Consider the following 64,135-nt stretch of genomic DNA (forward strand, 5'->3'; position numbering starts at 1 on the left):
ATCTCAGAGGGACACCCACCTGTGTGGGGTGTCTGTTGGCCCCTACTGGGAGGTGTCTCCCAGTCAGGCTATATGGTGGTCAGGGACCCACTTGAGGAGGCTGTCTGTCTGTTATCAGAGCTCGAATGTCATGCTGGGATAACCACTGCTCTCTTCAGAGTTGTCAGGCAAGGATGTTTACGTCTGTAGAAGCTGTCTGCTACCTTTTATTCAGATATGCTTTGCCCCCAGAGGTGGAATCTAAAGAGGCAGTATGCCTTGCTGAGCTGTGGTGGGCTCTGCCCAGTTCAAGCTTCCCTACCACTTTGTTTACACTGTGACCATACAACCACCTACTCAAGCCTCAGCAGTGGCAGAACCCCTCCCCCTGCCATGCTTCAGTGTATCAGGTTGATCTCAGACTGCTGCACTAGCAGTAGGCAAGGCTCCATGGGTGCGGGACCCACCGAGCCAGGCATGGGAGGGAATCTCCTGGTCTGTCAGTTGTGAAGACAGTAGAAAATGTGCAGTATTTGGGCAGAAATGTACTGCTCCTCCAGGTACAGTCACTCACAGTTTCCTTTGGCTAGGAAGAAGAAATCTGCCAATCCCTTGTGCTTCCCAGGTGAGGCAATGCCCCACCCTACTTTGGTTTGTCCTCCATGGGTTGCACCCACTGTCCAACCAGTCCCAATGAGATGAACCTGGTACCTCAGTTGGAAATGCAGAAATCATCCATCTTCAGCTTCACTCTCACTGGAAGCTGTAGACTGGAGCTGTTCCTATTCCACCATCTTTGAAGCAACCGTCTTTTTTTTTTTTTTTTTTTTTTGTATTTTTGGTAGTGACAGGGTTTCACCATATTGCCCAGGCTGCGTTTCAAACTCCTGAGGTCAAGCCATTCATTAAAACAAACCTATATTTGTTTTATCTGAGTTCCTTCCTCAGGAAAGGACCCTCAGGCCTCTCAGAAAGCATCATAGACCTGAAACTCAGCTGATCACAGCCTCTAGACAACTAGATGCCAGAACCCTCACTCAACATGAGTGCTTCCTCACCACTCCCTAGTTCCTCTTTTCCCACACACAGTTACATTTCTTCCCTGCTATATAAGCCCCCAACTTTAGTCAATCAGGGAGATAGATTTGAGACTAACCTCCCATCTCCGCAGCCACAGCACCGATCAAAGCCTTCTTCCTCAGCAATACTCAATGTCTCAATGATTGGCTTTCTGTGTGCTGAGCAGCAGGGCCTACACTGAACCCCTGGGGTTTTGGTAAAAATACATGTACCCTTTCAAAAACCGCAATTAATGGGTTGTGGCATATTGAGGAATTGGAATGGCGTCAACTTGGCCGATTCTGAGAAAACACACTGTGCTTAAGTGTCAGGGCCCTGCCTCCTGACCTTGGCAGTTTATGGTTGATTTTGAGGCACAGCAGGGGTGTGTGGCCTGGTTTGAGTGTTTTATAGAAATGTAAAATATGACTGATTTATTTGTATTTTAAATTCAACAAATCTCCATTTCTGGTGAGAAAATCTTGCCAAAACCAACTAAACAAAGGCATAGACGTATATGAAGAAGAAAATAAAAGACTCCTTGCCTCCCAATCCCACTTGCTTGGTGTCAGCCATTATTTATTACATGGAGGAAGGGGACAAGGCACCCAGGAAGTCCCAAGTCCTGTTCTGACAATCATGTGGCCTCACTGGACAAAGGGAAAAGAGGGAAGGCAAAAAGAATGTAACACTACAGTTTGCAGAAATTTCCCTTTGGTAGAGGAAACACTGGTAAGCTGAGAGAGTATGTTTTCCAGGAGGGAGGCCTCAAAGGGCTCTTCTCTGGCCCTAAGCCCAAACTGGATTTTGCCTCATTTTCTGAGGTGCAAATGAAATGATAAAAGTTGATCAAAGGAGAGGGCAGAGAGAAAGAAAGAGGACAACTCCTCTCTCGCAGGTCCACCTTCCTTGGTGCTGCTTGAGGGATCAGAAGAAATGCCTTAACATAGGTGCATGAGAACTATGGCTGCTAAATATGAACTTAGTTACCTCCAGTTACAAGCTAGTGTGAGGTTCCATGGTGTAATGGTGAGGGCTTTGGACTCTGACTACAGTGATCAGAGTTCAAGTCTCAGTGGGACCTTTCTGTATAATTCCAGTGAGGTTCCTCTCTATTGCTCCCGAGTGGAATGGGGGAAATTGCCGCAATCGTGGTCATGGACCCTCCAGGCCACTGGCTATATGCAATTGGAGTCCTGGACCCAGTGACCCAGCAAGACCCCTCCCCTCTCAGGGTGACCCTGGGCTTCCAGGTCAGAGGTCTCCTCCACTAAAAAGGCTGCCTTCCCTCAATCCTAGACCCCGAGTTTTCTTTTACTCATGTCATCGGGCCGCTGCCCTGTGTCTCTTTGGAAGAAATTACCTACGTGAAAAACTTTACTTTCAGGATTCCCTAATTCCTTCATCCCATAGGATGGTGAAGTTTTTAATTCCTGATATTGGGTCAAGTTCTAATGCGCACATTGCTTTTTGTTTTCATGGGATCCCTTCCAACCAGCTACCAGTGGATTTCTGTCTTGGGGTCTCTGTGGATGGCAACTAGATGCTGCTCTTGTCTGAACTCCTGACACCTCTCTGCAGGGAATTGCCTCCCTTAGCCTCCTAAATCAGTCAACATTTAGATTTGAGCCTGGAATCCCAGCATCTGTGGAGAACAGAGGTTCCTGATCCCTGGCCAGCTCTCCCTCAGTGAAGGGGGGAGGAAGAGAGCAGCTGTAAGGTGCAAGTCTGGGGCCCTGGGCAACCCCCTTCTTCCTGCCCAGACTCTGCTCCAAGGAGAAGTTGCCTTAGGACCAGATCAGATGGAAACTCTTTTGTTCTCTTCTCATCAACAGAAAAATTTAGACAAGAACTCTGGAGGACCTTCCTAGCTTATACAAATGGTGTGGCCAAATCTCTCCAGTTTTGGAAATGTCCAAGTTTACCAAGTGTTTTGAGGGCTCACTTTGGAGCCTCTGAAAAGGAGGGGTGAGGGCCCACGGAAGGTACCTGAGGGATGCAGGGGAGAGAGGGGAAAAAGCAGACAGAAGGGAGGAGAGAAGGAGGGAGGGGGAGAAAGGGTGTGTGAGGGCCAGGAGCCAGGATTCAACCTGACAGTTCAGTGACTGCTCCCTGCCCCCAAGGTTCCCACTGTGGCACCTTCCAGCAGGTGGTTTCCATCTCTTATTGATATCCTAAGAACTTGGTCCTACGGAACAGTCCCACCCTATTTGTCTGGCATGAGTCCTGGCAGTTTCTTTTCATCTTTTGGGGGATCAGATGGGGGTATATAGGTTTGCAAGTGACAAGGAGCTAAGTCAGGACCTTGTGAAGCTGCTCAGAGTTAACTGTCAAGCAGCCTCCTTTCCCCCTTCCCCTGAAGGATGATTGCCTGCAAGACAGGGCCTGGAGGAGGCCAGGGCACCCAAGGCCACAGAAATGCCCTGGGATGAGTCCCGGCAGGAGATGCCTTGGCTGAGCTGACTGTGCACTTCCAGGGCTCACAGGGGTCTGGCCAGGAGACTGAGCAAGGGGACCAGGGAGGTTATGCAGAGGCTTCTGCACAGCAAGGCAGACATTCTTCTTGGAGCCCCCAACCCAAATCAGGTCTTCCACCTCCTCTTCCTAAAGACCCTTTACTGCAGCTATTCTTTTACTAGAACTACAAGTTTATAGGACATAGATTTCAGTGCCCTCATCTGGCCAACCATCTTCAGCTGCCAATGCCCAGGGTAACCTCCCTCCCTACCAAGACCTGACTCAGGACCTTACCTTAAGGAGAAGATGTCCTGTTCTTTCTTTCCCACAAGAACTGCCCTAGCTCAGACCCCATTTCTGTCTGGTGACCAGGACAGTCCCCTCACCAGTCTCGCAGGTTGGGGAGGGCAGATTCTCCTCAGCTCCCTGCCCCTGAGAGACCCCAAGAGTCTTGTGTGGCTCCAGCCCACAGAGGGATATCCATGGCCCATATCTCTCAAAACTCTCCCCTCCCACTCTGAATCCACCCTCTACTGCATGCTCCCCTCACAGAACAGACACTTTTTTTTTGTTTTTTGTTTTTTTTTGGCCTATCCTTTTTTTGCCTACCCGCATCCCAGATTGACTTTTCTGTCTTAGAACTACCTTTCCCTCTTTGGACAGTGTTTTTCTGGTATACACATGAAGATGTCCCACTCTCCCCTGCTCAAGAAGAGAGTGCCTGACCTAAGCTGGGCCCATCAGATCCAGTACTTACCTGGAATAGGAAAAAGACGGGGAGGGTGACCAAAGATTACAAAAATCTCTGAAGCTTATCCACTTGAGAAAGAGTCCCTGAAGATACTGGCCTTTCATTCCTGCTATGTATATCCAATGTGACTGAACTCTGAATAAAATATACAAGTTATAACAATGTAGTAATTGACCCAGCAAACTAGGACATAAACATGTTAGAGGGTAAGGTAGTGAGAGGCATGTTTGGGGGTGGTGGTGATGAGCAAGTATGTGAAGGAGAGATAGTGCCTAAACTTGAAAATCAAAAAGTAATAATATATATTTAGACATAAGGAGATAAATAACTAATAATTGTTTCTATGTGATGAAACTCTGGGAGTATACAAAGGGACTGCTGTTGTACTAAACAAATTTTCTAGTATAAATAACTTTGACAAAGTATCCAAATAAAAAAATCCTTTCTCATATATGTATGTGTGTGTGTGTATATATATATATATATATATATATATATACACACACACACACACACACACATATTTGCATTCTTTGCATTTTGAATATAAATTTTTATACAGTCATGTTAATCCCTCTTTTCTTTTAAGGATTTGAGTTTGATGTCATGCATACAATGTGATCCCACTGTATGACTACAGAAATGTTAGCAAAGTAAGTTCAGAAGACATGGTAGGAAAATACTTCCCAGTTTTGGCCAGAAGATGGAGAAAAAAAGAATTCTCATAAAATGTTAAAAGTATGACTTGTTATATCTTCTTTTCACAGTAATTTAGACAGAAATTAGCAAAATCAGAAAGGTATACATACTTTGGTCTGACAGTTCCATCTCCAGGTGTCTACGGAGAAATAGACAAGCGATGCATGACAGATACATGTGTCAGTCTGGTCCCTGCAGTTGTATTTGTAATAATACACATTGGAGCAATTTCATGGCCATTGGTTACAGAATGTTTGAAGAATGATCCATTCATATCAAGAAGGATATTTCGAAGATCTAAGCCTGATGGAAATGCTGGAGGCCATGACACTGATAGGAGCTCATGCGTGTTGACCAATTACTACGTGACAGGCATTGGCTCCACGCTCATTTAAATTTTGGACAACCTACGTGTTCTGATTTAGCCTATTGGACAGCAAATTTGACAGAAATGGAGGCACAGAAAATTAATGTGTTTAACTTCAAACTCTGGTAGATTAGGTTTTTCACCCAGAGCCTGTGGCTTCACCATAGTTGTGATTCAGGTTCTGTCATTTTCCACTTCAGGAATTTCCAGTATTCCAAATATGAGAAGCTGAGAAAACAAACAAACCAACTCAAAACCCTAAAAGCCAGGATAAGTAAGGGTAGATGTTTGTTGGGTGTGGATTAAAAATGGACTTTTTTTTGCCTCAAACAACAAAGAGGCACGTCGGAAAATAGACAAGAGACAAGAAGAAGAGATTTAAGAGATATTTGGTCCAAGGAAGAGACTCTTCAGATGGAAGGTCATGTCAGCTAGAAACATTAATGTGACTGGATGGGCTCAAACCACTGACTTTTCAGTCAACATCTGACAGCACTAACCTAATGTTTCAGAGACACTGCTTGTTAAACAGTGAAAGCTGTTGCTCAATTGTGTCATCCATAATTGTCAAATATTGCCATTTAGTAGCATAAGGAAGTATTCTCTGTTGCCAGGCTAGAGTACCCGTAACTCTTCTGTTTTGTTGAACATTCTTCCCCACCACAAACCCTCTTTAGAAGACTGGGGGCTCCTAAAACATTGAGGCTAAGAGTCCTGTCCTTGTGCATGTTTGGGCATTGACCCAGGGCCAAATCAGTGGTAGACTCCTCCATGCATATGCCAGGTCCCCAGGTGACAACTGCAGTCTCTGGATCTGAGGTCATCCACTTTCCCATTCCTAGCTCACCTCGCCCATTGTGAAGCCTGGTTAGTATTGCCAGAGACCCGAGTGGACAGGTGCCCCCACCAAAGACAGAACCTGCCATGTGCCCATCTTGCTGATCCCTCCATCCTTCTAGACAAAGGCTTCATGAGCCAGGGACCTTGGGTTTGCTCACAAGACAGCCCCTCACCTAGTATGCATTAGCTCATTATGTGTATGTATGTGTATATGTATATGTATATGTATATGTATATGTATATGTATATGTATATGTATATATGTGTATGTGTGTATGTATATGTCCTCAGGTTGTATTCCTTAAATATATATATGTAATTCCTTAAATATATAATTTTAATATGAAATTTTAAAAAGGTTCCTTTAATAAACATTTACAATAACATCAAGAAATATAAACTATATAGCAAAGATGTGAAAGCCAGCCAGGCTCTCAATAGCATCAAGAAATATAAACTACATAGGAAAGACATGAAAGCCAGCCAGGCTTGGCTTCAAATCCCAACACTTTGGAAGGCTGTGGCAGGATGGTCACTTGAGCTCAGAAGCTTGAAACTATCCTAGGCAACATAGTGAGAACTCATTTGTATTGAAAATCAGAAAAATTATCCCGGTGTGGTGGTGTGAGCCTGTAGTCCCAGGAACTCAGTGGATGAGGCCCTAGGATGTCATAGGCCTGAGAATTCCATGCTACAGTGAGCTGTGATCATGCCACTGTACTCCAGCCTGAGTGAGTAAGATCGTGTCTAGAAACAAAAGAAGAAAAAGAAAAGATGTGAAAGCCTATATATTGAAGACTACCAAGTATTGCTGAGAGCAGTTAAAGACATTTGGAATAGAGAATGCTCCTTCTTACATTTCAAGATTGCTTTTGTTTTGGGGGGACACTTGCTATTTTTTGAGAATATGAAGTTCTTCTTAGGCATTCCTGTAAAAAAGGCCACTTTTTGATAGGATTGTATTGAATCTGTGGATTGCTTTTAGTTGTATTTTTATCTTAACCATGTTACAACTTCCAACCCATGGACACAAGATATCTTTCCATTTATTTAGCTCTTCCTTAATCTCCATGAGCAGTGTTCTGTAGCTGTCTGTGTACAAGTACTGCACCTCCTTGATAAAAATTATTCCCAGGCTTATTATCCTTACAGGTGCTATTACAAATGAAATTGTGTCAATTTTCTTCTCAGATTGTTCATTGCTAACACAACTGATTGTTTGCTGAAAGTTTGCTGAATTCACTTACTAACTCTAGTAGTGTGTGTGTGTGTGTGTGTGTGTGTGTGTGTGGTCTCTGTGTGCATGTAAGTGTGTTTACATTTGTATGTATTATTTGGGATTTTCTATATATAGGATCACACCATCTGCAAATTGAGATCATTTTGTTTTCTGTTCAAAAATATTTTTCTCATGTTTATTTTTGAAAGATAATTTGGCCAAGTGTAGAACTGTAGACTTCAGTTTTTCTTTTTTTAAGTACTTTATTGCAAACTTCTTGTTTGTAAAGTTTCCTATGAGAAATCTTATGCCATCCTTATATTTAGTGCTCTGTATGTAACATGTTCTTTCCCCTTTTATTCCTTTTAAGATTTCCTTTTTATCACTGGTTTTGATGGATTTGATTAAAGTGTTCCTTGGTGAAGTTTTCTTCATGTTTCTTCTTCTTAGAATAATCGTATTTCTGTAATATTTGAAGTTTATAGTTTCCATGGAGCTTCTAAATCTTTCATCCAGTATGTTTTAAATATCTTTGTTTCCCTTCTCCACTACACGCCCTTCAGGGTTTCCATTTATCCTTATACCAGGATGTTTAACGTTTTTATGCTGATGGTCTTTTTATGTTTTCAAGTCATTTGTTACAGTGTGTTTCACTTATGTTAGTTTCAACTTCTATTCCAGCTAGTTCAATAATCTTCTCTTCTGCAATGTTTAATCCAGTGTCTTCTTCCATTTCATACTGTAAATCATAGTTCTTATCTACAGAATTTAATATTTAAAAAATCTTCAACCTCTCCATTTAATTAAAATACAATTATACTAACTGCTCTAATATCCTTTTCTTCTATTTCCAACGTGTGTCAATTTCAACTAGATTATTAGATTCTTCATTGTGTGTTAAGTTTTCCTGCTTCTTTGGCTGCTTGATATTCTTTTATTTTTGTTTTTTTTTTGGGAGGGGGGAGGATGGAGTTTCACTCTCATTGCCCAGGCTGGAGTGCAATGGTGTGATCTTGGCTCACAGCAACCTCTGCCTCCCAGGTACACAAGCGATTCTCCTGTCTCAGTCTCCCAAGTAGCTCAGATTACAGGCACGCACCACCATGCCCGGCTAATTTTTTTGATTTAGTAGACATGGGGTTTCACCATGCTAGTAAGGCTGGTCGTGAACTCCTGACCTCAGGTGATCCACCTGGCTGCTTGATATTCTAAGATTTGATGCTGCAGCTTTGGTGTCAATGCTCAAAAGTGCCCAAAGACACCACTTGACCTCAGTGTCTATGCACACCCAAGCTTTTGCAACAGGACAGGTAGAGAGGGCAGAGATGAGTGTGCTACAACATGCTGGTAGAGGGCACCTCAATTTTGCTTGGGGCTTTCCTATGTTTCATAGAAAAATGTGTTTTCCTTAATTTTTCCCATAAGAACCACCCTACTTCATGCCCTGTCTCTCTGTCCAAACACCAGGACAGTCCTCTCACCAGTCTCAACCACCCAATGGATTGACAAATGTCCAAATATGATTCAGTGGAGAAGGCATTCTCTTGTCAACAAATTGTGTAGAAACAACTGGACATGCATATTCCCAAAGGAAAAAAATTCACCTGAACCTCAATACTGACTCAAAAACTAACTCAAAAAGGATTATGCAACTAAATATAAACTATAAAACTAGAAAAAGTATAGCAGAAAATGTAAGACAAAATCTTCATGACACAGAGTTAGGCAAGGTGTTCTTTGTTTTCAATAAACACAAACCATTAAAGAAAACATTGATAACTTCAACTTTATAAAAATTAAAAGTTTTTGCTCAACACAAGACAGTAATAAGAGAACAAATATAAGCTGCAGATTGGGAGAAAAACAGTGGAAATCACAAATATGACAAACGGCATGTGTGATAGTTACTTGTACTTGTCACTGTGACCGAGCACCATGGTACTGGGACATTTGGCCAAACATGATTCTGGTTGTGTTCCAGAGAGTGTTTCGGATACAATTAACATTGGGATGGGCAGACTAAGTGAAGCAGATTGCCCTCCTTAATGGGGGTGGGACTCATACGTACAATCAAATGCCAGGAGACAATTAAGAGGCCTAATGGAAAACAAATGCTTTCCTGGGTATCCAGCTTTCCTTCCATCTTCGGAATTTCAGCCTCTATAACCTCAGAAGCAAATTCATATATATATATATATATATATATATATACACACACACATATACATTTCATAGTTATGTGGCTAAGATTGTATTTTTAAAAGTTCAGCCATGAGATGATTGGTGAAGCCAGTCAATGAATAAGGGTGTGTTCTATTATATGATTCAGTCTTCTTTTGTACACGATTTAAGTTCTGCATTTGAAGTAGGAGGATGGGAGAGAGTAAGTCCACCTAGGATGATAACAGTTGAATTTCTCAACATACACTTCAAAGCCCTAGAGGTTAACTTAGAGAGTCAAAAATTCCACCCATAATCCTGCCCCTACACACTAGGGCTAGGGAACACTGTGGCTCTCAGGTGATTTTATTTAGCCAGGTCTGGGAGCCACACAACAGCAGACGGAGCAGGAAACACTATGCAAATAGAGGCCAGGACAGCAGGGAGAGCCTGTTAATGACAGAACACAGGTAAAACTATCCTCAGAAGCAAGTGTGGAGAAACACAGATGATGCCTGAGACCTGGTGGATTAAAGCACTGGCTACTGGGGAATTGAAAGGAAGGGGCTTCACCATGCAGAGGACCAGAAGTGCCAATCTTGGAAACGCAGAATTCCTGGGAGATGGGGAGGCGTGGACCATGGAAGTATCCTCTGGAGACTCGTGGTGAAGAGAACAAATGAATGAAGTAACTGGCAGAAATTAGAGTTCCTGGTAGAACAAAATACAATCCCACAATGAGAACATACACCATGTATGTCCCCCAAGGAAGACAATGTCTCCTAAAAACTCAAGAAAATCATTTTGGGCAAGCACCTTATATCCAGTAATGCGATCCATGTTTTAAGACTGTGAGAAAAGATTATTAAACATGCTAAACTCAGTGAGATCCAATTCCCTCAGGAGGACTCTGTTAAGGATGAGTACCACTCAGCAAGTGATGACTGTGACATTCACTTTTGGACAGCTCATGAGCATTAATATATTTAATTGTGGATCTAAACTAAAAACCAAGGTGGAGACAAGATGACAATCACAGAATGTCACTGGTATATGTTTAGCTTCAAATACTATTATGAGAAGTAACAGGTAAAGGAGGTGGGAAAAAGAAAACACATTATGTAACTGACTGTCATATGGAAATATTTGATGCTGAAAGTTATAATTTAAAACGTATAAACCAAATATTAGAAGTGTGTCTAGTTCAAAGGGGGGAAACCATCAAAAACATTTTTAGTGCAATATTTAGCATGAGCTCTACAACGCTTCCTAAATGTCAGAGGCACACACAGACACACACACACACTCACTCACAAAGAATACAAATAATTGGAACCCAGAAAAGTAGTAAATACATTCTGCTACATATGGTAAACATAGCCTACAATGTGGAAGAGATTAGAAAATAAACAGGGAAATGAAAATGTTTTTATTAATTCGCATCAGTATCCATGAAAAATAGTCAGCATAATAAAAGATTATAACACTGAATGTAAAAAACAATCCAGCAGTTCAGAGTGATAGGCAAAAGTTTTTAATTGTATAGATTCAAATTAACTTTGGACAAAAGTTAAAACTCAGGCAGAGAATTTTTTTTTCAACAACAGACACTAACAAAAACAAAGGCACAGTAAAAATTGAGACAGAAAATTTGCAGTGTAGAGGTATGAATCTAATGATAGACACAGGCATGGATGATTAATAAATGATAAAATGTTTAGAGGATGATCACTAGAATACAGGACATTTATACTTTTAAAAACCACTTTCCCAAATACTTCATTATAAGTAAGTTGTCTCTAAAAGGGACAGATCTTCTAGACCCCTCCTTAACCAAGTAACTAGTCCTGATGTCATGATAATGGTGATGGACAAACTAGACCTTCTCTGCGCGCAGATGGGCTGAGGTTGGAAGCTCACAGCATTGACTCTGCAGTGTTCCTGGCAAAACGTTTAGGCTGAATTTAATCATGAAGACATTTTCAGGCAACTTCAGAATATAGATCATTGAACCAGACAGCTGACCTGTCCTCTACAAACAAGTCCATATCACCACAATCAATGACAACAACAAAAAGATGAGGAAATATTTGGGGTTCAAAATAACTAAAGAAATGTAGCTACATTATCTTTTTACGTTTTTTTGAACCCAAAATGTCTCTTCTCCTTTTTGTTGAGTGATTCGTGGTGACATGGACTGTGTGAAGGAGACAGGTCAGCTGTCCTGCTCAGTGCTCTACATTATGCAGTTGTCTGGTGATTAACCTAATATGAAACTCAGGCCAAGCACTTTCTGCAAGAACATGGCATTGTTCACATTCTGCACCGGCAGATTCCGAGGTGACATGCTGTCTCCTGCCAGTGGCTCCTGACTCCTGTTCTCTACAGGATAAGAATTGAGAGGAGCATGGCTACAGCCTCTCAATGCTGTTTGTCCATCTAGATGTGGTCTTCCTAAGTATTGATATCAATTGGAGGCTGAAGGACTGTAGCTTCTGTCACCAAAGGAGCCTAGTGGGTTACAATTGTCAAGAGCAGTCAGTGGTTCTGAAATACAATTCTCAGCGAAGGATCCCTCCTGGGTTACAGATGGATCAGCTAAAACAAACCAACACTGAAGATACAAAGAATGGGGTTAGGTTCACTGAAACTAGGGTAACACCTTTGCATGAGCTAAACACAAAGATGACACTGACCTTGAGCAGGCATAGAAGGTCAGAGACATGCCTGCAAAATGAAATCCCTGCGGAACTTTGTAGCTACCCAGAGATATGTGGTTCAATTTAGAATGTCTGACAGATCACTCCTGGCATGTGCTGCATAGTTATGTGAACGTGTCACACCTAACTTTGGTCCAATGTCTTCAGACTTAGCACAGGTTGCCACTGGCATGGTCTGAGAATAGGAATAGAGCCATGCCCACTGACCCATCCTATGCCTGGGCTTCGAAATGGAACTATAGTTTCATTCAAACCTACATGTGCCTATAGGTCCTGCCTGCAGCAATGACATCTCTCAGTTTAGTAAGGGCTGCTTAGTGTGGGAATATGACTCCCATCTGGAAGACCAGGTGGAGACTTATCACCATCAAAGTAAAAAACCTATTGTCCACTTCAAGGGCCAAGCTGCTGTGCTGTTCCTTAAATGAGTAAAAGGCACTTCTGTAGTGCTGGAATGAGTCAGGCAGTTCAAAGTAAGTTGGAGGAGTCGAATAACATCTATCCAGTGAATCCTGCAAGACTTCAGGCTCTTCCACTTCCATCAGCACCCCGTTGAGCCTGGGAAAGGAGACTAAACTAAAGAAGTAGCCAGGGAAAATCAGACACCACAGAGCCCCAACTAGATTTCCGGGGTAAAATAAGGAAGTGGTTAAAAAAGAAAAAGGATAGATCCATTAATGAGGCAAAAAATTATTGCCTTTATGTTGGGATAGAACAGGGCCAGGTAGAAAACAATGAAAGAGAAAGACAGAGAGAGAGACAGACAGACAGAGAGAGAGAGAGGAGAGAAAGTGAGCTCAGTGAATTGGCCAGGTGACACACTGATAAAGGAGTAAAAAGACATTTTGAGTTAGTGCCCTCATGACACACAGCAAAAGAGTGAGCTCTTCAGTTTTCCATAAAACTTGCTCAAAATTCGATGCAGTCACCATGAAAGTACAGCTTTTGAGGTACAGTCAACCCATGGTACATTAGTAAATGATAAGGGGAGGAAGAAATGAAAACCTAAATGTCTACTACAATGAAAACCAACAGCAATGTCAGTAGGAGTGATTCAGCCTTCGTTGAAAACATGAAATTAAACACACCCTGTTTTCCCTGGATCTGTCATCTCCAGGTGTTAACACAGAATTAAGCATCTACAATTGCTGAAAGTTACCTGGGGCATGGTGGGTTCTGATCTTCTTCCCCTTCTTGGTACTTTTCAATTTCTGAAATAAATTCAGACATGGACAGACACAATAAGCTGATTCCCCTACACACATAACAATCCACTGTCTAATCCTCAAACAGGGACCTCAGGCTCCTCAGCATAAGAATAGGACACTGTGGGAGATATATTTCAGGAGGCCTGAAGGCTGCTCATGATAGAGATTCCTTGGTTTTTGTCCCAGAAACTAAGGGTAAAATGTCCCTATTCTGGTAGATTGTTATCCCAATATCATTTGTCCCAAGTTTGTGCAAATGGTTATGCCATATTTTTCCGATCAATTTAAAGCAAATGCCCTCAAATGATTTCTAGGAGAAAAACTGCAATAATCAGCCCTGTTTCATCAAATACTCAGGTTGTTCATGGTTGTGAGGATTTTGACTGAAAAAGGAAAACTACAAACCCTTGAGTCGAAATCATAGTTCTCTGAATTTGTCACATCTGCCCAGGTCCAATGTCTTGAGAGTAGAATCTGAGTGCCACAGGCATGGCCTGAGATGAGGAAGAGAGCCACGCTCACTGACCCATCTCATGTCTGGGCTTCCAGGTAGAACTAGAGTTTCATTCAACCTATGTGCCTATAGGTCCTCACTGCAGCAATGACATCTCTCAGCTCAGCAAAGGCCAATTGGAGCAGGAATATGATCTCTATATGGAAGACTCAGTGGATCCTTATTGCCTTCATAGAAAGATACTCACCATCCACATCAAGAGAAAAGCCAACGTGTTGTTCCTCCAATGAGGAAAAGGAACTTCCATAGGGCTGGCATGAGTCAGGCAGTTCAAGATAACTGGAAGGAGTCAAATAACATCTATCCAGTGAGTCCTGCAAAACTTCAGACTCTACTACCTCCAGCAGCTCTCTGCTGCGCCTGCAAAAGTAGAAAAAGTAAAGGATAAGCCAGGGGAAATCAGACACAACACAGCCCCAACTAGATGTCATGGGTAGCATAAGGAAGTGGTTAAAAAAGAAAAAGGATAGATCCATTAATGAGGTAACAAATTATTGCCTTCATGTTGGGTCAGAACAGGGCCAAATGGAAAAGAATGAAAGAGAAAGACAGACAGAGAGATAGACACAGAGAAAGAGAGAGAGAGAGCTCAGTGAATTGTCCAGGTGACACACTGATGAGGGAGTAACAGGACACTCTGAGTTAGTGCCCTCAGAACACACAGCATACAGTGATCATGAAAAGACTGTGCTCAATAATTTTCCATAAAATGTGATCAAGATTCCATGCAGTTGCCATAAGAATACAACTTTTGAAGTCTGGTCAACCTACAGTAGGTTAGTAAATGATAAGGGGAGGAAGAAATGGAAACTTAAACATCTACTGTAATGAAAACCAACAGCAATGTCAGTAGGAGTAATTCAACCTTCGTTGAAAACATGAAATCGAACACACTCTTGTTTTCCCTGGACCTGTCGTCTCCGGGTGTCAACACAGAATTAAGCATCTATAATTGCTCAAAGTTACCTGGGGCATGATGGGTTTTGGTCTTCTTCTACTTCTTGGTACTTTTCAATTTCTGTAATAAGTTCAGATATGGACAGACACATTAAGCTGATTCCCCTACACACATAACAATCCACTGTCTAATCCTCACACAGGGACCTCAGGCTCCTCAGCATGAGAATAGGACACTGTGAGAGATATTCTTCAGGAGGTCCGAAGGCTGATCATGATAGAGATTCCTTGGCTTTTGTCCCAGAAACTGTGGGTAAAATGTCCCTATTCTGGTAGATTGTTATCCCAATGTCATTTGTCCCAAGTTTGTGCAAATGATTATGCCGTATTTTTCCAATCAATTTAAAGCAAATGCCCCCAACTGGTTTCTAGGAGAAAAACTGCACTATTCAGCCCTGTCTCATCAAATATTCAGATTGTTCATGGTTGTGAGGATATTAGACACTGAAATTAGAGTGAAGGAGGAAATCTACAAAACTGAGACAAAATCAGAGTTGTGTGAATTTGTCACATCTGCCCGAATCCAATGTATTGAGAGTAAGATCAGGGTGCCACAAGCATGGCCTGAGACTACAAAGAGAGCCACGCTCACTGATCCATCCCGTGTCTGGGCTTCCAAGTAGAACTAGAGTTTCATTTAAATCTACATGTGCTTATAGGTCCTCCCTGTGGCAATGATATCTCTCAGCTCAGTAATGGCCACTAGCAGCAGGAATATGACCCTATCCAGAAGACTCAGTGGATCCTTATCACCTTCATAGAAAGGTACTCACCACCCACATCAAGAGCCAAGCTAACATGCTGTTGCTCCAATGAGTAAAATGCACTTCTGTAGGGCTGGCATGAGTCAGGCAGTTCAAGATAACTAGAAGGAGTCAAATATCTATCCAGTGAGTCCTGCAAGACTTCAGGCTCTTCCCCTTCCAGCAGCTCCCTGCTGAGCCTAGAAGAGTAGAAAAAGTAAAGAATAAGCCAGGGAAAATCAGAAACCTCAGAGCCCCAGCTAGATTTCATGGGTAGCATAAGGAAGTGGTTAAAAAAGAAAAAGGATAGATCCATTAATGAGGTAACAAACTATTGCCTTCATGTTGGGACTGAACAGGGCCAAATGGAAAAGGATGAAAGAGAAAGACAGTCAGAGAGAGAGAGAGACAGCTCAATGAATTGTCCAGGTGACACACTGATGAGGGAGTAACAGAACACTCTGAGTTAGTGTCCTCAGGACACACAGCATACAGTGATCATGAAAAGAATGCGCTCAATAATTTTCCATAAAATGTACTCAACTTTCCATGCAGTCACCATGAGAATACAGCTTTTGAAATATGGTCGATGTACCGTAGGTTCATAAATGATAAGGGGAGGAAGAAATGGAAACCTAAATATCTACTGCAATGAAAACAAACAGCAATGTTAGTAGGAATAATTCAGGCTTGGTTGAAAGATGTAATCGATATTGTCAGCCCACTCTGTTTTCCCTGAACCAAGAGTCTCCAGGTGTCAACACAGAAGTAGCTGTTCACAATTGTTCAAAGTTACCTAGGGCATGATGGGCCTTGGTCTTCTTCCTCTTCTTGGTCCTTTTTAATTCCTACAATAAATTCAGACAGGGACAGACAAAATAAGCCAATTCACCTACACCCATAACAGTCCACTGTCTAATCCCCACATGAGGACTTCAGGCTCCTCAGCATGAGAACAGGACAATGAGAGAGATATACTTCAGGAGGCCTGAAAGCAGGTCATGATAGAGATTCTTTAGTTGCATCTCAGAACCAAGGGTGAAATACCACTATTCTGGTAGATCGTTATCCTAAAATCATTTATCCCAAGATTGTGGAAACAGTTATGCCTTATTGTTCCCATCAATTCAAAGAAAATGCCCCAGATGATTTCTAGGAGGAAGACTGCAGTATTCAGCCCTGTCTCCTCAAATGCCCAGCTCGTTCATGGTTGCAAGATACTGAAACTAGAATGAAGGAGGAAATCTACAAACCCTTGAGTCCAAATAATAGTTCTGTGAATTTTTCACATCTGCCTGGGTCCAATGTGCTGAGAGTGGGCTGAGGTGGTCACAGGCATGGCTGGAGACTAGGAATAGAGCCATGCTCACTGACCCATTTCATGTCTGGGCTTCCAACTGAAACTACAGTCTCATTACAAGCTATATGCACCCACAGGTCCTGCCTGTGGCAATGACACCTCTCGGGTCAGTAAGGGCCACTTGGAACAGGAATATCACCCCTATCTGGAAGACCAGGTGGAGGCTTATCACTTTCATAGTAAGGTACTCACTATCCACATCAAGAGCCAAGCCAAGGTGCTGTTCCTCCAATGAGTAAAAGGCACTTATGTAGAGCTGGCATGAGTCAGACAGTTCAAGATAACCAGAAGGAGTTGAATAACATCTATCCAGTGAGTCCCGCAAGACTTCAGGCTCCTTCTTGTCCAGCAGCTCCCTGCTGAGCCTGGAAAAGTAGGAAAAAGTAAAGAATAAGGCAGGGGAAATCAGAAACCACACAGCCCCAGCTAGATTTCATGGGTAACATAAGGAAGTGTTTTAAAAGAAAAAGAACGGATCCAGTAATGAGGTAACAAATTATTGCCTTTATGTTGGGATAGACCAGGGTCAGGTATAAACGGATGAAAGAGGAAGAGAGAGACACACACACACGCACACACATGCACACACACACGCACACACAGAGACAGAGAGATAGTGAGCTCAGTGAATTGGCCAGGTGACACACTGATGAGGGAATCAAAGGACACTCTGTATTTGTGCTGTCAGGACACACAGCAAACAGTGATCATGAAAAGAGTGGTCTTAATAACTTTGCACAAAATGTGCTCAAGTTTCCCTGCAGTCACTATGAGAATACAGCTTTTGAGGTATGGTCAACCTTCACTAGGTTAGTAAATGATAAGGTAGGAAGAAATGAAAACCTAAACATTTAATGTAATGAGAACCAAAAGCAATGTTAGTAGGCATAATTCAGACTTGTCTGACAAGATGAAATCATTATTTTCAGCATGTACTCTTTTCCCTGGACTTGGCGTCTCCAGGTGTCAACACCAAATTAACTGTCCACAATTTCTCAGACTCATCTGGGATCTGTTGCCTCTTGGTCCTCCTTTTTCACTTGATCACATCGATGTCCTGCATGCAAATAAATTCAAATGGGGCCTCTTACATTAAGCAGTTCTTCCTTGCACACAGAAACCTTCCTCTGTCCAATCCGAACACAGGGACATCAGTCTTCTCAGTGTGAGAACAGGAGACTTTGAGAGAAGTATACCAGGAGGCCTGAGGTTAAGTCTTGAGAGAACTGACTTGGTTCCTTTCTTGAGCTTTCGGCAAAATTCCCCTGTTTTGGAACGTTATCTTCCCAATATGCTCTGTCCTAGGTTTGTGTACACAAATGAGCAATATTTCTCCCAATAGAGTTTAAGCAAATAGTTCTAACACCTTGTAGGAGAGATACTGCAATATTCAGGCTTCTCTCATAAAATACCCAGGATTTGATAGCTTACGAGATTGTGGACACTGAGATTTGATGGAGGGGTGCAATGTACCAGCTCTTGAGTCAAAATGAGACTTGGTTCGACACGGAAGCATCAGCTACTATGGCTTTTTTGGGTAAAAAGTCAGCCATTTATCTAGAAAACATGCCAGCAAGATGATGGACAGATGAGCTAAAACAAGCCAACTTAGAAGACACAGAAAATGGGGATAAATTCAGTGAAACCTGGGTCACATTTTCCACTGAGAGGTAGACAAGGGTAATACTGGCCTTAGGCAGGTAAAGAACTGCACAGACATGCTTTGGGAACAAAACTCATAACGAACTTCGTAGCTGGCAAGAGACATTTAATTCAGATGAGCTGATCTGACAGACAACTCCTGGGCATGTGCTGCATAGCTTGGTGTGAGTTTGCCACACCAGCCTTGAGTTCAATGTCCTGACAGTTGAACCAGCGTGCCACGGGCATGGCCTGAGACTAGGAGAAAGCCAAGCTCACTGACCCACCCCATGCCTGTGCTTCAGACTCGACTCCAGAGTGATTGAAATCTACATTGATATATAGGTTCAGCCCACAGTGATGGCAACTCTCAGCCCAACCAGGGGCACAAGGCCCGGAGATTATGGGGTCTACCTGGGACACGAACGGGAGCTTTATCACCTTCACAATGGAGTATTCACTGCCTATGACAAGAGCCAAGCCGACTTGCTGTTCCTCTAATGAGTGAAAGGTGCTCCTGTAAGACTGGTACGAGGCTGACTTGTCAGGAGGAATTGAGAGAGTCGAATAACCTTCATCCCAGGACTCCTGAGGGGCTTCCTCCTCTTCAGACTCCTGCAGATTCCTGACGAGGCAGGCAGGACAGGGATGACAGAAGATTTAACCAACAGAGATTAGACAACAAAACCTCCCAGATGTTCTGATGGGAGACAGAATGGAGTGGTCACAGAAACCAAAGGCATTTTTCCTTCAAGAGAAATAAAATTATCCTTCTAAATGCAAGGTAGAGGGTGTCTGCTCTGGGGACAGAGCAAAAATGGGCAGCACGTGCTCAGTACATTTGCCACAGATGAGCCAATGTAGGGCACCAAGACTCTCCCTGTAAACTACCATCATGACTTGCAGCACAGAGAACTAACACTGGGCTTCAACTACTTTGCATAAATTAAATTGAATTTTACATGCAGCATTCAAGTGAACAGAGCTCTTGAGGCAGTGCAGACACAGATCTTGGGTATTAAGGGCCCCATTTTTCCAATATTTTGATATAATACGTTTATTTTTTCAATTTCTTTTCTTGCACAAATACTAGCAAACATACTAACAAAAAATGGGCAGAAAGCATATATACATCTCTCCCTGGATTTAAACACATGGGAGAGAACAGGCAACACCAAGAAATCCCTGTTTGAGGGTCTAGAGTAGACTCCCAGGAAACTCCAACAGACCTGCAGCTGAGGGACCTGACTGTTAGAAGGAAAACTAACAAACAGAAAGGAATAGTATCAACATCAACAAAAAGAACACCCACACCAAAACCCCATCTGTAGGTCACCATCATCAAAGACCAAAGGTAGATAAAATGACAAAGATCTGGAGAAACCAGAGCAGAAAAGCTGAAAATTCTAAAAACCAGAGCGCCACTTCTCCTCCAAAGGATTGCAGCTCCTTGCCAGCAATGGAACAAAGCAGGATGGAGAATGACTTTGACTAGTGACAGAAGTAGGATTCAAAAAGTCAGTAATAACAAACCTCTCTGAGCTAAAGGAGGATGTGCGAACGCATTGCAAGGTAGTTAAAACCTTGAAAAAAAAATTAGACAGATGGCTAACTAGAATAAACTGTGTAGAGAAGACCTTAAATGACTTGATGGAGCTGGTCATCAAACCATAGCATGAGAACTACGTGATGCATGCACAGGATCGGTAGCCAATTCGATGAAGTGGAAGAAAGGGCATCAGTGATTGAAGATCAAATTAATGAAATGAAATGAGAAGAGAATTTTAGAGAAAAAAAGAGTAAAAAGAAATGAACAAAACCTCCAAGAAATATGGGACTATGTGAAAAGACCAAATCTATGTTTGATTGGTATACCTGAAAGTGACAGGGAGAATGGAACCAAGCTGGAAAACACTTTTCAGGATATTATCCAGGAGAACTTCTCCAACCTAGCAAGGCAGGCCAACATTCAAATTCAGGAAAAACAGAGAAAACCACAAAGATACTCCTCGAGAAAAGCAACTCCAAGACACATAATTGTCAGATTCACCAAAGTTGAAATGAAGGAAAAAATGTTAAGGGCAGCCAGAGAGAAAGGTCGGGTTACCCACAAAGGAAGCCCATCAGACTAACAGCAGATCTCTTGGCAGAAACCCTACAAGCTAGAAGAGAGTAAGAGGCCAATATTCAACATTCTTAAAGAAAAGAATTTTCAACCCAGAATTTCATATCCAGCCAAAGGAAGCTTCATAAGTGAAGGAGAAATAAAATCCTTTACAGACAAGCAAATGCTGAGAGATTTTGTCACCACCAGGCCTGCCTTACAAGAGCTCCTGAAGGAAGTACTAAACATGGAAAAGAACAACCAGTACCAGCCACTGCAAAAACATGACAAATTGTAAAGACCATCAATGCTAGGAAGAAAGTGCATCAACTAACAGGCAAAATAACCAGCTAACATCAAAATGACAGGATCAGATTCACACATAACAATATTAACCTGAAATGTAAATGGGCTAAATGCCCCAATTAAAAAACACAGACTGGCAAATTGGATAAAGAGTCAAGACCCATCAGTGTGCTGTATTCAGGAGACCCATCGCATGTGCAAAGACACACATAGGCTGAAAATAAAAGGATGGAGGAAGATCTACCAAGCAAATAGAAAGCAAAGAAAAGCAGGGGTTGCAATCCTAGTCTCTGATAAAACAGACTTTAAACCAACAAAGATCAAAAGAGACAAAGAAGGCCATTACATAATGGCAAAGGGATCAATTCAACAAGAAGAGCTAACTATCCTAAATACATATGTACCCAATACAGGAGCACCCAGATTCATAAAGCGAGTTCTTAGAGACCTAAAAAGAGACTTAGACTCCCATACAATCATAATGGGAGACTTTAACACCCCACTGTCAATATTAGACAGATCAATGAGACAGAAGCTTAAAAAAGATATCCAGGACTTGAACTCAGCTCCGCACCAAGCAGACCTAATTGACACCTACAGAATTCTCCACCCCACATCAACAGAATATACATTCTTCTCAGCACAACATCACACTTATTCCAAAATTGACCACATAGATGGAAGTAAAGCACTCTTCAGCAAATGTAAAAGAATAGAAATCATAACAAACTGTCTCTCAGACCACAGTGCAATCAAATTAGAACTCAGGATTAAGAAACTCACTCAAAACTGTGCAACTACATGGAAACTGAACAATCAGCTCCTGAATGACTACTGGGTAAATAACGAAATGAAGGTGGAAACAAAGATGTTCTTTGAAACCAATGAGAACAAAGACACAACGTATCAGAATCTCTGGGACACATTTAAAGCAGTGTGTAGAGGGAAATGTATCGCACTAAATGCCCATAAGAGAAAGCAGGAAAGATCTAAAATCGACACCCTAACATCACAATTAAAAGAACTAGAGAAGCAAGGGCAAACAAATTCAAAAACTAGCAGAAGACAAGAAATAACTAAGATCAGAGCAGAACTGAAGGTGATAGAGGCACAAAAAACCCTTCAAAAAAATCAGTGAATCCAGGAGCTTGTTTTGTGAAAAGATCAGCAAGAAATTCCTGTTTAGCTAGTTCACCTGGCTCATCTGATTGCAAGTTCCTATCTTGACAGGACTACAAAATTAAAACCAATACAAGGGCCACAAATAATGCACAACATTGTTAATAAGGACAATTTGTAGTTGGGTGAAAAGAAGAAATAGTTCTATACATCACTTCCCCTTTTTCCCTAAATCTACAATCTCCTGGTGTCACTATTGAATTAACAGCCCACAATTCCATAGCATTACCTGGGAAACACTGGCCCTTTTTCTTCCTCTTCCTCTTCCTCATCATCACTTTCATTTTCTGTAAATAAATTCAGAGAAGCAGGTCACATTAAGCAATTCACACTTCACATATGACCAAATCAGTGTTCAGTCATAGCACAAGGACATAACTATTCTCAGTGCAAGAATATGGATTCTGATAGGAATATTCTAGGGTGCCCTAGATTAAGTCTGATGAGAAGTAGATGACCCTGCTTTCCAGACCCACAGGCCAAAATCTCCCTCTATGAGTAGACCATAATGCCATATTCCCTGCCTGAGTCTATGCAAAGTTAAACAAAATTTTTCCCAAAAAAATCTCCAAAAATTGCTCAAACAATTTTCTAGGAGTGTTGCTGCAATACTGACTTATATCCCCAGGTAACACGGACATTAAATGTTTAGAGGCATCTATACATGAAACTTGACTGATAGATAAATTTGAACAGCTCTTGCTTTAAAAAGGATCTGTGATTTGGGAGGCTGAGGCAGGTGAATCATTTGAGGTCATGAGTTCAAGACCAGCCTGGCCAATATGGGAAAACCCCATCTCTACTAAAAATACAAAAACTAGCCATATGTGGTGGTGTGCACCTGCGGTCCCAGCTACTCAGGAGGCTGAGGCAGGAGAATCACTTGAATCTGGGAGGCGGAGTTTGCACCAAGCCAAGATGGTGCCACTGCACTCCAGCCTGGGTGATAGAGTAAGACTCCAATGCAAAAAAAAAAAAAAATAATAATAATAATAATAATAATCTATGATGCTACAAAGAAACATTGGATCAGCCATTGCATTGATGGGGTGGAGAACCAGGGTCCAGCCTTGCTTTATGGAAATATATCAGCAAAGTAAAGAAGAAAGTTTCCTTCCCGATTTCAAGGTGACTGTGCAAAGTAGCTAGGTAAGCTGACTTAAAGGAGATCGAGATTAAAGCTGAGAGCAGTGAAGCCTGGGGAACAATATTTCCAAATACACAGGAAAAGCTGCCAGCTTCCTTTAAAAGGCATAGAAACTCCATGGACATTGTTTAGGGACAGATGGCCTAATCACAGGGGACAAGAGATACTGAGTCAAAGCTAGGAGGCCTGACAGATACTTCCTGTGCACCTCCTGCACTCAGGTGACTATGAGATTGTCACACTTGCTTGGGGTCCAGTAACTTGATACTGGGGACTGGCAGACAAAGGCATGACATGAGATGAGAAGGACACACAAACTCCCTGATATCTGTGTTTAGAATCCAATCGTAGTTTTTTATTCAAACCAATTTGTGTATATAGAGCCTGTCTTCAGAGTTTATCTTCCTCAGCCTAGAAAGAGGTATGAGACACAAGGAAAATAGAGGCTACCTGGGATAATGTGTACAGCATCCTCTCATTCATCATGAGAGGATGAGTCAATGAGAGTTGGATCGACTTTATCTTCCTCAAATGTGATTTTGGTGTTCCTGTGAGGCTGGTTGGAGTCACAAGGGCCGTGGCTATTTGAACAAGTGACGGCACGTTCCTCCAGTGAGTCCTCAGGGACTTCCTTTTCTTCAGCCTTCTGCACCTCCCTGATGAGCCAGGTGGGATCGAGATGACAGAAGATTAAACACAGAGAGATTGGACCCCAGGGAGTCCTAGCTGGTTTTGACAGGAGGCATGAGAGTGGTCCCAGAAAGCAACCAGGAGGTTCCCTTTAAGAGGGAACAGGCAATCCTCTTCTCTCTGCAAGAGAACATGGCCGCCAAAGGAGCCAGAGAGGAAGAGAGCAGCTGGTGTTCATTGCACTGGACAGATAGGAGCTGAGGTGGATGAAGACTCAGCTATCCCTGTATGGTACAGACATGACACTTGGCACACATAGAGAAACACGACAGATGCCACACTCTGTGTCTCAGCTGGGTTGAATTTCACATACTGTGGCCAAGGGAATGCAGGCTTTTGGCCCACTGTAGATGCCAGAGAGGGTGTGCCTTTTAAACCTTTTTCATGTGTTACCACCCATTACTTACTCCTGAGTATTCAGTGTTACCTGGGGGCACATGATTCCTGTACTTTCTCAGCCTCCTCAACTTCAACATCTTTATCCTCATCTTCATCATTTTCTGTAAATACAGAAGTGTTTGTTCAGCTATTTCCCACTTCACACTCTGCAAGACAGTCAGCCCAATGTACACAGAGACATGAACATCTAGTCATGGGTTACCGTTAAACTGAAAGCTCTCATGTTTTGTCTTTAACAAAATGCCCTGGAACGGTTTTCTGATCCATCAGGCAATGCATTTCTGATCTGGAGGGCCACCATCAAGATGTGGCCAAATACTGAAAAGACTTTTTGCTCCCCATATCACTGGAGGCTTGTGCAGCCTCTCTCTGGACTTTGGCAACTGTCTCCCCCATCCCATCACAGATCTGATTCCCAGGCACAGGCTTGGTGTCTTGTCACAGTTCGCATTTTGAACCTAATTCTTTCTCTTAGGAGAGGACAAGCTTGTCCCACAGTGCTCTATGAATCAGGAGACTTCACAGGCCCTCCATGTGGCTTCTGCTGTGTGACATTCTCTCCATGGGGAGTGCTCCAGTCTGAAGCACTTCTTACCACCAAAAGCCCCTACATCAAGTGCCTTCTCCAACATGACAAGGCGAGGAGCTTCATCTCATTTTGAAAAGCAGTAGTAAGTGTTCCCACATTTGGATACTTCAGTCCCTTGCAAGAAACAATCTGTCTGCCTTTGCAGATGGTGAGAGACAAACTCAGGAAGGATAAATCACTCACTTACCGACAGTTACTAAGAACATTGCTGAAGAAACAGCATGGGAACCTTCATTCTTAGTCCAGAGCTCTTTTCACTCTAACAAGCGCCCTCCAGTCACAGCCTCCTTCCTGTCCTTTAAAACTAGACAGATGCTGCCTCTTGCTCCAAAGATCACCTTCCATCAAGGAAGAAGGGACACTTGCAATACTGTGACCTCCAACCCCATGGGTTTCCCATCTCTGTTCTTACCCAGGAAGTCCTGGTCATGTCATGGCCACATATGTTTAGTGGAAAAAAACACCACCGATACAACTGTCATTGAAAGTATGGAGGTCTGGAGTCTCTCATAAGCCTGGGGTTTTGGGTCATCAGGGCCTACGGTCACCTTACCTGGGCTGAGCTTTTGGACAAGGTGCTGTGCCAGCCTACACCCCTCAGCCAGCTGTTCTTGGAGGTCCTGCCCCTAGGACTTGTCCCACTCATCCAGAGTGAGGAGGGCCTGGAGATGCTGATTCAATGAGTGGGAGGCATCTCTCCCTTCCTGTAACTTCTCCTGTAACTGGGTCAGCTCTCATTCCTGAGAGTGGACTGGGACTTTATATCACCTAAGGTTAGATAGTAGAGAAAATTTAACAGTGGAACTGGATGAGTGATCAGTTCTAATATTATGACAGATTTCTGAGAGAATGTCCTCAAGGAGACCTCCACGCAGAAGGTCAACATACGTTTAAAGAAATGTCTGTGGCCAAGAAAAAGAATAAAAAATGGTTTACAGGCTTCCTCTATATCAGAGAGGGCTCCTGTAAGATCCTCGATGATGTTCCATTCATCTTTCTCTTCTGTAAACAAAAGTAGGTGTCTTCCTAATTCAGTTTCAAAACAACATCCCTTCAGTTCCTCACTCTGACCAGGGAAATCTCCATGTGAAAATACACATAGTGCATCTTGCGGCGACTAGATACAAAGCCATGTACAGAAATGAGGCCAGGTGAAGATGGGGAGAATTGAAAAGACAAAAGAAGTAAAGAATGACAGGGTCGAGAAGGCAACATTGATTGAGTGAAAGAATGAGAAGCAGCAGTCAGGAGGTGATTCTCACTTAGGGTAAGTAGGGAGGTGATGGCACACCATTTTGAGTATACTGAATGCTGCTGGGTTGTTCCCACTCCTTTGGTTAATTTTGTGTTATTCAAATTTCACCTCAACAATTACTTGTTTGAAAAAGAGAAAACAAGGCTCTGAGAAACAACTGCAACCCATAATTTATTATTATCCTTGTTCTCTGTTTGATAAATATTTGTGTGTCAAGAGCCCTACCATGGCAATTCCTGCCTTTCCCCTGGCCCAGCTTAGCTCTTACTTCTCCCCACCGAGCTGCTGTACTTCAGAGCCTGCCTGCCCCATGGGGCCTGCCTGCCCCCACTTGCCTGCCCCCACGGGGACCCCTCACCTGAGCTCCTCAGCTTGCCTGAGCTGCTCTGCAAGCTTCTCCTTGAACTGCAGCTCATTCCTCAGCAAAGATTTTATGAGGTCTTTGCACTCTTCACACTCTGAGAAAAGACAGACACGCCTGCCTCAGTGGAAGGCTGGACATGCTGCTGTGGTCACTGCCCACAGGGCAGGAGCCAGGTCCATCCCAAGGACAAAACTGTCCCCAGTACCAGGCCCTAGGAAGGGATTTCCACATCTTTATTCTTCAGTCTCCTGACTTTCTGGCATCTGATCCTCCAAAATTTAGGGACGAAGAAAGAGAAACTCAAGGGCACATCAAGAAAGTTGACAAGATGATTCAACCACAATGAAGTGGAGTCAGAATTCACAGCCCCTGAGGTTTGACTCTGAATGCGGGGCCACTTTCCCAAGCCTTGCAGCCTCTCCTCTAAAACACTGCACTGGGGCATGAAGTAGTGATTTCTTGTACAGTCAGGAAGGCCCCCCAGGACTATGGGAATGATGGTTTCCCTTTTACTGGGAATTTCAAGGACAAATATGTCAAAGATTTTTAAATCATATCTTCAGATATGATTTTAAGAATCATATCTGAAGCATAAAGTATGAGGCATAAGACCATAAGGCCATGAAGGGAATACGCCCAAATGCTAATAAAGTTTGTGTTAATTTAGAAACAGTAGAATGAAGAAGTAATTGATAGTGTTTACTCTGTGCCAATAAATGTTCTAGGAGATTGGCAAGAAATAGCTCATGTAATTCATTGCAGCAATTTACAGAGGTAGGTATTATTGTCGTACCCTGTGAACAGATGAGGAAACTGAGGAACAGACTGAGGGACAGACAAGACAAGTAACTTGGATAGAGCCCAGGAGACAGGCCTAGGGTCCCTGCTCTGAACGCTGTACTTCTACTTCCACACATTCTCAGGTGCGACCTTTCTTCTTCTTTGGGAGCAAGAGCCTGTGCCTCAGGAAGAAGGACTTCCCTCTCAACAGGGTACTCTCTACTTTTTTTTAATTAATTATTTATTTATTTATTTATTTATTTATTTATTTATTTATTTCGACGAGTCTTGCCTTGTCACCCAGGCTCAAGTGCAATGGCGTGATCTTGGCTCATTGCAACCTCTGCCTCCTAGGTTCAAAGAATTCTCCTGCCTCAGCCTCCCGAGTAGCGGGGATTACAGGCGCCGCAACCACGCCCAGCTAATTTTTGAATTTTTAGTAGAGACGGGGTTTCTCCAACTTGCCTAGGCTAGTCTCAAACTCCTGACCTCGTGATCTGCCCAAGTCAGCCTCCGAAAGTGCTGGGATTACAGGAGTGAGCCACAGTGCATGGCCCCTACTCCCTGCTCTTGATGCTGTCACTTATATATACCACATGTTCTATTAGGAGCAGACTGCTCTTGAAGCCCTTCAGAGCGGGTACTGGGTACTATCACCAAGTTTCCCTCAGGGTCACTAGAACAGAGCTTTGCCTATTGGGCCTCAACAGAAGCTTGAACTGAATAAAAGTTCACTTGTCCAGACATTTAGAACAACAGACTAGATGTTATTTGTCTGCAGGATCTTATATAGTACAGAGAGGATTCTTGAAAACATGATTTAGCCTCTTGGAGAAAACAGGTCATTCTGTGCCTGTGTCAGAAATCAATAACTGGGATTTTAACTCTAGTCCCACCCCCAGCTGACTGCTAACATGGAAAGTTGCTAAATACTTTGGTACCTCTGTCTTCCAAATTTAACAAAATGTTAAAATACCCATTTCTATTTTCTTAGATGTACGGGAAGGATGAAATTATTTTTGTTGGAGACAGCATTTAGTTTCTCAGAGAGAAGATAGGGCATTATTCATCACTTTTGTGATGGTGAGCCTATAGAACTTATGGTATTTGTTCTGCCGGTTGGCCAGGAGTAGGCCACTTGAGTTACAAGAAATTTCTCTTTGATGATTCTGAACTGCTGTTTGTTCTCTGCCAGCTGGGGGCGCAATTTCTCATTGATTTCTAGAATGTTCTTTTCTGCCTTCTCACTGGATCAAGGGCTGGCAGACAACACCATGCTGAAGTTTGTGGCAGAAGAGGTGGAGCCAGGGACTGGGGAGAAGAAACCCAAACACATGATGGGTTAAAAACTGGTGAAATCCAATAGGTTTAATCAGGACTGAGGGATGTCAGTAACTGAAATTCTTAACTTACTATTGAGAAAAATGTGATCACTCCCCACAGCACTTTAGGATCCTTCACCACAAAAACAAGGTTTGAGGTGCCTGAACTCAGAGCTGAAGGCACTCACTACCAGTAGCTCAGACTCTGACAAAAGTAAGGAAGATTGTGGCCAGCGTGCCAGGTAACCGTCTGCAGTTGCAATAACAGAATTAGAAGATAGGGGTGTCATGGAATCTTAGGAGCTCTGCGTTGCAATTGCCCAGGCTTTGCTGAAACTCAGGCACCCTGGTCTCACCTGAGGGTCACCACCAATGAAGATTATTCCTTCAGCATTCACTCTCAGTATTCGTGTACCCCTGTGACAATGCCACAGACCCATCTCTTTCCCAATACATCTAAGCATATTCCTCACTGTTTATCTCTTGTCTGTACAACATCATCAAGGCAAACAGTTTCCCAACAGGTTATATTTTCTTAATCGTAGTCATGAAGTCACCCCACCTGCTCTAAGTTAAAACAGAACTTAAGGCTTTTCCACAAGTCTAAGGTATCAAACTTTTAGCTTGCCCTGATGTCCTCTGGGTCTTCTGCAGTTTTTTCTGTATCCACTAGAAAGTGAATGAATAATCCATTTTTTAAAAATGTTTTCTTTCCTGTCTCGGTATTCTTCTTGCTGCATCCCATTGTTATGTTGATTCCTTTTTTTCTTACTGGGGCACCATCTTGGCTTTTCATTACACTCTAGACAAGTATGACATCCCTACATCCAAAACTCTTCCTCTGTGTGGGGTGATTTGTTTTTTAATGTCACTGAACACTACATTTTATACTTGTCACTTATGGATGTCATTCTAGTGCTACAAGAGCTCTTTTCAAGGTATCAAGTGATCAAAATCATTTACATAGGGATCTCCTGAAAACATGTGTGACCATCTATCTTGGGAATTTTTGTAAACTGATGCTATTTTGTTGTTTCCATTTTGTTTTCCCATATACTGAAAAGAACAGGACCACGAGCAGTTCTTATGGAATATGGTTTGATATATTTTGTTGAGTTGGACTAATACCATTGATTTTTGGTTGCATTCCACTAACAGAACATGACAAGATCAAGGTTATGGTCAGGGTTGCTTGCTGATCCTCACTGTTGCTGTGCAGTAGAAGGTGAGTTTGAGGTGAAAGGCGTGAGTAGGAAAGAGTGATCCCCTGAACCACCTCCTCACTTTCTCAGCTTTCATCCCACCTAGGTTTTGTGAGCCTGGAACTTGGGAGAATGTTCTGTAGCCCAGGTCTCCTAAGATTGGCTGCTGGACTTGCCTGAGTTGAGGATGCAGTGGGTGTGAACCTGGGCTGCCCAGCATTCATGTGGAAGTGAAGGAAGGAGGACTGGATCAATCCCATTTGAAAGCATCCCTCCCTGCAGCCCGCACCATCCTCCAATGACACTATGAGGACACTGCTTTGAGATGTATCAAAGGCTTTAAGTCAATGTATTTTCTGGGGTCTGGGAGACCTGACATTCTGTTTCAGAATGAAAATCTGTCAGGTTTATTCATTTTACAAATGATAAAACTGCAAGTTCACAAAGTTACATGGCTTACATGAGGTCACACAAAGATGAGTTTTCAGCACTGCCAATAAAAGCAATCACAATAATTATTCAGTAATTATTCATAGAATCCATATAATTCGTAAACATTCACATAATTATTTAGTAATTATTCATTGACCAATTCATACAAGGCATTTTGCTCAAAACTGTGCTCATATTTGGACATTGTATCTTCATCATAATCCTTAAGGTAACGCTATTATCCGTAAGTAACAGGTAAGAAACCTGAAGAAGAGGAATAGCAAATCATGTATTTGGCCATATTTCCATTTTTTGGTTTTTGTGATGCTGGAAGAATGACCAGAATGAGTCACGGGAAGAATATTCATTCCTGTATTATTCTCCAGGACAGAGGTGTGCTCTCCTAGAGTACTGGGGCCAAAATTCAGAAGTGTCCGCAACCTTGCTTTAACAGTATGGGAAATAACCTCTATCACCTGGAATTTCCCTGGAACTTTGGAATATACAAGAGAAGTATGAGATTTGGGTCTTCCTTTGGCTGTGTTTAATTCACTCTTCTATGGAATACCAATGATTCTCACTAAGACTTCTGCCTTTTTATAACCACAATGTATGTTATGGAGAAGATTTTATACTTTGCTCTATTTAGAAAGAATAAATATGAGCAATGGTTTAGGTTTTAGGTCCTGGACTTAATATTTTTCTGATTTCTGTTTTGAGATTAAATTCTCATGTAAATAGAAAAATACTTATTATTTCTTATAAGGCCAAGTTTGTTATTAGTTTGAGTTTTCAAAAATGAAGCACAAACTTTTGATTTTATCTTTGTCTGTCCCCATCAGCGCCACTCATTGTCTATCAGTATGACCTGGACTTGCCCCTGCACTTAACCTCATCCTGCTGAGCCATCTCCAAGCACTGTCCAATTCCGTCAGTGATTCTGGCTCCTCCCAAGGCTCCCTGAAATGGATGCAGGGATCAGGACATCAGACACATTCCAGACACAAAGGCAACCCAGACTGTAGAGCAGGCAGCTGTGTTCCCACTACCCTAATGTTCCAGTGATGTCCTAAAACTGAAAGGAACACTTTCCCTTTTTAGGGGTCTGTTCTTCATGTCTCAATGCCTCTGGTCTAGTTAACACAACTGTTCTGTAAGTGAAAGAACTTGCTAAATTTCTGGTTTCTTGTTAGGTGGCTAGAATAGGTTTATAAGACTTCCTTACTTACCCATGACTGCTGAAGTTTGAATTCTTAACAGTATGATTCTTTTTCTTGTAAGATGAGCAGTTTAGGAAAGATAGGCCATGTTGCTGTGCAAAAAGAGGTAAACTTAATTTCTACTCAAAGCATGCTTGAATTTGAAGCTAGGGCTTCCATTCTTCCAAAGTTGGACTGTCACTGCCTCAGGCATGTGTTCCGAAGGGCTTGTGTCTCTGCTGTACTCAAAATAAAGTTTAAATGGAGCCCAGCAAGCCAGATCTCCTTTAGTTCTAGGTTCCCACAACAGTTTCTCCTCTGCTTTAGAGACTGCATTGAAAATATTCTTGTTCTGCTGTTGTGTTTTGGCTTTGGAATGATGTGATGCAGCTCAGTGGGTCCTACCCCCAAGTTGATCAGAGTAAGAAACACCTGGGAAAGTCAGTGCAAATACAAGTTCATTGTCCTCCTTGCAGGGATTTGGAATCAGAGGGCTCAGGTGAGGCCTGGAATGTGTCTGTTAACATGACTCAGATGTGCAGTCAATTTGGGGACCCACTGATAGCATCGACCTTACAGTTTATGGGATGATTCTTTCTGTTTTGCTGATGAAAAAACTGAGGCACAGAGAGTCTGTAACTTTCCCAAGTTCCCCTTGCTGTAAGTCCTGGAGCCAGATATCAGGTGGAGCAGCCTCTTCCCCATCACCTTCCCACATTTTCAGCTGGGTCAGTTCTTTCCAAGTACGTGTTTCTCTCCCCTATACCTCATTTCTGAAAAAAGGAAAACTTCTAGAATGTAACTTCTTTCATCTAATACATTTCCTCAAAACTTGCTGCCAGCATCATATTCTGGCCACTTATTATTAAAGTGAGATGCCTTTTTTTTTTTTTTTTTTTTTTGAGACAGGGTCTTGCTCTGTCGTCCAGGTTGGAGTTGGTGATTATAGATCACTGCAACCTCGAACTCCTGGGCTCAAGCGATCCTCCTGCCTCAGCTTTCCAAGTAGTTGGAACTCTAGGCACACATCACCATTTCTGGCTAATTTTTTATTTTTCATAGAGACAAGGTCTTGCTATGTTGCTCAGGCTGGTTTTGAACTTCTGGCCTCAAGTGATCCTCCCACCTAGGCCTCCAAAAGTGCTGGGATTACAGGAGTGAGTCACCAAGCCTGGCCCCTGAAATGCTTTTTTTTTTAATTTTTTTTTTTAATGAAAATACAGGACATGGAGATGTGGAAAGACACCTTGCTTTATTACTGTTGTTATTATTATTATTTCTACAGTATAATTCATATATCACAAAATTCACCATTTTTAAGCATACATTTCAGTGTCTTTTACCATATTTCAAAGTCTCACAACCATCACCACTACCTAATTCCAGAATATTTTCATAATGCCAAAAGCATGCCTGTATGGGCAGTCACTCTCCAATTCCCCCCTTCTTGCGGTCTCAGACAACCACTAATCTACTTTTTCAATATACAGATGCACTTGTTCTGGGCACTTCTTCTATATGGAATAACAAAGTGTGGCATTTTGCATCTGGTTCTTAGCATATTGTTCTCAAGTTTTTTTAGCCTGCATTAGTACTTTAACTTTTTTATGGCCAAATAATATTCCACTATATGGTTATACGACATTTTGTTTATTCATCAACTGATAGTGCTTTAAGATGTTTCCACTTTTTAACTCTTATGAATAATGCTGCCATCAACACCTTTGTACATGTTTTTGAGGGAACACCTGTTTTTCATTTTCTTGGTTGTAAACCTAGGAGTGCAATTGCTACATCATATGTCACTTTATGTTTAACTTATTTTATGTTTAACTTTTTGAGGAACTCACACACTGTTTACCAACTTCAGTAGCTATGCCATTTTACATTCCCAATAGTAACATATGAGAATTCCATATTCTCCATAACTTTCCAAACATGTGTTTTCTTTATTTTTTTCCTAAGTCATACTAGTAGGTGTGAAGTGGTATCTCATTTTGGTTTAAAATTACATTTTCCTAATGAAAAACGTTGAACATCTTTGCACGTGCTTCTTGGCCATTTGTGTGTTTCCTTTAGAGAAACCTCTACTCACAGCTTTTTTCCCATTGTTAAATTTGGTTGTCATTTATTGCTCAGTTATATGAATTTCTTATATACTCTAGGTACTAGACCCGTGTTAAATACATAATTTGGAAATAGTTCTCCCATTCTGTGGATTATCTTTTCACTTCCTTGACAGTGTCCTTTGAAGCATATAAGATTTTTATTTTAATGAAGTCCATTCATCTATTTTTGGGTTGTTTGTGCCTACTTAAAAAATGTCTAATCCAAAGTCACAAAGATTTGTACCTATGTTTTCTTACAAGACATCATTTTTAGAATGAGAAATTTCCTTGGTTTTAGTGGAGGGCAGACATTGTTTATGCCTCCTGTCCATTACCGATGTTTCTCCTGATTGTTATTCATATGCTCACCACCCCTCCATGGAGCATCCCACGGCCTGTAACAGAGCTCTGGGGACTGATATCCTTCCACTGACTTTGGAGCTGGTGAGAGCCCTGGTCATGTGATTCAGCTTAGCCTTAACCCGACCCAGTTGCACATATTCCTCAGGGCCTTCAGAGTTGAAGTCGAGAGGCTCTCTGAGAACGCTTGCCAGCCCATGCTGTTTTAAGGCTGGAGCAAACTTCCTCCATCTATTCCAGACAGAGGGGACTGCAGGGGTAGGAGTCAGTCAAGACATCTCTGGTGTTAGAAAGTAGAGCTGTTTCAGGGTTTGGGGAAGATTGTTCAATTAAACTAAGTCCTCTTTGTTTTTACTGTATGTGTGACTTCTTTCTACAAACAAAGGAAGAATATTTATGTTAGAACATTTTATCTATTCTTTATCAATTGTTTGTCTACAATTTTAACGTGGATAAAGGAGAGCTCAGTGTAAATATATTCTTAAAAACTAATTATGGTTCATGTCCACTACCATGCGATCATATTTAAATCTATGAACTATCCTGTTACTTAGGTATTATCCTGCTCCTGATGAGAAAACAAACTCAGAAAGATTGCAAAATTTCCCTAGGTCACAAAACCAGTGAGGAGAGGAATAAGAATTAGAAACCAGTTCCTTTTGGCCTTCAAAGCTAACCATATACCATTAGATCAAACTGATTTACATACTTTTGCTGGAATTAGTCTCAGAGTTCATGGTTCTCGCTTGATTTTCCCAAGGAAACTGTGCCACTTTAATATCATTTCAAACTTTGAAATTTAAACTCTTTTTTATTATACTTTTTTGTCTTTGTTCTGTTCCATTTCTTTTGATTTCTTCTCAACGAATCCCTCTTATTTATATGCTAAATATTTGTTACCTATTTTCTGTCAATTTTCACATTTTTGAGTGTTTGTTTTCTCTCTGTTGTATGCTAACAGTTCTTCATTGAGATACAATTTGCATAGAGAATACTGCAAAAAACCTAAAGGTACAGCTTTATAAATTTTAATATAATTATACATTGTATAATAACACCCAGTTAAAGACAGAGAACATTTTCCCCCATGCCACAAGGCTCTTATGTGGTCCTTGCCAGTCAATACTCATCCCCCAAATGAAGAATATATTCTGAATGTTGTCACTGCCTTAGTCCCTTTGTGTTGCTGGAAAGGAACACCAGTGGCTGGGTAATTTATAAAGAAAAGAGGTACATTTTTCTCATGGCTCTACAGGCTGCACAAGAAGCATGGAACCTGCATCTGCTCCTGATGAGGGCCTGAGGCTGCTTCCACTTGCAGCAGGTGAAAAGGAACCAGTGTGTGCAGAGATCATATGGTGAGAGAGGAAGCAAAAGAAAGTGAATAAGGTGAGAGGCACTTTTTAATAACCAGCTCCTACAGGAACTAAGAGAGTGAGAATTCACTCACTACCTTCTCCCAGGGTGGGGATTAATCTATTCATGAGGGATCCACTCCCGTGACCTAAACACCTCCCATTAACCCCCACCTCCAACACTGGGGACCACATTTAAACATGTGATTTGGAAGGGACCAATATTTAAACTATAGAAGCCGCCAGAGATTAATTTTGCTTATTCATGTGCTTCATGAAAATGAATCATTTTGGCCAGTCCTGGTGGTTCACGCCTGTAATCCCAAGACTGCGAGGCTGAGGCGGGCGGATCACCTGAGGTCAGGAGTTCAAGACCAGCATGGCCAACATGGCAAAACCCTGTCTCTACTGAAAATACAAAAATTAGCCAGGCGTGGTGGCAGGTATCTTTAATCCCTGCTACTTGGGAGGCTGAGGCAGGGAAAGTTTGTTGAACCTGGGAGGCGGAGCCAAGATCGTGACACTGCACTCCAGCCTGGGGGACAGAGTGAGACTCCATCTCAAAAAAATTAAAAAATGGAATCGTTGAGTATGTTCTCTTGTTCTGACTTCTCTTACTCAGGTGGTTTTGTATGCCACTAGTTTGTTTGATTGTGTTTTTCCCTCGTTTCATTTTGTTTTGGCCAAGTAATATCCTATTGATTGTATGATTGTCACACAATTTGATATCCATTTTTCTGATGGGAGACAGGTTTACTTGTTGGCTGCTGTGCATAAGTAACTATGAATATTCTCATACAATTATTTCTGTGAAGATACATACTTATTTTCCAGGGTATCTATAGCTAGGGATAGAGTTGCTTGGTGAATGTGTAGAAAATGGGCACAGAGTTTTGCAAAGTAATTGTATTATTTTACATTTCTATGAAAGATGTAGGCCATTTCCCATTGCTCTACATTCCCACACACTTAATATTTTCAGCCTTTTATATATAGCCATTCTACAATTGTGTAGTGATATCCTGTTTTGGTTTTCTCAGGCCTAATGTTCATTTAGATATCTTCTTATGGAAAATATCTTCTCAAATTTTTATGTTCGTTGATATACTGGGGTGTTTGTCATTTTCTTTGTAATCTATAGCCATTCTTTATATATTTTGAATGAGTCCATTTATATATACATTTTTTTTTTTTGCTATATTACATTGCAAATAATTATTCCTGGTCTACAGATAGCTTTTAAGTTGTTAATCAACAACATAGTAAGTAGAAGGTTTTTAAAAATGAAGTGCAATTCACTTGATTTCTTATTGTGGTGAGTGCTACAGTATCTAGTCTAAGAAATATTTTCCTATGTCAAGTTCATGAAACTATTTCCTATTTTTCCTTTACAGGATTTCTAATTTTAACTTTCACATCTTAAGTTAATTTCAATGTATGATGGAGAATGGTTGTTAATATTAACTTTTTAAAACAACAAATATTATTTCACTCAAAACCATTTTACTTAAAAGTCTTTCATTTCCCCAATGAAAGGCATTGGTGTCTTTGTTTTTAAAACATTTAGAAGTGGCAGTGCGAGCATGTTCTCACTCATGAGTGGGAATTGAACAATGAGAACACTCGGACACAGGGCGGGGAACATCACACACCAGGGCCTGTCATGGGATGTGGGGCTGGGGGAGGGATAGCATTAGGAGAAATACTTAATGTAAATGATGAGTTAATGGGTGCAGCAAACTAACATGGCAAATGTACACCTATGTAACAAACCTGCACGTTGTGCACATGTACCCTAGAACTTAAAGTATAATAAATAAATGAATAAATATATATATTTTTTTAAAAGAGTGGCAGTGCGAGGGCTGCTGCACAGCTAGCAGAGCCGTGGTGAGGACGGCAGCGCCTGTCCCGAGCTCTCCGCCTCCCCTGCCCGCCAGCCCAGGCGGCCCCAGCAGCAGTGACCAGAGGAGCCCCTGCAGCAACGCAATGGCCAGGTGGATGCCTCCATCTACAGCCCTGTGGCGGATGGGACCTGTTAGGACATCACCATCATGGGCAACAAGGACTTGAACTGGGCTGCCATCTCAGGGAAAACCTTCGCCAACATCACCCCAGCTGAGGTTGGTGTCCTGTTTGGCAAAGACTTGTCAAGCTTTTTCGTGAATGGGCTGACACTTGGGGGCCAGAAATATACTGTTGTCCCGGACTCACTGCTGCAGGATGGGGAATTGACCGTGGATCATCATATGAAGAGCATCAGTGGAGCCCCACCTTCAGTGTCACTATCACCATGACTGCCAAGACGCCAGGCCTGCTGATGGGCAAAGAAGGAGTCCACGGTAGTTTCACCATTTCATAACAAAGGAATGTTATGAAATGGCCTCCCACCTTCAGCGTTCCCAATACTGACCTCCTTTGTTCCTTCCCCTCCACTGCTTCCCACAGCTTTGCCCCACTTTCCTTCTCATACATACACCATTTTAATTTCAGGGACCATTACTCCACACACCTTATTGCTGCCAAAACAACATGGGCTGGGGGCCAGGGATAGATGGACAGACACCTTCCCCTACCTATACCCCTCTTGTGTGTGGTTGGAAAACTTTTTTCTTTTGAGGAATTTTTTAGGAATAAAAAAGATTCTACTAAAAAAATAAATAACTATACATATGTTTGAATGTATAGTTTGAATCTGTATTCTTTTCCTTTGATATATTTATGAATACTTACAACAGTACTACCATTTTTAAATTACTTTAAAATCAGGTTTGAAATCTAGCAGAGAAAGTGCTCCAACATATTGCTTCTTTAAGACCAACTTGCCTATTATAGGTTCTTTGATTTTCAAATACATTTTGAAATTAGCTTTTAAATTTCTCTAAAATCTCCTACTAGAAATATTAATCAGAATTGTGTTGATGTAATATGCTAACAAAATTGAGTCTTCCAATCAATGAACATGATATCCATTTCTCTATTTAGTCTTCTTTAATTTTTCTAACCAATTGCTTTTAGGGGCCTTGTGCCTGCTTCATTGCATGTATTCTTAAGCATGGAATGATTCCGGCTATTAATCTCTATTATGTTTTATTGAATTTCATTTTCTAGCTGCTAATTGCTAGTATGGAGAAATTAAGATGATGAAATCAACTTTATAAAGGTTTAATTTAGGTACAACAGACTGCACCACTTTAAAATGCATAATTCAATGCATGTTTACAAACGTATACACTAATGGAACTACTGCCACAACCAAGATAGAGGAATTTATGCCCCAAAGTTTCTTGTACCCCTTTGCAGTTCATCAGTCTTTCAACCCTCGTGCCCAAGTAACCGCTGTCACTTCAGGTCCGTTTCCATTTTTAACCATTTTCTATAAATGAACTAATACCTGCGTTCTTTTGTATCTGCCTTCTTTCATGCATCAACGTAATTTTAAAATCCATCCAGATGAGTATTTTCATCAATAGTTAATGCCTTGTAATTGCTGAGTAGTATTCCTTCATGTGGCTATACCATGTATGTTTGTACTTTCACTTGTTATTGGACATTTCTATCATTCCATGTTTGGGCTATTATGAAGAAACTATCATGAGCATCCATACGTGGCAGGCCAGGTCTCACTAACACAGGCCTCCCTAACAATTATTTCCGTACCGACTGAGTGGTTCAGTTAAATATTAAGAGGAAGGAGAAAAAAAAACCAGTGCCCTTATACAAAGGCTGGAATGTAACAAAAGCCCACCAAGAGTTTTGCCTAGGCTTTTCCTGGACCTTAAAGCATGACAAAATAATGAGGGCATTCTTAACAGGAGTCGTTTAGTATGAAACAAGTTTTATTGGGGGTCTGAAGAAACTCCCCAGGCCTCCAGAAACAAGTTTATTGGAGGTCTGAAGAAACTCCCCAAACCTCTGTGATTTAGCAGGAGACAAGACAAGGGTCCCCAGCACCTAGACCCATTTAGATTAAGTGAATTTACTGAGGCTCCAGAGGAAGGTCTTCAGGACTCAGACCTTAGTTATAGATTAAAAGAAGTTAATCACTTATGTATTTACAGGAATGCACACTTCCACATGCACATATAGCTTAGAAGGTATATAAGCTCAGGAAAACTTTGTAATTTTGAGTTGGTCTGGTGATAATTTCCAGGCCTTTTCCCTGTAACCAGTTGCAGAAGTAAAAATTCTCTTCCTCCCCAGTTCATCAGCATCTTGTTACTGACACACAAGAAATAGCAGCCCGCCCCTCAGTTTGGTCTGGAAACAGACATACAGATCATTGTGCAGACACAGCGTGTAAATTCCTAGGAATGGAATGACTGTCCATCTCATTGGTACATGTTTAACCTTTAAGAAACTGTTAGATTTTCAGTCATACCATTTTTCATTCTTACAAGTATAAAACTTCCAAGTGCTTTAATCCTCACCAATATGTGCTATTTTCAGCATTTTTAATTTTAGCCATTCTCATGGATATGTACTGGTATCTCATTGTTGTATTGATTGATCTCCCTGATGACTAAACAGTAGAGCATCTTTTTCTATGTTAATTGACCATTCATGTATCTTCTTTTCTGAAGTATCTATTCAAGTCTTTTGAGAAATTATTTCATTGTGCTGTTTATCTTATCAGACTGCAATATATATAGTATATATGTATAGCATATATATACTATATATATAGTGTATATATATAGTATATATATAGTGTATATATAGTATATATATAGTGTATATATATAGTATATATATAGTGTATATATATAGTATATATATATAGTGTATATATAGTATATATATAGTGTATATATAGTATATATATAGTGTATATATATAGTATATATATAGTGTATATATATAGTATATATATAGTGTATATATATAGTAAATATATGTGTGTGTGTATATTATATATATACACTTTTAAAAAACCTTTGTTGGAGATATATATATCTCCTATATTGTGGCTTCTTTTTATGTTCTCTTAATGTTCCCTATTAGGAGAACAATAGATAATCTTCAAAAAGGTGAATATATATATATATACACACACATATATGTGTGAGTGTGTGTGGGTGGGTGGGTGGGTATGTACACATATATATATGTCCTAAGAATCATTAATTAGACATATATGTGAGTATCTATTTCTGGATTCTCTCTTCTCTTCCACTGGTATATATTGTATTTTTTTTTTCAACAAAACACATGATCTTGATTTTCATAGCTGTAGAGTAATTCTGGAAATAGGTAGTGAATTCATTCACCATTATTCTTTTATAATATTGCTCTTTTATTACTCTTGATCATTGACATTACCATATAAATGCTAGAATCAGCTTGTAAATTTCTACCAAAATGCTGCTTGGAATTTTTACTAGAATTGCATTGGATCTGGAGATCAATTCATGAAGAACTGACTTTTTAAACATAACAACTCTTCTGATCCATGACAAGGCTTATCTCCCCACTAATTTAGTTCTTTCATAATTTCTCAAAGCAATTTTTTTGTAGTTTTTGGTGTACTGGCCTTACATAGATTTTGTTGACTTTCTTTTTTCTTTTTTTTTTTTTTGAGACAGAATCTCACTCTGTTACCCAAGCTGGAGTGCAGTGATGTGATCTTGGTTCACTGTAACCTCTGTCTCCCAGGTTCAAGTGATCCTCCTACCTCAGCCTCCCAAGTAGCTGGGACTACAGGCACATGCCACCATGCCCAGCTAATTTTTTGTAGTTTTAGTAGAGACAGGGTTTCACTGTGTTAGGCATGATGGTCTCAATCTCCTGACCTCATGATCTGCCCACCTCGGCTTCCCAAAGTGCTGAGATTACAGGTGTGAGCCACCACACCCAGCCTGTTGAATTTATTTATAACCACAACATGTATTTAGATGTTACTTTAAATGAAATTGTATTTTTATTTCATTTTCCAAATGCTCACTGCTAATATACAGAAATACAAAAGACTACTTATATTGAGCTTATATTTTGCAACACTACCAAACTCACTAATTAGTTTTGGTAGATTTTTGTAGATTTCTAGGATTGTTAACACATATAGACATTATCCGTGAATAAAGACAGCTTCAATTCTTTATTTTCAACCTTTTCAATACTTTTATTTATTTTTCTTACTTTATTGCATTGATTTAGAGCTCTAGTATAATGCTGAATTGAAAGAGTAACAACAGATATTCTACTTTTTTCTCTGATTTAATGGAAAAGCATTCAATCTTATGCCATTTAATATAATGTTACCTGTGGGTTTTTCAAATCTGCCCTTAATGGGGTTGGAAGTGTTGCCTTCCGTTCTTATCATGCTGAGAGTTTTCTGGGGTTTGTTTTTATAAATCATGAAAAAAGTTTTCAATTTTGCCAAATGCTTTTACTGTGTATGATGAGGCAATCATACAGTTTTTCTCTTTTGCCCTGATAATATATAAAATTATACTTTTTAAATATAAAAAAGATTTCTTGAATCAAGCTAGGACAGTTTTTTTAATTATAAACTTTTAACAAATATATTGAAATATAACTTACATGCAATTGAGATGCATTAAAGTGTGTAATCACTAAAGTGTATAATTAAAGTGTATAATTTTAAGAGTTTGAGCACAGTATGCATGAGCCAAAGAGAAAGGACAGAAAATACTAAGTATGTCTCAGCATATGTGGTCTATCTTGGTGAATGTTCTATGTGAGTTTGAGAAGAGTTATTTGTTAGCTGTTCTTAGATGTATTTTGCTTAAATGTCGACTTGGCTAACTTGTGTCATTGATTGTGTGAATTAATTTTGTTCTAGTGGGCATTAAAATTACTGTCTGATCACATTGGACTTATGTGGACTTGGTTTATGTTTTATTACAGTGGATTCATGGAAAGCCAACAGCATTTCCCAAGACTCTCTAATTTGGTAGGACTCAATCACCAATCCACCCCTTTGTGGATGGTGTCAGGGTTTCGTTTTAGCCTTTACTAGGGCTGGTCTAGAATAGGCCTTATTGTAAAGGGTGACACTTATTCCTAAAGCACAGCCTTTCCAGTGTCTCAATTGGATACCTGGATGCTAATGAGGTGTGCATGAGTTCTTCCCACCCTGGATGGCAGGAACTCCATCATCCATTCCCCAACCCTCTTCCACCACAAGTACTTCTGGTCCAAACTCAACTTTATAGCAGCCACTCCTATGTTAAATCTGTTAGTCTTTTTCTTGTGCAGGTACAGTCCATTCCTTGATAAGTATGCACATGGAACCCCACATGGACTTCGAGAGCTGCCCCTCTGAACAGCTGTCTCCTATTGGTGCCCTGCCCTGCAGATTGGAATTTCTTCAGTGACCTTGAACTCTGATCTCTGCCTTCTCAGCTCAGTGGGGATGCCCTGCTCTGAGAGGACTCTAGCCTACTGTGCAGCTGCTGAGAAATTCTCCCCAGACAAAAACTAGGAAATCATGGGGCTTCCACCTTAAGTTTCCTGTTGTACTGCCTGTTGTCCACTGTCTGAAAACAATTTTATGTTTGTTTATGGAGGCAGTCTGATATGACTTATTCTAACAGATAGAAGTAGAAATCTGTTATAGTCTTTTAATTACTGTGTCTTTATAGTATTATGGTAGACAGAATCCTAAGATGAGCTGCAGTGATCTTTGCTCTTATATAATCACTTCTTCCTGAGTGTAGACAAAGCCAGCGATGAGATATCACTCCTGTGATTGTGTTACAATTTATGGCAAAAAAGTTAGCAGATGTAATCGAGATCCCAAATCAGTCGAATCTAAGACAGAGAGATTATCTTATGAGCTTGACCTAAAGAAGGTGAATTCCTTGGAGGGACTGAGGTCTTCCTGGAGAAATGTGAAGTGCAGGAGGGTTTCCAGGCAGGGTGATTCTCCTCTGCTGGATGGAGAAAGCATGCAGTGGGAACGTGGGAGGCCTCTAGGAGCAGCAAGAGGCCCCTGGCTGACAGCCAGCAAGAAAACAGAGATCTCAGTCCTGCAGTCACAAGGAACTGAACTCAGCTGACAACCTGAGGAAACTTGAGAGGAAGTTCTTCCCCAGACCCTCCAGAAAGAAACCCAGCCTAGTTTCAGCCTGTGAGGCCCTGAGAAGAAGACCCAGCTAATCCAGGCCTGAACTTCTGATCTGTGGACACTGCAAGAAAGTAAATCATTGTTATTGTAACCCTCTAAAGCTTGCAGTAATTTAGTATGCAGCAATAGAAAATTAATAAAAGTAAAATGGAGAAGACTTTGGAGTGGGGACAAGAATGAAATGGTGGTAGAGGGATGCCTGTATGCTGAGATGGTTGATGCCTGTATGGTTGAATTGGGTCTACCATTCCTCATCTAATTAGCTATGGTCTATTAAGGTGCATAGCTATACATGAATATTGGTACTAGGTGAATCCAGAGGAATAAGATATTGCATTCTTGAGAGTAGATGAGAACACCCTGAATTGGTGGTCACCGTATCATATGTCATATATCAGGTCCCTCTGGGAAGGCCAGAGGAAGATTTACAGGATACACTAGTGACAACATTGAAGGCTTCTTTCTTCCCCAAAGGGAACCAACCTCCCCTCAGTCAAGACGTTCCAAGTCTCTGAACTGGATGCCAGGTTATAAATTCCCACTATACCGACTCCATCAAGCTTCTGTCCTCAGAACTAGAGTTTATCAGTAAAAGATAGACTCATGGGAGTCTAGGCATTTATTATCTTATTTTATATAAATCAGCTAATGTGCATGAACAAAACAGACTTTGAAGAAAGAAAGTCACAGTTACCACAGGAAAACAGCTTCGACATCCTCATGAGTCGTCATGGGTGTTCCATTGGGAGGACTTGATATGAGGCTTTCCTCCTCATGGGTTAGTACAGATCTGGGGGAAATGTCATCAAGTACTCGATTCAGAGTGTAGCAGCTGAGGCTGTTGATTCGTTAGGCCTCCTGCAGCTGGAGATGCAAGTAGTGCATTTTCAGGGCCACCACATGTGCCCTTAGGCTAGCATTCTTCAGAGCCAGAATCCAAAAAGCCACAGAAGCTCTGAGTATTTCCCTTTCCTCGGTCACCCACATAAATGGCTTCAGGTCCTTCTGGGGAAGGCCTGGAGGAAGATTTACAGCATACACTTGTGGCAGCATTGAAGGCTTCACTCTTTCTCAAGGGATCCAATCTCCTCTCTGTCAAGAATCTCCAGGTATCTGAACTGGATGCCAGGTCATAAATTCCTACTATGGTCTCTGTCCTCAGAACTAGAGCTTTTCTAATTATTACATACATTGATTTCTTAGTAGATTTCCCATCCATTACATTCCCAGACACCTCACGATGATTAGTAATCACCACAGATCCCTGCCTCTCAAGGAAATTCCTCCCACCTTGTTTCTAGATGGCCGCGTACCACTGCCTGTCCTCTACTCTTCCAGAACCCTATTGTTCTCCCTGACAGCAGGGAGGGCAAATCCATGCAGCATCTCCCGCCATGACCTCCAGCCTGCAGAGGAGAGGTGCCACAGGACCTTTACACGCATGCCACTGTTCCCCTCACCTGTGCATTTCTTAATGCCTTGGCGAGGAGAATGTCCCTGGATCTTCATTAGTGGGAGCTAAAGGAACAAAGGTAAATAATGCTATGGGATCCACTGAAAATTGGGGCTGTGGAAAAGTGGCCACTGAAGTAAGACAGATGAAGCTATTGTCAGATACTCAGTGCCAGAGCAGGGAGGGAGAGGAAAGAAATACAGACCTCACCTGCCTCTCACTTCCAGGCTCCATCAGGTGCCCCTCATTGCTAAACCTAACTAGAAGTGTGCATGCAGGGGAGCCAGGGATGCATTTTAGAAGGGTAAGCCCTGAGTGGCATAAGACAGGATGGAAATGAGTGGAGAGTGGATCTGTGGGAAGAAGGAGGGGATGTTATTGGGAAACAAAAGGAGAATACTAGCTAATAATGCTAGGTGACACTAATATTCCAAAGTCTGTGCTCATATTCAGAAAAGAAAGTTCAGCAGAAAGCACTAAACTAGGAGTCAAGATATTATATTTTCAACTGTTGTTCCAACAGCCATATTATAAAGGAACAGTTTATTTCATGCCTTTCTAATTTGACCTAAAGTGCCAGGTGGCATTGGGGCTGGCACAGCCTTGCTCAATTATGTGTTGAAGAGTACACAGAGACTGCCAGGCTGAGGGAAGATGCAAAAGAATAGAAGAGACGCTCTCAGGGAACAAGAGACCACACGGCCCCAGAGTCAGGGGCAGCATCAGCCACTGTTGGCTGCTCATTTCCCAGACAGAGCCCACAAGCCTCAGCCATGCTTTGCTTCTGCAAGATGCTTCTTCACCTTTTCAATAAACCTGCCTGAATTTAAGCTGATAGGGGTTTATTTCTCCTTCATCATAAATGAAATTTTTCACCACAACAATCTCCAGTGAATTGTGGGCACAGCAGGCAGGTGCATCCCTGCTTCTGTTCCACTACCTCCCCTGTAGGTTGAAAAGGAGGAGGTACTGAATTACCTCCAAATGTTCCTCTCGCTCTGATATTCTGTGATTCTGGTTTCTTTTCAGCTACTTTGTTTTTGGAAGCATGTATCCTAAGGCATCCAGCTGAACAACCTTTGTCTACTGTGTCCAGGCATTCCTGGTGGTATTTCAGACAAGACTCTCTGGGATTGCTGCACTCACAACCACTGAAACAATTCTATGACCATCCATTTCATGGCTACATGTTTGCTCATTTTGTGTGTTCATAAAGGGAGGGGACAGACAGCAAACTTGCATGTTACAAATTGTATCATCTTAAAAAGGAAACAAGGCAACACTTTGCAATAAAACCTTAAGATGCATTAAATTTAAGCCTAATGCAATAAAGAATGCCCATAAAATTCTTATCTAAAGAATGCTTAGAAAATTGTTGAACAAGGGACATCATCATTTAAAGTGATATGAAGAAACCTTCTTAGCTAAGCATATGGGCTAGATTAGAGAGAAAATAAAGGACCCATCTCTTCCCTGGAAAAACTACTGATAGCATCTTTCAAAAAGCTCTCTGTGATTGAGGATGCACCTTGATCCATAGGCTCACATTTGATTGCAACCGGCAGCTACTTCTTGGCATTGACATTGCATTCCCAACTAGTAAATCCTTCCAAGATCTGAGTTTCTGCAGATATGATATTATTTTTTTTGACCATCCTTATCTTCAAAGGCTACCAAAAAGGAACAAAGATTTTATTTACCTCCCCAAGGGAAAAGGTTTTACCAATGAGACACTTTCTTACCATGACCCCAGGGCCCCCTATGCCCTGTTCACTTGAGTGCCCTGTGTGGCCTGACAGAAGCTCATGCTGGTCACAGGATTTGTTACATAATTAACCTCCTTCCTGAATCCCAACTTCATGGTGGTGGTGATGACAGGTGTCCTGTATCCCAGGCTCATGTCCCTGAAGTCATCAGCCTGTCTCCAGTTAGAAAAAATTACATGTATATAGCGAGGTCTCTTTGGAAGTAGCAAAAGCTTTCTCACCTTCATACATTAATGGTTGGAATGTACAATAGTATAAACACTTTGGGAAAAAATGTCTGGCATATTCTTACAGAACTAAACAACTACCTATTCTATGACTCAGTAATTCCTAAGCATTTATCCAAGAGAAATTAAAACATATGCCCAGAAAATGATTTATACAAGAATGTTCATAGCAGTTTTATTCACAATAGGAAAAACTGGAAACATTCAAGTATCTGTCAATACAAGAATGGATCAATAAACTTTGACACATTCATTCCATGGAATGGCTAAAGGAACAAACTGTTGACACACAAAACAACATGGATGAATCTCAAAAACATTTTGAGTGCAACAGGAGCCACACACAAAAGAGTGTGAGAAAAAAGATAAACAATAATGGTTTCAAGAAATGCAGAGCAGAGAGCCCAGAGGCAAAGACCCACAGGATGGCAGGTCAGTCCCAGGCTGTGGATCCTAATTAAGAAACTCCTGCTGGATTTTGTCCAGCTCCATTTCCAAACTATTTTAGGTCAGTGACTTCTTTATCCCCTCCATGTTCCCTCATTTTGAACTAGAATCACTGTAGTTGTTATTCTATGTCTGTCCCATCATTTCAAATGAGGGGCAGATAAGCTGTTTGTTCAGTTTCACAGGTCAAAGGAGGTAAGGGAATTATGTCAAGGATCTGTACTCAGAGAAGGTAGGAGCTTGAGAAGGACTCCATGAGTTATTATTGGTTGATGATGGAAAAGAGAGGTAAGGAGGAAAGCAGGTGGCCTCTGGAGTCAGAGTGTCTCCCAGCTGACAGTCAGCAAAGACAAAGGGCCCTCAGTCCCCCAGAAACAAGAATAGGAAGGCCTTCAGTATCTGTAGTGAACTTGGAAAAATAGCTTGAGCTCTAGAAAAAAATACAGCCAGCCCATTCCTGGATTTTAGCCTCACATGACTCTCATCAGAGAATCCAGCTGCTTCATTCCAGACTTCTGTGGTTTCAAACCACTGGTTTGTGGTAATGTGATAATAGGCAGCAAGAGAAAACTAGTACAGGTGCCTGTCTCTCCTCTTGAATTTCAATTTTAGATACATGGATGCTAACCCCTCTAAGAGAAAAAAATTCAATCAATAAATCAATCAATGAAAGAACTACCATAAAAATATTGCCCTCACCTTTATGTGGCTGTTCCAGAGCCCTTGCCACCTGAAGAAGACAATGAGGGCTATTTCAGGCATGTGAAGAGTGTGGCTTTACTGTTATCAATCACATTTCTGAAAGAATAAAAATGGTTCAGTTCAAGCCATGGCTCATGTCTGTAATCCTAGCACTTTGGGAGGCCAAGGCAAGTGGATCACTTGAGGTCTAGAGTTAGAGACCAAATTGGCCAATTGGAGAAACCTTGTCTCTACAAAAATACAAAAATTACCCCGGTGTGGTGGCAGGTGCCTGTAATCCCAGCTACTCAAGAGGCTGAGGCAGGAGAATCACTTGAACCCAGGAGGTGGAGGTTGCAGTGAGCTGAGATCGCGCCATTGTATTCCATCCTGAGGAACAGAGCAAAAACTCCATCTCAAAATAAATAAATGAATAAATAAAAAATAAAGATGGTTCATTACTTAACTCCACATATTATTATATGAAAATGTATCACCTCAATTTTAATAGCAGATTTTTTAAAATTCCTTTTCTTGTGCTCACCAGACAAGGTTTGGTAGCAAATACCAGTCACCAGCACAGATGAACCAATTCAAGGAGAGCCATAAACAGGACTAATATTATGTTCCCCCAAAAATCATCCCTAGAATGCAATCTCTTCTCTACTTGTCACAAAACGAACACAATAGTCCACTATATAAAGTCCCAAACACAGGAAAGTGTAAATATAATGAAATCTGCTTTCCAAATGTTTATTCTATTCAGACCCAGTCATGGGGACCAGGGATTAGGAAATGACTACAAACAGGTTCAAGGGAATTTGGGAAGTGACAAAATATGCTGAAGTAGAACTCTGCTGATGGCTGCACAATTCGATAAATCAACTTACATCATTGAGTTGTACATTGACAATGGGTGACTTTTATAACAAGTAATTCTTTAAATGAACTTTTGGATTTCTATTCCAACATGGAAAGAGCTAGGCGGTCATGACTTGTCCTCACAGCTAGAAAAAAGCTGAAGGAACTGAAAGTCAACCCTTCTAGGGTAGACCAGAGAATTGAGGTCACAGGGAAAACTGCCATCTGAAAAATGAGAAACACAGGCTAACACACAAGGAGTCACAGCTCACAGGGAAGAGAAGCTACTGGGGACAGCAAGTGGGAGGAGCACTTAAATGGTATTGACAGATTACTAGAAGCTCAGGGTGGCCTGGCTAGAGCACTGAAAACTCCTTGAAAACCAACTAAGGGGGAATATCACACATTTCCAAGTTTTACTACAATGATCTCAACTAGGTTCTCATGATGAAGTTCAGAAAAACTCCCTGAAGTTTGGCACTACCAACTTCAGGGCTTATATTAAGCTACAGTAGCCCAAATAGGGTGAAGTTGGTGAAAAGAGAAAACACACACAAATAGATCCATGGAAAAGAATACAGAGCCCAGAAACAGACCTACACACAGTCCACTGATCTTCCATGAAGGTTTAGAGACAATTTAAAACAGCAAAGATAGCCTTTCCAACTAGTGGTGCTAGAACAGCTGGACAACCACATGCAAATGTATATAGATAGATAGATCCAGGTGTGCATGTTCTACCCTTTATAAAATAAATCTTACATGTAAATGTAAGGTGCAAAACCATAAGAATCCTAGGAGATAACATAGGAGAAAAATCTCGGGGATCTTGGGTTCGATGATGGCTTCTTAGATACAAAACCAAAAGCACAATCTACTAATGAAAAAAAATTAAGTTGAGCCTCATTAAAATTAAAAACTTCTGCTCTGTGAAAGACACTGTTAAGAGAATGGAAAAAGCAAGTCACAGACTGGCAGAAAATATTTACAAAATAATCTGATGGAAAAACTGCTGTCCAAAATATATGAAGAATTCTGAGAACTAAACAACACAAAGCAAAAAAAAAAAAAAAAAAAAGTAGGTGAAAGATCTGAACACCTCATTCATAAGATATACAGATGGCAAATAAGCATATGAAAAAGATGCTCAAAATCATTTGTCGTGAGGGAACTGCACATTAAAACAGCAATGAGATATCACTGTAAACCTATTAGAATGGCTAAAATGCAAAAAGGTGAACACACCAAATGCTGTCAAAGATGAGGAGCAACCAGAACTCTCCATAGCTAGTGGAAATCAAAAGAGTACAGTCACTCTGGAAAAGTTAAGTTCTCTCAAAATCCTGCACATAAGTACTTAGAGCAATTTTATTCATAATTGCCAGAACTTGGAAGTACCCAAGATGTCTTCCACCAAGTGAATTAATAAACAAACTGTGTTGTAGCCATACAATGAAATCTGATTCAGTGATTTTTAAAACACAAGCTATCAAGCCATGAAAAGACATGGAGGAACTTAAAGTACATAATGCTAGAAAGAAGTCAGTCTGGAAACCTGCATACTCTATGATTCCAACTCTAGGACATTCTTGGAAAGTCAAAAAGATAGAAATAGTAAAATGATGAGTGGTTGTCAGGGGTGGAGGAGAGGAGGAGGCACGAAATGGTGAAGCACAGGGAATTTTCAGCAGTGAAACTATTTTGCATGATGCTGTATTGGGGATTTAGGACATTATGTAATTGCCAAAACCCATAATCTGTGAAACTCAAAGAATGAACTCTAACGTAAACTATGGACTTTAGTTGATAATGATGTATCAACAGTGGTTCATCAATTGTAACGAATGGGCTACACTAATACAACATACTAATAGGGGAAATTGTGTGCTGGAGGACAGGGGAGCCTAGGAGAACTCTCTGTACTATCCACTCCATCTTTCTGTAAACCTAGAACTGTTCTAAAAAATAATGTCTATTAATTTTTTTAATTAGGATGCAGCAGCCCCATATCAAGGTTTTGGTGGCATCCTGTTATTGTGTGGTTAGTACTTGGCATTGAAGTGCACCAACCTGGAGTCAGAGCAGTTGGAGATTTCAATGCCTGTGCCATTTACCTCTAACCCTGGGGTGCCCCCGGAATACAGCTAGCAGATCAGTTAGGTAGAAGCAGCCTCAGCAATCTAGACAGTGCAGGCTTCTGGTAAGGACAGGTACAAACCATCTGGGTGGGCAGAACTTGATGAAGACTAGGAACCACTGAGACTCAGCAGCTGCCCCAGTGGCACCCACAAATCAAAGGAGGGGGCTGGAAGGAGCTCAGGGCTACACGATGAGCTCCCTGCCTGCAAGACAGAAGCAGCTCCAGAGATTTTGGTAAATAATGTAGGTTTCAGTACCGTGTGGTCTATTCAAAAAAGTAGAACAAAAAGGAAAGAAAAAGAGACAGCATGAGAGAGAGAGAAAGAAAAAGGAAAGAAGAAAGGAAGAAAGGAAAGAATAGAGGGAGGAAGGAAAGGAAGAAGGAAGGAAGGGAGGGAGGGAGGGCGGGTGGGCAGGATGGAGGGAAAGAATAAAGAGAGAGAGAGTTGGAGGGAAGTAGGGAAGGAAGGAAGGAAGGAAAGAAGGAAGGAAGGAAGGAAATTAACAAATTTACATGAAGATGAGAACATCCAGGGGAACTTACACCACCAATATTTTCCATTAACAGGAACATGCTAACTAGTTATTAGAGAGAGACACACTACTGTGAAACCATATACTGTTTCCATGGGGTACAACACCTTCCTCCTCCTCTGAAACACATTCTGTCTCTGGCCCACTGTTGCCAGAGACACTGAGTCTTATCTTTGGATAAGTTCTGGTGCCCACAGGAATGAGATGAGATGGTGGACTCCAGAACATCAGGCCATGACCTTTCCTGCTGCTCCTTGTCCACTCCAGAAGCTATCCAGCTGCAGGTGGGGGCCTCAGCCCCTGGGTCTGACATAATCCATTTGCCATTCTCAATGGACTTCTCTCCTTGCACTGGTTCCCACTCCCCCAGGACCCAGTGGGTGACCACATGAGAAGGACACAAACAGGCCATGTCCCTTTCTTTCTCCCCCTCTCAATGCCTGCAGTGGTGGGTTCCATTGGGTAGTGACCTGAGATTTACTCATTATGGGGCCTCTAGCCCAGACCAGGGCCTGGTACCTAATAGTCACCCCATGAATGCCCAGTGAAAGAAGGTGTCCACCACAAGGTCCTGGGGAACCAAGAATTCCACCGTGGCCCATAAATTCTAAGTCCTACAGGATTCTGGAATTGGAGATGGGAAAGGCCTTCAAAAGTGGCCACTCTTTTAACCTATTATACTGGCAACTGAGCCATGTTTCCCCATCCTGGACACATCTAGAGGGCACTGCCTAAAACCAGACACATCTCCCCACCCAGGACAGAGCAGGGGCCTTAGTCTGGGGGATGCGGGTGGACAGGGAGGGGGTGAGCCACAAAAGCTGAAGAGGAGAAAGCAGGTGAAAGGGTACAGCAGGGTGGAAACACAGAGGAATGGAGGCAGAGAATGGGGGTTGAGAGGGGAAGAGACAGGAGAGGGATGCAGATCTAGCTACTAAGGAAAAGTCCTGGAGAGAACACTGTCCTCTCCTGAAGTAAAATCACTTTCACCTGACCACAGCACTTCAGGTTGAGGGTGGCACAGGCTGTGAATATTTGTTCATTCATTTAACAAATATTTATTTAATATCAGTTTCATGCCAGGCAAGGCCCTGAGATGTTTAGGGACCTTGGCATCTTCCCTTTACATCTGAGTCATAATAGAAAGAGGGCCCTCTGACCCCATCAAGCTGGCAATGCCTCAGGATTTTTACCTGTTGGATCTAGCAGCTCTTCATGTCGGCCCACACCATGTGAGGCTGCTCTTGGTGCACTGAATGGGGAAGTTTCTACGTCAGTGCCTCGGAGAGTCCACTGGAAGCCCTGGACAGTGGGAGTCGGTGGCACCCCAAGGGTGGAGGCCAAGAGCACACAGCACTGAAGCTCCAGACACCCTCAGGAGGACGGTAAGGGACTATCAGCTGGTGAGAGCCTGGGTCACCAGGAACCTTTGCCTGGGTCTAAATAGGATTTGCCTTCAGATTGCCTATGAAATAAAAGAAAGAAATCAAGGTTAACATTGAGATTTGGGGCTTCAGCAACTTGAAGGATGGAGCTGCCATTTACAGAGACTGGGAAGACCCAGGGAGGAGCAGGTTGAAAGGTGGTGGGGAACTAGAGTTGGTTGGGTTTCTGTCATATGTAATCAACAGTCCTGACCACCTGTAATCCTAGCACTTTGGGAAGCCAAGACGGGTGGATCATGAAGTCAGGAGATCGAGACCATCCTGCCTAACACAGTGAAACCCCGTATCTACTAAAAATATAAAAAATTAGCCGGGTGTGTTGGCAGGTGCCTGTAGTCCCACCTACTTGGGAGGCTGAGGCAGGAGAATGGCATGAACCCAGGAGGCGGAGGTTGCAGTGAGACGAGATATCTTGTTACTGCACTCCAGGCTGGGTGACAGAGTGAGATTCCATCTCAAAAAAAAAAAAAAAAAAAAAAACCAGTCCTGACCAGCCTGGGCAACATAGTAAGACCCCGTCTCTGAAAATAAAAAATGAAAAATTAGCCGAGCATGGTGGTGCACACTTGTAGTCTCAGCTACTCGGGAGTCTGAGGCAGGAGGATTTCTTGAGCCTTGAGTTAGAGGTTACTGAGCTATGATGACACCACTGCACTCCAGCCTGCGGGGAAAAAATAGAGTCCTGACTAAATACTTGAGTAGCCAGGGAAGTTTTCACAAAGTATTTGAGGCAGATCTTAGTGAACAAGAATTTGATTATTTCTGTTAGGGAATTAAGAGAGTGTGGGTGTAGTTGCTTAATGCTTATTGAACTATCTTTGGAATCTCATCTATTGGTCTATCTGGTCTATCTGTACATGTATATTCTATACACTGTCTCACTGAATTTTCACTAGGTTATGCTACAGTAACAAAAGCCCCAAAATCTTAGCAGCTACACATACAAAGGTTTATTTTTCATTGACATATACCTTTTTGGCAGGTTGACTATGATTCTGCTCTATACAAGCTATTTTATTTGTTAGACGGTTGAAAACTGTCATACTTGGAGATTGTTGAATACGGTATTAGTATGTTATTCATTCATTCATTTAACAGATATTTATTCGATATCTGTTTCATGCCAGGCAAGGTCAAGTACTGAGAATACAGTGGTGAATAAAAGAGACAAAATCTCTAATTTCCAGGAGCTTATGTTGAAAATGAGATTGAACACATACAAAATAATCATAATAACAATAATGAGCCCTCTCCCTCTCCCTCTCCCTCTCCCTCTCCTTCTCCCTCTCCCTCTCCCTCTCCCTCTCCCTCTCCCTCTCCCTCTCCCTCTCCCTCTCCCTCTCCACGGTCTCCCTCTGATGCCGAGCCGAAGCTGGACTGTACTGCTGCGATCTCGGCTCACTGCAACCTCCATGCCTGATTCTCCTGCCTCAGCCTGCCGAGTGCCTGCGATTGCAGGCGCGCGTCGCCACGCCTGACTGGTTTTCGTTTTTTTTTGGTGGAGACGGGGTTTCGCTGTGTTGGCCGGGCTGGTCTCCAGCTCCTAACCGCGAGTGATCCGCCAGCCTCGGCCTCCCGAGGTGCCGGGATGGCAGACGGGGTCTCGTTCACTCAGTGCTCAATGGTGCCAAGGCTGGAGTGCAGTGGCGTGATCTCGGCTCGCTACAACCACCTCCCAGCCGCCTGCCTTGGCCTCCCAAAGAGCCGAGATTGCAGCCTCTGCCCGGCCGCCACCCCGTCTGGGAAGTGGGGAGCGTCTCTGCCTGGCCGCCCATCGTCTGGGATATGAGGAGCCCCTCTGCCTGGCTGCCCAGTCTGGAAAGTGAGGAGCGTCTCTGCCCGTCCGCCATCCCATCTAGGAAGCGAGGAGCGCCACTTCCCCGCCGCCATCCCATCTAGGAAGTGAGGAGCGTCTCTGCCCGGCCGCCCATCGTCTGAGAGGTGGGGAGCACCTCTGCCCCGCCGCCCTGTCTGGGATGTGAGGAGCGCCTCTGCCCGGCCGCCCCGTCTGAGAAGTGAGGAAACCCTCTGCCTGGCAACCGCCCCGTCTGAGAAGTGAGGAGCCCCTCCGTCCAGCAGCCACCCCGTCTGGGAAGTGAGGAGCGTCTCCGCCCGGCAGCCACCCCGTCCGGGAGGGAGGTGGGGGGGGTCAGCCCCCCGCCCGGCCAGCCGCCCCGTCCGGGAGGTGAGGGGCTCCTCTGCCCGGCCGCCCCTACTGGGAAGTGAGGAGACCCTCTGCCCGGCCGGTCGCCCCGTCCAGGAGGGAGGTGGGGGGGTCAGCCCCCCGCCCGGCCAGCCGCCCAGTCCGGGAGGGGGGAGGGGGGGTCAGCCCCCTGCCCGGCCAGCCGCCCCGTCCGGGAGGGAGGTGGGGGGATCAGCCCCCCGCCTGGCCAGCCGCCCCGTCCGGGAGGTGAGGGGCGCCTCTGCCCGGCCGCCCCTACTGGGAAGTGAGGAGCCCCTCTGCCCGGCCAGCCGCCCCGTCCGGGAGGGAGGTGGGGGGGTCAGCCCCCCGCCCGGCCGGCCGCCCCGTCCGGGAGGTGAGGGGCGCCTCTGCCTGGCCGCCCCTACTGGGAAGTGAGGACCCCTCTGCCCGGCCAGCCGCCCCGTCCGGGAGGGAGGTGGAGGGGTCAGCCCCCCGCCCGGCCGGCCGCCCCGTCCGGGAGGTGAGGGGCGCCTCTGCCCGGCCGCCCCTACTGGGAAGTGAGGAGCCCCTCTGCCCGGCCAGCCGCCCAGTCCGGGAGGGAGGTGGGGGGATCAGCCCCCCGCCCGGCCAGCCGCCCAGTCCGGGAGGGAGGTGGGGGGTCAGCCCCTCGCCCGGCCAGCCGCCCCGTCCGGGAGGGAGGTGGGGGGGGGTCAGCCCCCCGCCCGGCCAGCCGCCCCGTCCGGGAGGGGGGAGGGGGAGTCAGCCCCCTGCCCGGCCAGCCGCCCTGTCCGGGAGGGAGGTGGGGGGGTCAGCCCCCCGCCCGGCCAGCCGCCCCGTCCGGGAGGGAGGTGGGGGGATCAGCCCCCCGCCTGGCCAGCCGCCCCGTCCGGGAGGTGAGGGGCGCCTCTGCCCGGCCGCCCCTACTGGGAAGTGAGGAGCCCCTCTGCCCGGCCAGCCGCCCCGTCCGGGAGGGAGGCGGCGGGGGGGGGGTCGGCCAGCCGCCCCGTCCGGGAGGGAGGTGGAGGGGTCAGCCCCCCGCCCGGCCAGCCGCCCCGTCCGGGAGGGAGGTGGGGGGGTCAGCCCCCCGCCCGGCCAGCCGCCCCATCCGGGAGGTGAGGGGCGCTTCTGCCCGGCCGCCCCTACTGGGAAGTGAGGAGCCCCTCTGCCCGGCCACGACCCCGTCTGGGAGGTGTGCCCAGCGGCTCATTGGGGATGGGCCATGATGACAATGGCGGTTTTGTGGAATAGAAAGGCGGGAAGGGTGGGGAAAAAATTGAGAAATCGGATGGTTGCCGGGTCTGTGTGGATAGAAGTAGACATGGGAGACTTTTCATTTTGTTCTGTACTAAGAAAAATTCTTCTGCCTTGGGATCCTGTTGATCTGTGACCTTATCCCCAACCCTGTGCTCTCTGAAACATGTGCTGTGTCCACTCAGGGTTAAATGGATTAAGGGCGGTGCAAGATGTGCTTTGTTAAACAGATGCTTGAAGGCAGCATGCTCCTTAAGAGTCAGCACCACTCCCTAATCTTAAGTACCCAGGGACACAAACACTGCGGAAGGCTGCAGGGTCCTCTGCCTAGGAAAACCAGAGACCTTTGTTCACTTGTTTGTCTGCTGACCTTCCCTCCACTATTGTCCTATGACCCTGCCAAATCCCCTTCTGCGAGAAACACCCAAGAATGATCAATAAAAAAAAAAAAAAAAAAAAAAAGATATGGAAAGATTGTAAGTAAAAGGATTTTTCTTAATAAAAAAAAAAAAAATAATAATGAATACTATATTTACAAATAATAGCTGTAAGACATTTTAGCACCTGTTTTAAATTAGAAAAAATATAGAAATTATTAAAACTAAAATGGCCAGATGTGATGGCTCACACCTGTAATCCCAACACTTTAGGATGCCAAGGTGGGAGAATCAACTGAGCCCAGGAGTTTGAATCTAGTCTGGGCACGATAGGAAGACCACGTCTACAAAAAATAAAAAATTAGCTGGGCACGGTTGTGTATGCCTATAATCCCAGCACTCTGGGAGGCTGAAGCAAGCAGACTACTTGAGCCCAAGAGTTCAAGACCAACCTGGGAAACATGTTGAATCCCCATCGCTACAAAAAATACAAAAATTAGCCAGGCATGACAGCACATGCCTATAGTCACAGCTACTCAGGAGGCTGAGGTGGGAGGATTGCTTAAGCCAGGAGGTGGAGGTTGCAGTGAGCTGAGATTATGCCACCACATTCCAGCCTGGGCAATAGAGTGAGACCCTGTCTCAAAAAAAAAATGCAAAAACTAAAATAAAATTGCTACAAGATTAATATATAAAAATGAGTTCATATTCTTAGGCTAGGCATTGATTTCTTTTTTCTTTCTTTTTCTTTCTTTCTTTCTTTCTGTCTGTCTGTCTCTTTTTTGTACAAGACAGAGTCTTGCTCTGTCAACCAGGCCGGAGTGCAGTAGCACAATCTTGGCTCACTGCAAACTCCGCTTCCCGGGTTCAAGCAATTCTCCTGCCTCAGCCTCCTGAGTAGCTGGGATTACAGGTGCCCATCACCACACCTGGCTAATTATTGTATTTTTAGTAGAGACGGGGTTTCACCATGTTGGCCAGGCTGGTTTCATACTCCTGACCTCGTGATCCACCTGCCTAGGCCTCCCAAAGTGCTGGGATTACAGGTGTGAGCCACCGCGCCTGGCCGGGCATTGATTTCTTAAACAGGACACAATAAGCAGTAACCATAAAGGAAAAGATTAATAAGAGTATATTTCATTAAGGCTAACAGAAAAATGTGTTCATACTCTTAGACTAGGCACTGATTTCTTAAACAGGACACAAAAAGCAGTAACCGTAAAGGAAAATATTGATAAAGCATAATTTCATTAAAATTAAGAAACTCCGCCAGGTGCAGTGGCTCATGCCTGTAATCTCAACACTTTGGGAGGCCGAGCCAGGTGTATCACTTGAGCCCAGGAATTCCAGACCAGCCTATGCAACATGGCAAAACCCCATGTCTACTAAAAATACAAAAAACAGCTAAGCATGGTGGTGGTCTCCTGTAGGTCCCAGCTACTTAGGGCCTGAGGCAGGAGGATCACCTGAGCCTTGGGAGGTCGAGGTTGCACTGAGCTGTGATTGTACCACTGCACTCCAGCCTGGGCAATAGAGTGAGATCTTGTCTCAAAAAGAAAAACAATTTAGAGAATCTCCATTCATGAGAAAACACCATTAAAAGAGTGAAAACACAAGCTGCAATTTGAAAAAAGAGAAATGCGATTCATATATATCCTAGAAAGGAGGCATATCCAGAATAAAGTATTACAAATCAACAGAAAATCATATCAATGAAAACTGGATAAAAAGATTAAACAGTCACTTCATAAAAGAGGACACATAAATGGCAATAAAAGATACTCAATCTCAATACCAGGAAAATGGAAGTTGAACCCACATTGATATATTACTGTACCTCTACTAGAATAACAAAATAATTTTTAACTGACAAGCATCAGCAAGGATGTGGGGTAACTGGAATATTCCCTGCTAATTGGTAAAACTACTTTGGGAAAATGTTCGGCAATACGTAATACTAAAGTTTTATCATTCATATAGCTCTAAAACCAACAATGCCACTCCTACATATACACCCCAATACAGTAATGTTCTATTTCTTAATCTGTGGTGGTTCATTTAGTAAAAACTCATGACCTGTACTTTTTTTTTTTTTTTTTTTTGAGACAGGGTCGCACTCTGCCATCCAGGCCAGAGTGCACTGACGTGATCACCGCTCACTGCAATATCAACCTCCCGGGCTCTTTTGACCACGCAGTTAATTTTTGTATATTTAGTAGAGATGGCATTTTACCCAGGCTGGTCTGGAACTCCTGGGCTCAAGTCATCCGCCCACCTTGGCCTCCCGAAATGCTGGAATTACAGGTGTGATCTACCACACCCAGACCACCTGCACATTTAAAATTGTGAACTTCCTCTGTATTCTTCAGTAACTTTTCGAAGATTTCTTTGACACGAAGTTCTCAGAAATCTTAAAGCTAGGATTTTAGAATAGAAAAAAAAAGCTTTTGGTTCACTGGTGAAATTTTACTAATTAAATTTAAAAACAAAAAGAAAGTTATTAATGCATATCACCTCAGAACAAAGATTAAAAACTACGAGCACATCAGTTTTCTTTAACTTCGTGAAGCACTGGGATTCATTCTTTCGGCAAAGAAAGGATGAACAACACTGTAACTCAAAGAAAAGATACCACTGCAAGAAAAGGCCTTTTTTTTTTTTCTTTTTTCTTTTTTTTTTTTTTTTTTAGAGGGAGTCTCGCTCTGTCGCCCAGGCTGGAGTGCAGTGACAAGATACCTCGGCTCACTGCAACCTCCGCCTCCCGGGTTCAAGCGATTCTTGTGCTTCAGCCTCCCGAGTAGCTCGGACTACACGCGCCCGCCACCACGCCTTGCTAATTTTTCGTATTTTTAGTAGAGACGGGTTTTCACTGTGTTAGCCAGGATGGTCTCAATCTCCTGACCTCATGATCCGCCACGTCAGCCTCTTAAAGTGCTTCTTTTCGAAAGCAGCTCCACCAGCAAAAGGTAGGAGGAAAGCGAGGAAACCATTCCAAAAGTCTTGGTTAACTCTTGGGTGAAAGGACGCCAAATGAGATGATCTAAGAAGCCTCAAGGAAAGAAAGACAGACAGACAGGCACAGGAAAATCACAGCAACTCTTTGGACTGCAAACACCAACACCACAGTCCAACCTACCAGAAATCCTGCTGTGAATTTGAGGCTTGTCCCGCTAGTCATGAGGTGATTCAGTGATGGCTACAAACGCTCCTTACGTGCATCCTGGACCTGGTACACCTGGCTTGCCCATCACCAGCCTGGAGACACCGCCAGGAGCACAATCCCTGAGGCCAATAAAGACCCCAGCTTTGCAAGTCAGGGGCGCGAGCACTCTTGCCCCTCAGGTTCCCAGAAGAAACCGCCACGAGGGTGGGGTGCGGGGTCAGTGTGCTCCACAGGACTTCCGAGGACGTGCCCCCCAAGCTGCTCCGTTCCTCCACCCCCTGGGATGCCACAGAACACCCGCCAGCGAGTTTCTTCCCCAGCGCCCATGAGAGGAGGCTGCGGGCGGCAGCCGCAAGCGAGGAATCCAGCGCAGGGAAAGTAGCCCCGGTGGGGCCCGGCGCGTCAGCCCCACTCGCGTGGCAAAACTTGCGGGGGCCCCCGCGTGCCGCGCCTCAGCCCAGCTGTGCGCCCGCAGGTCCCAGACTCGCCGCCCGCCTGACCTGGCGCGGCGCCCTCACCTCGGAACGCTGGGTGGACTTCGCAGTAAACCTTAACTTCCCATCCAGGCGGCAGCGGCGCGGTGCCTCGGCTTCGCTCCTGGCACCGCAGGTCGCCCGTTCCGCGTTCCCAAAAGCATCAGGCTCACTTAGAAGCTCAGGCAGCCTCGCGACCCTCACCTACCCCTCCCAGCACCGCCGCTGTCTCTACCGCCGCCCAGCGCAGGCGTAGCAGAGACTTAAAAGGACACGGCCGCCTCTACCGCACAACGGGTTGGAGCAGGTTAGGGGCCGCAGGGGCTGAGAAAACGAGTAACGGAGGACAGAGTGCAGTGGGGACGGGGAAATCCCTCTCCTCCCCCTCTTTTTCAAAGCACCAGCCCTTGACCCTGCAATTCGCTGATTTCCCCGGCCACTGGAAGCGCCCCTGCCAGGTTAAAGAGGCGGGAGACACACCCCCTCTGGAGCCGGGAGCTACCGGGCGTTTAGGACTCCAGGCCTCGCCCTTCCGCACCGCCCCAAAGTCTGACTTGCAGGCTCGGGCCGCAGACCCGCAGGCTTCAGAAGGCAGCCCCAGCTCCCCCGAGAGGTGGCCTTAGGTCACTCGCAAAAACAGTAACCAACGTGTCGATGGCACTTGTATTTTCTAATTTAAATTTATAACACATTTCGCAGATGGGCTTCCACTGAAATAAGCCTTTGAGAAAAAGAAAAACTTTTTTTTTTCAACAAGATTAGGAAATACCAAGACATACGAAGTAAAGCCATGCCGTCCACCCAGCTAAAAACTTTGAAAACTTGAAATTTTATCTAAGGCAAATGTTTGCATAACTTTAGGTCGTGCCATTATTTAAAGTAAATTTCAATTAACAATATCTTTTGCAATTGAATCCATCTTCTATAAGAAAACTAAGATACATCCCTGATAATCTACCTCTCCCCTCCTGTATTCCATCCATCAGCAAATCCTACTGGTTTTTACCTTCCAAATTTTCCTTGAATCTGTCCTCTTCTGTCTCCTCCATCACCACCCTAGTCTAGGCTACCTTCACCTGGGGAGTGGGGGTGGAGGGACTACTGACCTAGTCTCCCTGTGGTTTACCCATATCCCCTTTATCGCCTCTCTAATCTCAACACAACAGGCAGAGTGGCTTTTTCAAAATATAATGTGAACCCTGTCACTTCCCAGCCCAAACCACTTAAGCACCTTCCCATTCTCTTAGACAAAACCTCCTAACTAACCAAGCCCTGAATGGCCAGGCACCTTGCCCACCTCTCCACCTCTTCTCACAGGTCAGACCAATTCCATTCTTTTCTCTCTGCTCCAGCCAAACTGGCCTCTTTTATTGCCTATTTACCCAGCTTCCTGGACTCCACAGAGCTTTTGCTCATGCTTTGCTCTGTGCCTGAAGATTCTTCCAACCCTCATCATTCTGACAACAGCTGTAGTCTCCACCTCTGAGAGGCAACTTCTGACCTCCCTACAGTGGTCCCTTACTCTTATCACATTGCATAAAACTGTAATCGAGTGGTTATGTTGGGGAATTTTTTACCATCAGCTCCATAAGTCCAGGATTTGGTTTTGTTTGGCTCATGCTTGTATTTCCACATTTGTGAAATACATATTTGTTCATAAATGAGAACGATCGATGTTAGAAGTTGAAGTAAATTTGGCATAAAGTCAGAGAAAGGTAAAATGTCACAATCTAATATTTAGAGTCAGAATCTAAAAACTTCAGTTATATTAAAACTGATTTTGTATCATTTTAGGCTGGGTTGTCGCAGGGATTCTTTGGGTAATCTTTAAAACTGAGTTCTCAGAGAGCATTGTATAAACACCTGAATTAATAATGATAGCCATGGGATGGTCCACATAAAACTAATAATATTGGTTGCTTCAAGGGAGGAAGACCAAGCCAGGAACAGTGGCTCATGCCTGTAATCCAAGCACTTTGGGAGGCCAAGGCCGACAGATCATTTGAGCTCAGGAGTTTGACATTAGCCTGGGCAACTTCGTGAGTCCCTGTCTCTACACAAAATATAAGCAAAATTAGCTGGGCTTGGTGGACACCTGTAGTCCCAGCTATTTGGGAGGTTGAGGTGGGAGGATTGCTTGAGCCCAGAAGGTTGAGAGGCTGCAGTGAGCCATGATCATGCCACTGCACTCCAGCCTGGATGACAGAGCAAGATCCTGTCAAAAAAAAAAAGAGAGAGAGGGAAAGAATCTTGACTGGTGGCTACTGGTGGGAAGGAGGTTTTTACTACATCCCCAATTGGACCTTTTTATTTTAAAGTATCTGAAGATAAATAAATGACACAAAAGAGTGCATACCATCCCATTTATTTGAAATTCCAGAAAAGGCAAAATTAATCTGTGGTGAGAAAATCATAACAGCAGTTCCTTCTAGCAGGGGATTCACTGGGAAGGTACACAAGAGAAATTTCTGGGTGCTAAAAATGGTCTGTCTTGATAGGGGTATGAATTACTTAAGTGTATTCTTTCATCAAAAACATTCAGTTAACATTCAATGAATGTAAATGTTACCTTAAAAACTATAAACATAATTAAAAATTTAAAATCTGGTCGCTAACACCTGGTTGAGCGCTCAGTGTGTATGGGGATTGGCCAAAGCTATAAATACACAATTTTGTTTAGTCCTCATACTGTCCTCTCAAGGTAAGTATTATTATCATAATCCCCTTGCATATGAAGAAGCCCAAATTTAGTAAATACTAAATAACTTGCCTTACTTTATGCCACCTGGAAAATGGGGAAAGAGCTTTGAAAACCATCAGTCAAATGCCAGAAGTTATTAAACATTAGACCCTATAACACTTCTCTGAAATTGTAATATTTTTGGCATATATATATATATATATATAACTCATCTACTAGATCAAGAGCTTCAGAATGATTGAAATCATAGTTTGTGTTTTGTTTGTTTGAGGTTTATGTGTTTATTTTATGTCATTATTTTAAAGACTGGGTCTTGGCTGGGCATGGTGGCTCATGCCTGTGATCCCGGCACTTTGGGAGGCCAAGGTGGGTGGATCACTTGAGGTCAGGAATTCGAGACCAGCCTGGCCAACATGGTGAAACCCCATCTCTACTAAAAATATGAAATCAGCTGAGTGTGGTGGTGCATGCCTGTAATCCTAGTTACTCAGGAGGATGAGGCAGGAGAATCATTTGAACCCAGGAGGTGGAGGTTGCAGTGAGGCAAGATTGTGCCACTGCCCTCCAGCCTGGGCCACAGAGTGAGACTCCATTTCAGAAAAAAAAAAAAAAAAAGACTGAATCTCACTATGTTGCCCAGGCTGCACTTGGACTCTTGAATTCAAGCTATCCTCTTGCCTAGGCGTCTTGAGTAGCTGGGACTACAGGCACACACTATCACGCCCAGTATTTTGTCTTAAGTTTCTAAGCAGTCCCAACACTGCACAGTAGCTGTTCAATGTATTTTGAGTGAATGTTTAAAAACAAGCTTGGTGTTGATTTTATTGCTACAATTTATATTTACATATGTAATATTTATATTATATGCTTTCTATATATTTATATGTGTGTATGTATATAATTGGCACCAACTTAGC

The 64,135-nt window shown here is 43.0% G+C and overlaps 3 pseudogenes, besides 1 other annotated feature; 2 read left to right on the forward strand and 1 right to left on the reverse strand.

The window, feature by feature from the left end:
- Positions 2,051–2,122, forward strand: TRQ-CTG11-1 (tRNA-Gln (anticodon CTG) 11-1; annotated as a pseudogene).
- Positions 12,566–53,130, reverse strand: NBPF17P (NBPF member 17, pseudogene; annotated as a pseudogene).
- PFN1P12 (profilin 1 pseudogene 12) lies at positions 37,338–38,120 on the forward strand (annotated as a pseudogene).
- Positions 54,544–55,152: an enhancer, noted in NCBI's record as "H3K27ac hESC enhancer chr1:149131858-149132466 (GRCh37/hg19 assembly coordinates)". NCBI's record gives its function as "activates a minimal SCP1, AML or CMV promoter by ChIP-STARR-seq in naive H9 embryonic stem cells {active_cell/tissue: H9 hESC(naive)}" and the evidence as "EXISTENCE:reporter gene assay evidence [ECO:0000049][PMID:30033119]".

The sequence above is a fragment of the Homo sapiens genome, chromosome 1, assembly GCF_000001405.40.
Source record: "Homo sapiens chromosome 1, GRCh38.p14 Primary Assembly".
Taxonomy (NCBI): Eukaryota; Metazoa; Chordata; class Mammalia; order Primates; family Hominidae; genus Homo; species Homo sapiens.